The following is a 54,181-nucleotide window of genomic DNA, read 5'->3' on the forward strand; positions in this document are numbered from 1 at the left end:
TTAAACGTAAACTTTGTGTAAAGTGAGTTTCCGTGTTGCAGCTTGCATTTAGATCCATTCGTGCGTAATTGGAAATGAAACTGAGACAAGAGACCTGAACACGCACATACACTTTGAACTTAATTTGAGAATCTAGACAGTGAGGATTCCCAATATGTGAATACTTTAAATATAAATGTGAATAAAACAGGCCTGTGTATCTTTTACAGCTGCTGATATTATTCTAATATCAACAATAATCATAAGGTACCGGTTGGCAGCCTGACAGCATGTTCAGTGACGTGATTCCAGCTCGACCAGTTTAGTTTGCATCGTTGTTTATGAGTAATATTAAATGGGATAATTATTTCAGTATTTAATAACAAAGTAAATTCGTGTAAAAGTGAAGCTCATCTGTGACTTTAAAGGAATTTGTGCCTCCGCGTTCTTGTTTGGGTCAAACCTCATAAAGCAAACAGCATCAGCAGAAGAAGAAAGTAGGTCCAAACCATTTTCTCCACTTACCTCTCTAATGTCAATTGCCATTGTTGGCTGCTGTGTCCGCGTCGCTCCGCCCCTCCATGTGTTGGAGTCTGAGTCCGGCGGGATAAGGGCAACTCGTCTCCTCCTGCAGCCGATCAGCTGGACTTCTTCCCAGGGAGACACAAGAAGCAAGAAGCCGGAGGGAGGGAGGGGGACGCAGGCACAGAGCCGCCGGACAGACCCGACCACATCCAGCCACAGCACGGGGTGTCCGCACCATGTCCTTCAGCCCAAAGCACTCCACCCCCTTCTCAGTCAACGACATTTTGAGCCCGATGGAGGACAGCTACCGGAGGTTTGGAGGTATGGATCCCGCAGCGGGGAGCCTCGGGTCCCAGCTGGGCGCCTACAGGCAGCCGCAAGTCTCCCAGCCCGGTATGCAGCACCATCAGCACCACCAGGCGCAGCAGCAGCATCAGCCGCCTCATCTCCATCACCATCATCACCACCATCACCATCACCACCTGTCCTCCTCTTCATCCTCATCCTCCTCCTCTTCCTCAGCCTCGGCCAGCGCAGCAGCAGCAGCCGCCGCTCTGGGACCCGGCGGGCCCTATCATGTGCCCCACGGGGTGCCGCAGTTCTCCGGGGCCGTCGGAGGGTTCTGCAACGGCGGCATCGGGAATGTCGGAGACTTGCCGTCCTACCAGGAGACGGTGAGGGGCGGAGGGGCGGCAGCGGCGTGGTACAGCAACCCGGAGCCCAGATACCCGACAAGTAAGAGCAGCTTTAATCAAAAGTTTGTTTTCATAACCTGAGAAGTTTGAAAGTTTTCAGTGTGACCTGGGCACTCCGGCCTGCTGCTTTTACGCACGGTGGAAAAATGTTCCTAAAATTTGTCTGAACTAAAAAGTGTTTGAAGTGACGTTTTATTGAATATTTTGTGGCTCCTAATTTTTTTACAATTATCTCCCTGTATTAGGACTTCAAATGGGCCTTCTCAGAATCCAGTTTAGTGACTTTTAAACACTTTAATGTTCAAAGTTTACAGTTATTTAACGTATCTGTGGCGCTATAATGCTAATAACATTTTTAATCATCATATGGTGACCACTTACTCTTTATGGCCCTCCATATAGACTTTAATTGCTTTAAATCTTCTACCTCTTTACATAAACATTCATATAAAACTGTTATAATAATAAATAGCTGATATTTTTGCTTTGATAGTGGGATATAATCTTGAATTTAAGTATAAGCTCAACGCCAATGTTTACTTGTTTTCCCCAGTAAATTTTCGGCTTATTTAATTTTTAAATTTAACATAACTTCATTTCTAAAATGTATTTTTGACAAGACATTTAATTAATTGGTATTTTACTACAACATCAAAATGTCTGATATATTTTAGGATGTGAGTAATTAGGTTTTTTTAAGCTAAATTAAACAATGAGCTCCTTTTTTTAATCATTATCATTGTTTTTAATTACATTTAAACGTTGATTATTTCTTGGCTAAGTTTCCAGATTCATGGGCCCCTCCGCCGGGATGAACATGTCCGGGATGGTGGGCAGCTTGGCCGGGATGGACTCGACCGGCAAGTCCATGGTGACGCTGCACGCCGCGCCGCGGAGGAAGCGGCGGGTGCTCTTTTCCCAGGCGCAGGTGTACGAGCTGGAGCGGCGCTTCAAGCAGCAGAAGTACCTGTCCGCCCCGGAGAGGGAACACCTGGCGGGACTGATCCACCTCACCCCGAACCAGGTCAAGATCTGGTTCCAGAACCACCGCTACAAGCTGAAGCGACAGGCCAAGGACAAGGTCGCGCAGCAGGACGGAGGCGGTGGTGGCGGAGGAGGAGGAAGCGGTGGAGGTCTGTGCACGACGACTCACCGCTCCTCCTCAGTGTCCCCGGTGCTCTCCAAGAACGGTAAGGGGTGCCGGAACGACTCCAGCGGCTCCAACCAGACCGGAAACCGACAGAGCAGCTCGGGGGATGCGATGACTGCGACCCCACAGCAACAACAACAGCAGCAGCAGGTGAACCAGCTGTCATCCACGGAGGAGCTGGAGGATTTGTCTCCAAGTCCGCCGATGGGACTGCACGGTCAGATCAACATGACGCAGACGGACGCGGCGCTAATCGAGTACACAAACAGCATGATCGGCTCCAATTTACTGTACGGGAGAACTTGGTAGGGATACCGGGAGGAGGACAGACGGGAGCGGGCCTGCGGGGCATCAATCCTAGGTTTGATTTTTGGGATGAACCGGCTGGAGGACAGAAACAAGCACCAGACTCTTTTTCTTTCCGTGCGTAAAGTTCCTTCCTTTATGCACACAGGGACTCAAAAGACACTGAGTGGTTTTGAGCAATAAGGTGCAAAAATAAACTGTATATTAGATCCTTGAACGTGGTCTGAATGTTCATAATGTATTTTCGCCTCTTCAAAACAAATATTTGTTAAGTCTTTCTTTTTTTCTGGTAACTGACAGATATGACTGCTGCTGCATTTAAACCATAAAATCTAATTTGTGGAGATTCAGGATGAGGCACGCGCACTGTGCTTGCCACGACAAATTAAATTATTGCAGGTTTATATATGAAGTTAATACAAAATGAAGCAATAGAGGCCGGTTTGAGAAATAATCCCGGGCGGAAGTATACCAGCCGTATCTTGGTTCGTATTAAACGAATTGAGAAATATTTTCATTGGAAGTAAAGTCAGTAAATATTCTTTGTCACAATTTGTTTCCAGTATTAAATAAATAATATTTTCATTTTGGACATTTCAATGTTTTTTTTTTGTGGAGCCTGAAGCAAAAAAAAAAAAGAAGTAGTTCTCAGTGTTTTTAAAATGTATCTTTGGAGCAGCACTAATTTTAATTTTCAGCAGCGGTGGAGTCAGGCGGAAATGTGGATATAAACGAGGTTTGGACCGCCACCGTGACGCTTAAATATACCGGAATATTCACCAGAAAATATTTCAGATGATCTGCAGTTAAATGTGCTGCGGTTTAATCTCAAATACCTCTTTGAGATTGTGAAGAAATCTTTATTCTATTGGGAGTTGTACTCAAAAAAACACGCGACTTTTTAAGTGTTTTTGCTGTTTAAGTAAAATTTAAAATGTACATTTTAAAGTCTATTTTATAGAGGAGATTCCTGTTAGACAAACATAACCCCAACATCACTTTTATTTTACATGTTTTTTGTTAATTTTTCTAAACACATGAAACACTTTGGAGAGATCCATCTCAAAAAATAAGCACAACGGGACACTTTGTCCTTGACTCACTTGTATTTTACAAGTTTTACAGGCCATTTGTCTTAAAAATCACAAGTTACAATACGTTTTTTTTTTCATAAGTCGAATAAAAAGGAAAAAAAATGTACAAGAAGACAATAAAATGAAAAAACATGACATGTCTCCCCTACAAAGAGTCGCCCACCCTGAAAGTCCCAAAGTCCAACATTACTTTGAGTTTAATTCCAGTTGTATCTTCTGGATGGAGGAGGAGGAGGGTAACCTCTGCTGGAGCCATAGCCCTGAAACACACACAAAAAATTAAGTTACAACAAGTTCTGCTTTTAAAAAGAGGCACAATTTAAATACCACAACTACAAAGGCTAACAATACCAATAAAACAGTTCGAGGCAAGTCCATTTGGCAGCTACTCAGTGTAATTTAATTAATTCAATTTATATGTTTCTTTAAATTATATTTTTCTTAAGGAAAAGAAATGGCTAAATTTAGGGTTTTAATTGTGATTGAATGTAAGGTTTTATGTAAAGTGTTAAATTAATTTTATAAACCACCACAATTCAAAAAAATGAAAACACTTTTGTCAAACTTGGCACCTTCTTTTTTATGTTTTATTTTGTCCATTGGAACAACTTTATCAAAGGGCCAGTTTAATTCTCTAATGAGGAAATGGTGCTAATTAAAACCACAGACAGTGAGGTATGTAGGATATTCAGATTAGTTGCTGCTGAATCTTTAAATGTAAGTTTAAATTTTTCTGACTGTCACAAACTAAATTCCATTCACCTCCATTACTTTTTGGTGATGGCAGAAACCTCAGACAGAGTCATAAAGTCAAAACTGTATGGACACTTATGTAGAGGAGTTACATTTTGTGTGTGAACTGACCCTTAAATATTGCTCTCCCACTGACTAAAAATCGCTGGTTGATCACAAACACTTTTAGCCAAATAAACCAAACAAAAACATTTTAATTTGTTTTTTTTAAACACTGAACTTCCTCTAAAGTCTTGTCAGTACATTTGAAACTTTTAAACAAAGCAGAAAACTTTGAGAGAGAAACTGCAGACGCAATGTCCAAATGGGAAAACACTTCTTCAGAACAGAAAGCTGATGACCAATCAGAGCACAGTAAGCATGTGCAATTCATTCATTTTCAGTTTAACGTGTTTCAGTGAGTTTAATTGTCTCATGAATGTAACATGCTTTTTGAAACACCTTGAAAAGTACATAAATTATTCAGATTTAACAGTATCTATATATAAAAAAAAAATGGATAATAGAGTAGAAAAAAAATAGTTGATTAATCAATTAGTTCATTGACTATAAGTAAATCATAATTGAAGTAATTTATGATGCAAAAACATTTAACAGTTTGATACGGTTTTACATACTTGTTATAAATTCAGCATCTTTTGGGTTTTAGACTGTCAAAATAAGCACTTTTTTATACACTTTTTAATAATCTGCTGATATTTTACAGACAATTAATTGATTAATTGAATAAGTAACCAACAGATAAATCAATAACAGAAATAATATGGAAAATACTAGTAGTAAATCTATCAAAAAAGAATCAAGACATCTAAAAAAGTTTAAAACCAACTTTGCATGATGTTATTCTGGAGAATAAATGTCTATTTAAATGTAAAGAAAAAAAAAAAATTAAAGCAGGACTGAAATTGAATATCACAAACAAAAATGCTCCTAAAAATTCACACTAGCATAACGAATGACAAGATTATCTCAAAGGAGTTTCATTCATTTCAGAACAAGTTGAGTGAACTGGGAGGACTGGTTCAGCATCATCAACCATCAACAGCCAATCAGATTTCAGGAATTGTAGCTCTGACTGGGAAATCCAAACTGCCTGGATACAAAACTTCAGCTCTTTACAACTTTTATTAATAAGATGACAGAAATTAAAAGTTTTTAGATTTTAAGTTGTGTAATCAGCCTTTCTAGTCTCTGCTAGCAAAGACAACATGTTGAAGATGAAACTGTGACTCCGCCCACAACTTGTCAGCATACAAATCATGTTTTTTAAGTGAAATCTCACTGACAGATTTTAAGTGTTTACCTGATGCTGTTGCCCCCGGTTGTCTCTCCGATCGTCCCTCCGATCATTCCTGCGATCGCGCCAGTCGTCTCTGCGGTTATCGTAGTGCTGCTGGTAGCTTCCTGCTGCTGTCCCTCCGCGGTTCACGTTCTGCTGATACGCTGACTGCTGCATCTGCGTGGCCCGATCCCAGCCGTGACCCCTGCTGCCCCCATACGGCTGCTGCTGCTGCTGCCTGGAGACACCAACACATCAAACCTGTTTAAGTACATTCTTAACAAGGTCTTAAATCAATACATTTATTTTTAAGAGCGCTGTTTCTGTCTGAAGTGGATACAAAGACCTTGGGAGAAGAAGTACCTGCAGTGGAAATTCAAACATCCCTTAAGATGTTGATGCAGTTTAAACACTTAATCTTTGATCAGGAAGCACAAAATAAAACTCTACTATGTCAGATTTTTCAGGTAATCTCTGAAAATACTTTCCTGTAGTTTCAGAGGGAAGGAAGCCATTACAAACATCTATCAACTTTTAATTAATTTCTGATGAATATGAGCTTTGACTCAAAAAGTGACACACATTATCAGCTGGACAGTTTTATCCAATGTGGATGAAAAGAACCAGGAGTGCACGAATAAAAACCAGGGAGAGTTTTTTTGGTTTAATATTCGGCAGGACTGTAATTAAAAATCAAAAGCTCTACCTGCTTAATTCACCGGGCTGTGTATCATTAATATTAGAACAAATACAATATTGGAGATTTGGTGCCAAATTAGATTTTTTCAAGTGGTTCTGTGTTATAAAACAGGCCAAACTTCTGTATTTAATGACGTTTAAAGTTAGTCAACAACAATAACCAGCAGATATTTTGATAATCTATTAATCGTGTGGCTGCTCCAATGTGATATTTAACTGCTTTTCTTCGTTTTTTATTGTTGGAAACTTAATTTCTTTGTGTTTTAGGACTGTTGATTGAACAAAATAACATTTAAAGACATCAGTTTGCACTCTGGGAAAAACTGACCGACATTTTTCTCTATTTTTTTTTATCTGCAGATTCACTAATAAAAATGATAATCATGAATTGTAGCTCTTAAAAAGAACCTAAACATAAAAAAGCAAAATACAGCTGAACTGATCAAAGTTATGATTTAGGTTTGGAAGTGCCTGACCACAAAGAAGGACCAGCTTTCTCTATTTGATTCTTCAACCTCTGCCCTTAACTCAGCAAGTCCCATATTTATTAAAAACCCCCAAAACAAGTCTGATTTTATCACTCAAGAAGTTTAGATGTTCGTGTTGTGGTGATTTTCCAGCCAACTGATAAAATGCAGGACCCTCTGATCCAAAAAGCGAGGCGGTCTTTAACTCTGCTTTTAAGTGACCTCCCTAAAATCCCCATCGGCGGGCGTTTACTGAGGGATTGAGCTCTCAAAGACATAAAACAGCCTCTCCTCTCTGATGACTTTGCAAAGATGCACATGAAAGAAGAGTATGAAATGAACCATATTCACATATGGCTCGGATCACCCTCATCCCGTGAAATTAGGCGGGCCGCATTGCGTCCGTGGGACTGAGCGTCGAGTCGGCACGCCACGGCCATCCAAACCAACTGTTGGACAATGTGTCAATGCAGCAGTGATATTAAAAGTCTCTTCTTAGTAACAATGAGGAGAGAAGAAACTAAGAGCAGCAGCCCCATCCCTCATTACTGAACCATGTCACACTCTGGCCAGTGCTGGACTTAACCAATAATCCCCTCTTCTCCAAGTTCCTCCTGCGTTTCATTTGGTCCGGTCCTGAGTAGTTAAAGAAACTGTTTTCAGTCGCCACTAATAACTACTGACCTGAGGTGACACCGAGCCACAATGGGCCTGAAAAGTTGAACTGGAGAACCTGATTAGGACTTTGGAGAGGGTCTGGAGCCAGAATCAATAGCCGGACTGTGCGGCGCAGGGAGTGACGCGGCCTCCAATAGCATTAGCGATGCCTCATTAAGTTGCACAAACCTCCTCGAGAGAAATTTGTTTTAGAGCGACAGGGAGAAATCTTAATTCAGCAGCAGCAGCAGCCCCCCCGACGGAGGAAAGCAGAGTAAAATCTACAAGAACCACAAACCTTGACATGTTAAATACACTGTGGTTGTAAAAAGGAAACGTACAGAGGGAAGTTTGAAGGAATGGATGTGGAAATTTCAAACCAACTTTCAATGCCGTGGTCGATAAAGTCCTTGGCTGATAGTGTAACAAAGACTAAGTCCTATTTTTGAGTTTAAAGGATGAAAACTAACACTTCCCCTCTTTTTCCTGAATCTGTGTTTATATCAAACTTAGAGGGAAATGCCAGAACGTTAACCATGAACTTCCAGTGACAGTCACAAAATGCATGTGCACAAAAACGCAGACAAACCAGCCGACTCACCTTGGATATTGAGGCTGGTGGAAGGAGGGAGGTGCTCCCAGCAAACTGTTCTGTCTGGAATCTGCGGAGAACAAAAGACGACATGTTCAGAAGTGGTTCTGGTGAGCTAAGTTTGAAGTTTAGAAAGACGCAGAGAGGAAACAGACCAACGATAAACGACAATTTATCCTCAGTTTGACCTTTTAATGCAACATGGAAACAGCAGAACGAGCAGGTTGTTTTTCTTTTGTGTGCTACCTCAAACTTAAATTCACTTAAAATATTCAACGTGATAATTAAAAAAGGAGACACACTTCACATTCACATCACCTGAGTCGACTTTTCTGAGTTAAACTGCGATGGAACCTGAGAAAATCCTCCAGTTTCATTGTTTAGAGGCGAAAACTTGAAGGATTTGACATTAAACATGGATACTAATTAACCCAATTCAGGTCAGCTTTAACCTTGAAGATTAAAAAAAAAAAGAAATGGAAAAAGAAAAATACCAACTATTTCATTTCTGTCATGGATACAGAATGAATCAGTTGTCATGATAAAATTAAGCTCTTTCAAAACGTCGAATCGCGGCGGCTCTGGAGGGTGGAGGTGGAGGGTGGGAGACGAGGGAGAGCGGGAGCGCCACATTTGCATTTTTTGTTCAGAAAATGAAATAAGCATTCAGCCGGCAGCATTGTGGACGCCTCAAGTACCCTGGTTCCATCGCTGCAAGCCCTTCACAAAGACACACTTAAAAAAAAAAAAAAAAAAAAAATAGAGAAGGAGAGAGAGAAAAAAAAGGAGCTAACGGCTTCTTCCAGATTCACTGTTGCCAAGGCGATGACCAGCTGCGAGCCGCAGACTTGTTTGTTTATAGGGGCAGGCCTGCTGAGTGGCTCAGCTCAGGGTGGGTGAAGGGTGCCATGAAAAGAACCCTGAGGCTCACAGTTACAAACCTGGGAAGGAGTTGGTGTTACAAAAAAAAGGATTTAGCTGATACCAGTTGACAGAAGGCAAAACTGAGTGTAGATGTTATCAGGCTGGGCAGTGTGACCAAAAATGAACATAACAATAACTTTACATATTTACAACTAGGGATGCGACTAATTATTATTTTCTTGATAGATTAATTTGTTTAGACCTGAAACAATCAGATCAATCGATTAGTAAAATGACAGAAAAGGACATTTTTAAAGGGGACCTATTACTGTTTTCCTTAATTACTGTCATATATATCATATTACAGAGGCGGCTGTTCATCTTAAATGTGGCCAAAGTTTAAATTAATAAGGTAAACCTTCATAAAAGTAATTCCTGTTGGCAAAAACCTCTATTTCAGACCGCTCTGATTACTCCACTTCCAACTTTTTTTCTACTTTTGAGACAAGCTGACGTCAGCTCGTGCAGATTTCTTTACAGGGTGATCTGCTCCAGGTACGCTACTGCAAGTGTTTACATTATGTAGCCTACACTACTGCATGTAGCTACATGCTAATGTCAGGTAAACACGTAATCTTGGTTGTCGATGTCGTAAATGTTTCCCCGATTTCGGATCATATTCCTGCCGGAACATGTTCAGTTGTGTTTAGAGGCTTTTATTGGTGATGTTTTGCGGTAGAACCTGCCGCTATCCTTCATTAGTCATTCCGCAGCTGCAGTGTTGGTGCCCAGATGCAGGAGAACCAGAGGCGCTGACCAATCAAAGCAGACTGGGCTTTTTCAGGAGGAGTGCTTAAAGAGACACACACTAAAATGGAGTGTTTCAGACAGAGGGTGAATAAAGGTGTTCCAGCACAGACAGTGTGAGGGGGAAAAACAAGTTTTTTGACCATCAAAGCGTGTAAATATGCTAGTATGAATCCGAAAAGAGCACAGAAGGTCATCTTCAAGCAAATATTCTATTTTCAGCTTCTCAAATGTGAATGGTTCTTCTAAAGTCAGATTTCTATCCAAATGTAGCACTAACTCTTAATAAAATCTGCAAACAAATATTCATTCAGATAAACAGTCTGTAGCAAGTGCCATAAAACTACTAGAGAAGAAGAGGATACAACGAGAGGAGGTCATTCGCAGAGCCCCAGTCACAGCTCGAACAATGAAAAACATGATAAAAATATGACATTATTGTTTGTTTCATGTATTAATATGATAAGGTTACAGTCTCCTCATACCTCTGCACATGTGATATTTTAAGGTCTTCAGTGACATTAAAAGGTACATGCTTAGTGTACGTCCATTTTGTTTTGTTTTTATCAATACATCAACTTTTTCACCTGAGTCATTTCCACTCACTTTCCAAAACAGGTGGATAGACACGCACTTTCTGATAGTCAACTAAATATCTCTGGGTTTAGGACTTTTGGTGAGACAGGACATTTGAAGATGTCACGTTGGACTCTGGAGACATGTTATGGACCAAATGATTCATTGATTAATCTAGCGGATAACAGGCAGATTAAACCATGATGAAAATAACCATATGTTGCAGCCTTATATCTGTTATTTTTCTGATTGATTTGTTTAGTCAGAGAGAAACACACCCATTATGAGTTCCGAAAGACGGAGAAAGAAGGTAACATCATGTGACTGATTATTTTGTCCAACCAACAGTCACAACTCAGACACAACTCAAAGAAACTCAATTTAAAACACCATTTGAAAAGGTAGAACCAGAAAATATTTGGGAGTTCTTCCTTTAACGTAATGATTTAAACAACAGTTCAATCCCCAAAGTAATTGCAGATTCATTTCAGCTCTACTTGCATCACAAACACACACACAACCAAACCACCACATTCTCTAGTACTTTCCAAATTCCGTTGAAACTACCATCCCAGCTGTATATATGTAAATATGTATTTATATGATCTGAGAGTTTGTATTTTAAAATGGTTCATGATTTTACTCATAATGTTTCTGGATATTTAGCTTTAAATGGATGAAGAAATTAACATGATGCGAGATGAGGTGTTTTCTGGGAACTGGGAAAACTTTTACTATACATGACGACATCAGCCTAAATAACGTCTCTCCTGGCTTTTAGCCTCAATACATTTTCAGTTTTCAGTTTTCAGGTGTTCTGGTTATTGTGGTAGTTTAGCCACAATAGAAGTTCAAACATTCATGCCTCCATCAGATTAAACTGAAATATCTTTGATGATCATCTGAATTGGCATACTAGTTTATGACCAAATACCTGCAGAACTAATGACATCCCCATCAGCACCATCAGCACTTTGCGTTAAGTGCTAGTTAGCTAATGTTGGCATGCTAGCACGCTAAACTAAGATAGTGAACATGAAAAACATTATACCTCCTCGACAACGACATGTAGGCAGCATCCTACATTAACATTAAAACTTAGAAATTAAATTTAAAAAAATAATGACGAAACAATTTTTTTTTGCTGCAGGTTTACAAATCTTCTGTGCAAAAGGAGCCTCGATCATGTTGGATGATCGAAACTCATCAAAGCAAAAATTCAGTAGTGTCTAAAACTTTGGGATACTGAGGGGCGAATATTAAGCGCTTTGGAACCAACATAAATCATTAACGAGGAAGAAAAGGATTAAAATAATCTGTTTTATGACCTGGTAACTTAAAAGGGAAGTGAGGCAGGAAATATTCAACCAGTTCTCTGCTGCAAAAAGTAGTAAACACAAAATTATCAGCCAGCAGGCAGACTGCTGTCAGCACATTATCATTTTGTTTTTGTCATTCAGTTTTCATGTTTGATTATCTCCTCCACCAACAAACTTTAAGTGGACCACCCAGTTGGGCTCCAATTATAACTCCACAACACTCTGGTCTTCTTTTCCTCATCGCCAGCGATGACTCAAAAGAGAGAATTACAAGTGGACACCTGTCAATCTCCTTAATTAACAATGATCTGAAAGTGTATAGACCTCCAGTCTGTGTCGGACAAAAGCCAACAAAGGATTACGCTTTAAATCCTTAAAACATGCTGTGTCCACTGTATTAACGCGGGGATTACAACCACGCTAAACAACTAAACGTCTCTCTCCACCTCTTTTCAATTAGTTCAGCGACTATTTGACTCAGCTCCCGTCCAGCCGGCTCAGGTCTGACAACAGATGCAGTACAGTAACTTTTCTGTGGACAGACGGACTCACAAAACTTCATCTGCCACTGCTGCTTCACAAGACGAGTATACAGTTTAGAAAAGATTAAAACCTCTAAATGACAGACAGCTGAGCGTGCTACGGTTAAAATCCGAAGTAGAAGATTTCTCTGGTGTCAATATTTATCACAAAGAATAATTAAGACCCGATGATACCTGACTTCCCGTACAAAATAAACCAAATTTCTATAAAACTGTTGGAGCAGAGAATAAATCAGAACAACTAAGAATGTGACAAAGAATTCAATACTATGGGCACATTTTGTTCAGTACCCAAAAAGCCTTGAGGTACCAAGCATTATGAATTACATCAAGCAGAAAAAAATGACGTGCAATACATTTAACGGTGTTCCACTCTTACAATTTATATCCAATAAAACTATTCTTATAGGTAAACCTCAAACCTCTCTCACTTATTTCTTGGTTTTTAATTACATCCTTGGAGTCGATAAATACAGAGTTATTGTCAGGTCCTTGAATACCTTCTAACCTACTACAGAAGAAGTTTCTGGTAAAGTCCTGATGAATGGTTTTCAAGCTGCATCTCTGAGGTTTCAGAGCTGACATCAATGTGGGAATAAATTCACTTATTGTGAGAAGAAACGACAGAAATCTCCTGGCTTATCCTGAAGTATTAAAAAGTAAATCTAACGTTTTATAGGACATTTCTAAGACTTTCTTCTTGACATAAGAGAAAAGTTTTGTGAAAATACGGAGAATAGAAATCCTGTCATCACCAAGACCACATGAATGTGGTGACTCCTTGTTATTGAAGTTGGTTCGCCAGTCAGAGTGAGCAGCTATTATGTGCAATTGTTATTCTCAAGTGGCTGGGGAGTTGGGAAGCTTATCAGCCACTGTGGCCGCTGGATGAATCCGTTACTTTGCTGCCCTGGTTAAAATTTGGTGTCACTGTGTGTCAAAGACAATAATGGCCACCAGCAGAGATTCCCTGGCTGGTTATTAAACACCAGCTGGTCTGACTGCAGCGCACAAAGCCCTGCAGCATGTTTCAGAGGCAGCATGTTGACACATCACGGCAGGAGGTAGCAGCGCCGTCAAAGGGGGAAGTTAACTTTGGTTTCAACCCTCTTCAGAGCGCATCACACACCAAATCAAACGGGATCCTCCCGGATGCTTTTATCAGAGGGGGCCACTGTGTCCAGCGGACCCACTCGACAGTCTCATTACTGGCCCAGGTCTCCCACAACGCTAATCAGCAACCAACCCCCCTTCCAAAAAAAAAAAAAAATCAAAAAAAAAAAAATCACAAAAGCTCAGAGCAGCAAAGCCTGCAGTGATTACTGGCCAAGCAGAGGATTGGCCCTGAGAAAGTGTAATCTGAACAAAAGCAAGTCTCTGGCCTCCTGCTGCAGAATAAGGCCTACTTGTCTGGATAATCACATTCCTTGGGATGGCGATATTATAGTTGATTAAGTCCAGATTTTACCATTAATGTTAAACAGAAATCAGAGTATTTTAAAATAAGTTGAATAATTCCAGGTGCTGATAGTTAAAAATCTTATTTTAGATCAAAGTTGAGCATGTGATGGTAATCGCTTGAGGGAAAAGTCACAGAGTCACAGCTTTAAACATTCAAAATTATGCAGAAATCAAATCTAATACCAGTGCTACCTTTGAAAATGCCATTTAAGCTCCTGGTGCTTGATATCATAAACTTGATATAATAAATATAACGAGAATCAGCCACACTGAACATTGGCAAATACTCCTATTAGCTAAAGTAATAATTTCCCCAACGAAGATGGAAAATGTTGAGATCTAAAAAGAGAATATCCTGGACTGCTAATTGGTGAGTCTAACATTAAGAACGAGCAGCAGAGGCCAGGGGAGGTGCTACTGCAATCCGGAGGAGCCAAAACCCCCCATTTGCATCAAGTGCCACCAGAATAGCTGCGACTCCCCCGCACGCCATCAGTGGGCAGATGAGATTATTCATCTACTTGCAAATTGGCACATCAAAGTCAAACTGCAGAAGAGCTGGCAGAGGACCACGGGGCCGAGGCCGAGCACATACCGTGATTAGGAGAGAGAGATTTTGCCTCCACGTGTGATGACGCTCAACAGTCCCTCACGTGATGAACAGAAGGCAGATATGTAATCATATACACCAAATTTCTTTGAGTCTTAAAAGGAAAATTTTCCATCTTTTTGTGGATTTTTCTAATAAGTGCTGACAGTAAATGTAGTCAATTGAAGCAACAAAATTTTAATGCGTGCAATATTGACGGAGAAAGCGGAGTTGCCGGCTGTGCCTTCATGTACCAGGATGCATTGCACGGAAGCTTTGTGAGCCAAAACATACTGTTCGGTCAGTAGTCATCGGCCCTCTTGGCCCTGCTGGTCTTGGTCGTCTTATCCAGTTTATCCTCTGGATCTTGGAGAAGATCTCCAACAACCTCTGTCCAAAACTTTCATGCAAAGTAATGCACTCACAAGTAATGTGTGAATCCTACATATGCAGCCGCAGCCTCTCTCTGTTGCACTTCTTTGGCCGTATACTCTGGCTCGAATAATTACAGCTAAATATCCAACTGAGCCAAAACACTGAAATGTATCCTGTCCATAACATCCTCAGCACTCATATTTTGGGATATCTTTTCACTGTTGGAGATGTAGTTAGTTTGCAGAACAAGGAAAGAGAACAAGGAACAATCCAAGCTGAAACAGTCTGTAGTGCTTCTTCGTGCCCAACAATGCCATTGTAACATCAAATGATGGCGCTGGATGCTGTTAGAACAGAGTTTGCTGCTTTGAACTCAGCTTTCTTGGTCAGTACAGCATGCACTGAGGAATTATTGCTTCAGCTGACTTCGTTTACCATCAACACTGATTGGTTATCCATATAAATGGTTGTGAATTTTCCCTTTTTTGAACAAATAATCTTTTTCTTATCCAGGCACTGCAGGTAAGTATAATGGAAAATATGGTCCTGTGCAGAGGTAGGTCTTATGTAGAAACACAGTTATTAGAGCTATTAGGTTCAGTGGTAGGTTTAACGCTTTGAAACATCATTAATGTGGACTTTCATGCAGAAAAGCTTGACTCTTTTAAGACTCTCTTTTTGTTTCATTAAGACCTCATAAAGTCAAATTCAAGACTATTTAATGACTTTTAAGGCTTCATATTTATAAAGTTCAATTTGAGACTTTTAAAGGAGCCGTAGAAACCCTGAAGAAGTAGGTTCTCTGCTCTAGCTCAAGGACACATCGGCAGGCCACACAACAGCAGGTGAGGAGAGAGGGAATGCTAATGGCACTTGTAAACTAGCAGAGTACTTATTGGATCTTGGAGCTGATGTTGGTTTTGTTCATTACTTTTCCTATTTGATACTAGTTTTCAAAACTTGTGTTAGAGACACAAACTGCATTTAACCTGCATGATCTTTGTTTTAAAACAAAAGATATGACCATGACTAGAGTCATCCCACACACATATCTGTGCCCCCGATCTGAGTCCTTAAGAGCTGTGTACCCAATACTTGTATATACACACACACCTAAACACTGATGAAATATGTATCTGACTACTAGTATCTAAATTGTATTCTCGACACCACCGTAACTTAATGATTAAAAGATTTTGGTTCTTTTAACTGTGTTTTAGAAAAGTTTGTATTTTTCTGGTCTTAAATGCAGCGGCACATATAATCGATCCAACTGTTCTATCGTAGTGAAGTAGCAGCTTTTTCTGACATCATATCCACAGTATTTTCTTTGTCCAGTTTTTCCTGCGTAAATAACCTCTGCAAAAACCAACAGCAATTGTCCAACCCTAACTGTATATGTCTTCCCCCCGTCTTCATTAAAACACATTTATACAAGAATGTGGCATCATGCGTGTGTGGTGGTTGTGTTCCTCCACCAACAAGATGCTGTTTACATCAATTCTCTGCCCAGACTGTTATGTAGTGAAGATTTTGAAAGAATTTATAAAAATTACTAGTGCATTTTTTGGCAAATCTTCAACATGTCAGCACAAAAGATCTAAACAATCACCACAGTATCATGAGCACCCAAGATTAATGTAATCGATTCAGTGTCCTTTTGTTCCTGAAATATGATGCTTAAAAATGGCCATTAAAGTTAATGGCCAGAAGAGTTATGGCAGAGATATCACGTTCACGAGAACGAGACGTATGGACGACCTGAAAACATGATGCCTCTGGGCGGCTGTGGCTCAGAGGTAGAGCGGGTCGTCCACCAATCAGAAAATCAGCGGTTCGATCCTAAATTGCTCCCGATGATGCGTCCATTGGTGTGTGAGTGTGTTAAAAACTGAGTAGCAGGTGACACCTTGTATGGTAGAATGTGTGTGTGTGTGTGTGTGTGTGTGTGTGTGTGAATAGGTGAATGTGACTCGTAGCGTAAAAAGCACTTTGAGTGCTCGGATGACTAAAAAGGCGCTATACAAATGCAGGTCCATTTACCATTTACAGAGGCATTATAGGAGCATTCGCACGCCAAGTTCCCCCCCAGCTGTCTTTAACTTTGGGGCATTACAAAACTTTTGCTAGCCTTAAAAAACAGCAATGATTGCATAAAGTTGCTATTTTTTAATGTAGAATGACCACAGAGTGAAATGCAAACAGTAATAACCACCTTGTGCTATAAGTAAATAAAAAGCATACAACTGCTGTTCCAAAGAGAAGTGTGCAATCTATTGATAGCCTTCATACATACGTAATGCTTTAGCTTACAGGTCAATTGAAAATGTCATCACAGTCTTTTTAAATGAACTAGTTCACGGATTTTTTTAAACATCCTCTTTAGAAACCATGGAAGGTCTATTATTATTAGACTAGTAGCTACAAATACTGTCAAAAGAGCCAAAATGAGTTTAATGTTCCATCTTTACTAATGCAGTTCTGGAAATAACACGCTTTATTCCATACCCGAATTTAGCCCTTTTTGACGTTTTGAGTATGGATGAAATAAAATAATAGACTTGACGATTTATCACTGCATCGTTGGTTTGCAGACTGAGAAAATATGTTCTAGATATGGGACTTAAAAGCTGACTTCACTTGGTGCATTGTGTTCAGTAATGGCACTGATCACTCTATCCAGCCACCAGCTGGCAACACCCACATGTAGGCTGTGACATTAATGTTAGCTATCATACATTTACTTACCATACAAAAACTGATGATGTGTGCTTATCTGGTGACAGTTGAATACTTTTTCATTGGTTCACTTTCTTTAACAAAGTTGTGATTAGCTTTTAACTTGTCAAGGCTTTTTTGGGTGGGTGAGCCTTGCTTGCTTTACAGAGGAGGAAAGTCATCCAATTCACCTGTTCAACAACAAGCCAGTCTATTTTACATTTCTCAATTGTAAATTGCAACTTTCTTTTCAGGTGTAGTTACAGCAGCTTGTGTGTGCAAGTGTGAACAACAGCGCTGTTTGTATGCATGTGTTAGAGACAGACATGGAAATTAAATGAATTGCATGAATATAAAATGATGGCTTCATGTAGGAGTAGGAAAAATTACATTGCCCCCAAATCACAGTATTTATGGGCATTCTGAGTTATCTTGGGCCATTTTTGCCCTTTGCTCACATTCATTTCTAATGTTGTCTCCACATAAATTAAAAATGTTCCAATAAAAGGAGTCCCATGTAATCTGTGGTGCAAACACAGCAGAGGTAAATTCAAATACACAATAAACCTATTGTAGTTTAACCAGCACCTCTCAGGATGTATGTATGTATGTTTGTATGTGTGTGTGTGTGTGTTTCTTACGTTGGAAGGGCTGATGGCCGCCACTGTGTGGAGCACGGTAGTTTCCTTGTTGGTAGCTGCTTGGAGGTGGGGTGTTACTGTACTGTCCTCCACCATGTTGATTTCTGCTCAGACTGTGACTGAAGGAAGAGAGAGAAGTTGTGCTGTAAGAATCTAATTCATTCATTCATTTTCCATAACCACTTGTTTGGGGTTGCGGGGGGCTGGATCCTATCCTAGCTGGCATTGGGCGTGAAGTGGGGTACACCTTGGACAGGTCGACAGACTACCACGGGGCTGACACATGGAGACAGACAACCATTCACGCTCATATTCACACCTATGGACAATTTGGAGTCACTGATTAACCTGCATGTCTTTGGACTGTGGGAGGAAGCCAGAGTACCCAGCGAAAACCCACGCTGACATGGGGAGAACATGCAAACTCCACACAGAGGGGATCCCCCACCCCGAGGTTCTATTCTCCTACCCTGGGTTTGAACCAGGAGCCCTCTTGCTGTGATGCGACGATGCTAACCATTGCAACCACTGCTTGTTCTTGTGAATCTCATTCACAAGAACAAAAGATCTGTTATATTTTTATCTCGCTCAGTGACAGCTGGGATAGGCTCAAGCACTCGTTCTAAAATGAAAATGAAGCTGGGGGTGTCTTTCACTTAACCTTTCCTGGCAAGCACTAAAAGAGAGGATGGGGATGAAGTGGAGTTGGTTTATTTTCTTATCCACAGGTAGGTTTGCTTCGTTAGCTTGATAAAGTATCGGCCTTTCCATTACAACAAAAGCAATGTGCAAATAGTACAGCCGCGGCTTGCAGTTTACTCATAATCAATGTACGGAGGAGGGGCCAAATTTAAATGTAGTGTTTACAAACAGTAACCGACAATTTCTGCATAGTACGCTTTTTAACTTCTATCAAAATGGTTTCAAAGTCAGTTATGCTTGTATGAATTGTGAACACAGTCCTGCAGATTTATATGATGTGACATAAGAAGACTGTGGGTCTGCAGGTAGAGCGGGTCGTTCACTCATCGTCAGGATGGTAAATCGAGTCGGCGCTGATCTGAGTCAAAATTGTTAAGCATTATATAAATGCATCCCATTTAGATGATGATACCTAATGAAAAATGTTTTTAAAAAAGCTGTTTTCAGATGGGAACCTGCACTGTATAAGAGGTGTACAACACTGACTGGAGTCCAGTACTGGCTTCATGCCTCAGACTGGACTTAACACATCTCTCAGTCAATGATCTGAAATCAAACCAAAACAAACAATCCCTTTCTTAACAACTGTCTCCAGGTTTTCCTGCTCACCATCCTCCGAGCACCTGCCTCCGTGGCCCCATCAAGGCACATAACTGCCTGAATTACTGAATTAACAACTTAGTTTAGCAGGAAAAAGAAAAAAAAATTGGAATACATTCTGTTTCTTCAAATCCGTGCATAATTAATTCCCAAACACGCCACAGTCGGACGGAGCCAGATGTTCAATTATTCACATTTCCTTAATGATAATATCAATGTGTGGAGGAGAGAGCTTAGATCATAATCAAGGATGGCTAGTTAATGGGGAGCCTTAGTGGGGGGATACAAACATTTTAACACATTTTCCATTTTAAAATACTGTACTCTTCTTCCAAATCTGAATACTGAGTCACTGCAGAATCAGCCGTCATTGTTTATCAGTTCTTAGTATAAAATAATATCATCATACCCTGCAGGATGTTTTACAAGCAGGTGTGTGTTTCTGCCTCTTTATTAAGCTGTGGAAAATGGAAAAGGATTTTACAGTCTACTGTGTTTTTCTGTGTGTATTTCATAAGACTGATATCATGAGTGATGTTTCAAGTGTGGATGGAAAAAAATATAGCTTAAAAATCTGATTTTTATGGATATTTTCTGTGCTCAAGACGTTTCTTTTCCAGGTGTATAAAAATTCCAGACACTGCACAAGCCTTGCAACTCAACTACCTGTCTGCATTTGAATTATATGGAAATTTACTGAGCAAATCTATTGTGTTTTTCAGGTACCTAACCTACAGTATCAGTGGTGACACTGGACAATGCCTGACTGGTCAAAAATATGTTTTCATGTGTAGTTTCATGTGTAGCTTAATAAAAGAAAATTAAATCCCAAATTTCTCCATTTATGGGCCCAAGAGAGAATAAAAAATAGGTATCTCTATAACAACAGTAATTCTGTAGATTCGACAGACCCTGCAGACGGACAGATGTGACTTCTTCAGTGTTTTAATGGGTGTTACAGTGAACAGTAACAGAAAATATTTACCCCAGAGCCCGGAAGCCAGACTGGTCCAGGTGAGCCTGCTGCCTGTTCGGGTTAAAGCCCAGCTGAGGCCTCCATGGTTCCCGGTTCCCCTTCTCCCAGTCCCCTGGCTTCAGGACCTTATTGGGTATCCTGACAGAAAAAACAAACAGAGTTAAAGCTGCACCACTAAAGATTTTACTCTAATGTGAAAAAACTATAAATCACAGAGGAAACAGTGCTGGAATCTCTACTGAAATCCTGCAGACTGTCTTAGTCTGATGTTTCTCATTTAACCAAAAAATGCCAATTAACTGAAACCTAACTTGTACTACAGTTATGAAAAATAATGAATATATTCTGATCACTGCCCCACATGTACCAAGTGTTGGTGTACATTCATTTTTTTCTATCATTTTTAATAGAGGCCTTTGTGTATTTTGGGAATAAATCAACAAAATGAGCATTTTGAAGACACCACTGTGGTCAATTCTGATGGACATTAAAGGTCCAGTGTGTAGGATTTAGTGGCCTCTAGCGGTGAGGTTGCGGAAGTGCAACTTCTCCTGTAGACCAAGCATAAGGAGAACTACAGTGGCTAACACAGAATGCAAAAGGCCTTTCCTAGAACCAGTGTTTAATTTGTCCCTTCTGGGCTACTGCAGAAACAACATGGTGAACTCCATGGACAAGGACCCGCTACATCAGTGGATATAAACTGCTCATTCTAAGGTAATGGAAACACAACAATTCTTAGTTTTAGGTGATTATCAACTAATGAAAACATGGTTATGAATATGATAGACCATTTCTGCCAATAGTTGCTCCTAAATCTGCCACAGTGGACCTTTAGACATTTGTTGGACTAAAGGATTAAATCGAAATAACAACTGATTGACTAGTAACTAATACAAATATAGATAAAAAATAATAAGAATCACCAATAGCTGACATTGTCCAAGAAAGTGATGTAATAAACCTTCAAAGTAAAATTCACAATTGCATCTCAAAACAGAAGCAAGCAAATTAAACTGGACTCACCACAAACAACAAATATACTTTGTGGGTTTTAAAATCTACAAAGTCAGTTTGCAATATAGCTTTTTTTAATTGTCCTGGTGATATTCTACATTTACTGTCGGCAAACACCATGAAAAGGCTAAAACCAACAGTGAATGTATCCACTAACAAGTATTGTGTGTGAATCAAAACCAGATATATCTTCTTCCTTTGTGTCCAAAAATTATTAAAAACACACCAGTGAGTGCACTGGGTGACATGTCCCTTCATTACCATGAACACACACACTGTAGTTTATTGTGACTGTCCCACATACATGATTCCCCAAATACTCACTAGAGCACTAAATGTGGATTAAATTTGCTGCTGAAAATAGTCCCCAACAAATGCACTATTTCCTCCTGTTTGATACGAACTACAGTGACCAGCTGTTTTAGGAAACTACTGAGCGTTTTCTGTAAATCAACCAATGAGCTTAGCGCTGAGAGCCACAGACAGGAAGTCCGAAAGCACAGAGAGTCTGGCTAACATGTTGTTTTTTCTTACATTAAAAATTTAGAATATCACCAGCCTTTAATACTAAGAAAAACATCCCAATAACAATCTTTCCACTGTTTCAGTATTTCTGAGATAAAGTTTAACAAAACAAAAAGTCTCACTTGGCTCCAGGAAGCATGACGGCCTTGAACACAAAGCCATCTGCATATTGGGGATCCCTGAACTTCACTCTGGAAAGCAGAAGAAATTGAGGACAAAAAGAGTTCCATTAGCTCACTTTTTTTATTATGAAAAGGAACATCTTAAAAAGTAAAAACCTCCCCTTCAACAAAGAGATCCTGAGGTTGTGATGTCTGAAGCTGAGGATTATTCTTGTGATGGAGTGTTGTCATTTTCGACCTGCCTCGTCTACTTCACCCTGTCATTTTCCACATGCTCCTGGATGTCTTTTCTCTCTCAGAGAAAGGCTGCACACTTACATTATTATAATGAAACGTGGGTGTACAGATACACAGCCGAACACTGTGATGGGTCTAAAAATAATCTGCTTTGGAGCTATGCTGCAAAGATCTGGATGTAAGTAAATCACTGAATCGCAGGGACAAAATATACAGGAAAGAGGGGAAAAACATGAAGGTATCTACCTGAGATGGTTTGTTTACATAAAGTATATGTATGTGTACATGTACACAGAATACTAAGTACTGCTAACAGTCAGCTGTGAGTCCCGCACTGTGATGCTACATACATACAAAGGTTTGCTGTGTTTATTTCTAACTTCTTTGTGCTTCAAATTGCAGGTTTTATTTACACAGAAGGGGTGGACAAAATAACAGGAACACCTTACCATGACCACAATCAGCCACAACATTAAAACTACTGATTACTGACTGATTACTGACTGACAGGTGACGTGAAATACATTGATCCTCTCGTTTCAATGCAATGTTTTGCTCGGAAACCTTGGTATGACAAGCACCGTCCACCCAAACACTGCTGCAGACCAAGTACCTCCTGATGGCGGTGGCCCGCCCAGCAGGACAGCACTCCATTACGAGAAGCTCAAGGTGTTGACCTAGCCCTTAAATTCCCCAGATCCCAACCAAATGAGCATTCATAGGACTTGCCAGTGCCCTTGGGCCAAGTCCAACCCTTGGTAGGCCCTCCTTGGATCAGACTTAGCTCTGACCTGTCAAGGCATGGACACAGGAACTCTGAGTGTGTCCTGTGGTGTCTGATACCCGGGTGTTGGTGGAGGATCCTTGGAGTCCTATCGGTTGTGAAATGGGGTACCAGAATGGGATTTGGGAAATTTGTGGGGGGGCAGCTCTTTGTCACATTCCTTGGGCCATTCCTAGGCAGTTTTTGCGGTGCGGCATTGTGCATTGTCCTGCTGGTGGAGCACTGACATCTGGGAGTGCTGTTGCTATGAGGGGGTGTACTTGGTGTGCAATGGAGTTTAGGTGGGTGGTGTGTGTCAAGTGGCAACCACATGAATTCAAGGACCTAAGGTTCCCCAGCAGATCACTGCATTGTAACAAGATGATCGATATTATTCACTTAACCTGTCAGTGATTTGTATGTTGTGGCTGATTGGTGCATTACAATTTAATACAACACCTATACTGTAAACAACAGCTAAGAAACGGCCACAGAGCCGAACCAACAATGACACAGTCTTAGCAAAACTCAATGTTTTAAGCAGTGCTGAATTAATCGGTCAGTTAATCAATTAGTTGATCAAGGGAAAATTTTGATAACAATTTCAGCCAGTTCTCAAGCAAAAATGCCAAATATTCTCTGGTTCCAGCTCCTCCAATTTAAGGAATTGCTGCTTTTCTCCCATTTATATCATTAGAATCCCGCCAAAACAAGATATCTAAAGATATCGCCTTTATCTTATGGGTGCAAATTAAGCAAAAAATTGAAAATGGCTGTGCTCCCCATTGACAGAACATGTTCTTATTGTCTATACCTAGGGTACGTACAAAATTAGGTAGAAGAGCCTTTATGTATGCAGCTCCATTTACTGTATGTGAAATCTCCTACAGAAGGACAGATTGACTGATTATGATACACCCCTAATTATAAGCTTCAGATAAAAAATTGATTTGCTCCCTAGCTGCTGCATCCGACAGCATTACATTTACAGGCGTTCCTCTCATTGTATAGACATCCTCTCACATTTGACATCAGCTTTGTCTTTGTTGCGTTTTCCCTCATCTGAACATTTACACTCCAATCGCTCTTTATTCCAGTTATACAAATATATGCAGAGCTAGAGTTCAAGTACAAGCATTTGGAAAAATAGCAGCGTGACTTTCAGTGTAATTTATGTATAACTGCAGAGGAGCCAGCCTGTCAAGCTGCTACAGTATCAGAGCACGTACCAAAAACCAAAACAGCCACAAATCTTTTTTACATTTAGATCTATTTACAATGTTTATGAAGTGCATTTAAATGTCAGATATCTCAACCTGGAACAAAAATACCACAAATATGACCCTATTTTTCTATTCTGTGTTTATTCCTTCGCTTTTTAGATGATTGACGGTTCCTTACCCAATTGCACTGTTCTGTGAAATATCACGCAGCATTGGGATAGGTGACATCACTGACCTGAAAGATCAATGTAAAAAAAATGAGTGAATAAATAAGTAGATCAGAGTTGTGACACCTGGACCGGCTCTACCTTCAGTAGAGTGTTCGTTGAAAACATAAGAACATGAGACAAAATGCACAAAAAGTGAGAGTAAAGCAGCGTTTTCTTACTTATCTGGTAGAATAGGGTCGTCATCAAGATTTAATGTACCTTGGATTCCATGGCACAGCTCTGCGGGGATCTCAGTGCCCTGAAGGAGGTAAAGGTTGAGTTTATATCAAGTCATAAAGGGTGATTTGATTAAGGGTGTCAATGCAACAACCGCAGAGCAACAACATTTACTGATCAGTATAATATCAAGTCATACTGGTTACAGAACTCTGGATTATGCCTCCTCACACCTTATTAGATGATGGAAGACGCGGACTAAAAAAACGAAATAAGATGCATCACAGAATATCACTTAAAAGGTTTTTTGTCCTGCTAACAAGGGAATACTTGCCATGACATTCACTGATCACATTTAGGTTCCTGAGAGGACAAACTCTTTTCATTTTGGACAATGGGTCCACTATAATCTAATGGTGTGTCCAACATGGGAGCTGTTTCAGCCATGTTTTTCAATTTTACTGGTCCTGTATGTGCGTTAACAGCGACCCAAATTGTATTTTCGTGCTTCAAGTTTATCTTCTCCCATTTTATGTACGTAACTACATTCTTATGATAGTTTATTGGGCTCTGAGCACTGCCAAAATATGAGTGACCTACACTCAAGACTGCGCCTGAACACACTGTGTGTAAAGCCAAGTTCACAGTTCACAGCTTTCAAAGTCGTCACATCTCTGTACTATTCACATAACACAACTAGCTGTGGAGTCTTGAAGCCGTTAGAGTTTTTAAACTACAGGACTGAAGACAGGTGGTCACACACAACAAGTTCTTTCACCAAGGGGATTCTCTGATGTCACATGGATGTCACGTGACCTGTGGGTAAGATCCTTAATATCAAACTCCGTACTTAATGAGCTAATAACTTGCAGATACACTGCCTGCAATTATAGACTGTATATTAAAGATGGACAACATGACTGCTCCCTAAAAGTGAAGCCAAAACATCTTGATCACCCCCTGGGGGCTGGCTGCAGTATAGGTCATAAACCCCGCCCCTCCATGTTAGGGCATGAGACATGTGCCAATTGTTGCGCTCGCAATCAAAGGTGCCATTTGCGATTGGTCAGAAATGTGTATGAGCAGGACCTCGATTACCGCGGAGATTGCTACTATGCAGACTCGGGCTCCAAATGACATCACCAGCAGCCGCATCCAGGATATTTTCGGCTTCATTTTTGTACACTGGGGCTAAGTGGAGATGCATGGTCCCTCTTTATATACAGTCTATGCCTCCAACAGTCCATCTCCCATCCTCTCTTTCCCTCTTTCTGTAACTCTCTCTCTCTCCCTCTTAAACACACGCACACACAGACAAAAAACTGTTGGCGGGCAGAAAATCAGGGCTCAAGACTTGTAGTGTGAACCTAAACAAACAAACAACCTAAAATGCTGCTTTCATTATGTAGGTTGTGTAAACACTTGACAGGTTTCATCCAAATTTTGTGCAAATTTTAAACAAAAGTTCTGAAAAACTCTGCAATATATAAAAATGTATGTGTGTTTCCATCCACTATTGTTATGTGAATATTAGGAGTTCATTAATGGAAATAAACTGGAGTTGATGGAGCTATGTTGATGTTATCTGGAATATAATTAACATGTAATAGTTGGTTTCAAATGTGTATCTTTTGAGGAAGAAAGCCCTTTATGGCATAAAGGACAACTTTCCCAGGTATCTGAATCCATCTTTAAATGACTGCAATTACATATCAGTCTCATCTAGTTTGAGCCAAATCGGATCAGTCATGGTTGATGTATGCAGTTTTGCGTACTGCTGTATTGTTCAGAAATAATTATTCAGAAGTTTTCATCCAGCGAGTAAAGTATGAGTCTAAACAACAATTGCTTTGGTTTACAAATGCATAATCAACAAGACTAACTCAGACTCAGATGACACCTGCAGAGCCACACAAACACATCTGCAGCACAATGACGCAGCGGATAATGCTGAAAGTTTGATCCACAGAACCACAGAAGAAGACTATTATTATTACAGACACGTGTAAAGCTGACAGAGCAGCTGTGTGATGCACTACACCACTGTTAAGATATTCACTATTAATTTAAAGAAGCAATGAAACAACATAACTACGACAGTACTGCTCCCATTTATCAACAAGAAGACCACATTTCCCATGAGCCCCTTTGTTGCTTCATGTCTGAAAGTGCATCAACTGTCTGAGGCTTTAAACTAAATTTATCTCCAAAGACAGACAGAACTCAGCCATCAGTTTGATTTGTATTGAGTGTGATTTTGTTGTGACCAGAGTTTAGTCTTTCTTTACCTCGTGAGATTCTGTGCGGTAGAGTTCATGGATGAAGTCGAACAGCGGGTGAGACTTCCCGAGAAACATCACGTCGCTCCCCAGGCTGTTTCTTTTCACTGCAACAGAGAACAGACAGAAGCTGTGGTCAAGAAGGGGAAAACGACTGGAGCTCTAAAATTGCACTGAACAGGACAGTAGACAAGATCAACAAAGAAATGATGGGTTGGAAAGGAAAACGTAAAACATTGTGGCTTATAACTAGAAAAAAAAAAAAAAGATACAGTTCAAGCATTTCTATTGGAGCACGAGATTCTTTAGTTATAGACTTCTCCAGTACTCTTCCAGGTTATATAACACATAACTAAGAAGAATTTAGAAAACAATACTCTAAATTCAACCTAATCTGAAAAATACTAACTCTTAGAAAAAAAAGACGAAAAAAAAACCCCTCCAAGAATATTTACCCCGTGGGTGGTTAACTCACCTTCCTCGGTTGTGAGGTCGGGGTAGACTTCGCTCAGAGCTGCCCTCAGCCGACGTTCATCCACAAAAGGCAACAAGGCCACACCTTCAGAATAAAACACATATAGACAAATTTAATGTCTAGTAACAGCAGTGTGCCACCCACTGACATGAATGTACGCCAGGACGGGAAGAAACAAGATGCAGATAATCTAATGTTTTTTAGTTGAGTTGCTCATCAGTAAGTCTGGCAAGTTTGCCAAGAATAAAACAAAACAAAGTAGTAAATAAGGCATTTCCCTTGACTCCATCAAATTGTATCCCGCCCTTGGGAGAGCAAACCTACACCCAGGGAGGAATAGATGGATACTTAATTTATCCCCGGGGGGATATTTACAAGTTACTCCAGCAGTACATGAATAAACCATGCAGTACACAGAATAGTGCAAAACCAAAATGTCAAAGTACAAACATTAAACAACATTAAAGTAAAAAGTATGGCCTTTTTACAGGTAGTGTGGGTAACTTTGCACATGTGCTAATAATTTTTTATTGCCAATGGGTGAACAGGTTGTAATGTAACTCTAAAATTGAGACCTTCCCCACCTAAATTTATCAGATTCAGTGCCCTTAGGTGCTGGAAAGAAATCCAACACTGGAGAAAAAACTGACATGAGAAATGTATTGTGGTTTTAACTGGCTAGTGTAAGCTAATGTTAGCTTGTTTGCTAACGTGGAGGAATTGCTCGCTAGCTAATGTAGCAAAATACTGTCTTGAGTGATTAACGTCATTTAATACATCCAAACTACAGGGCTGATCTAGCTCGTAAATTAGCTAGCTTGTCGTAAATTAGCTAGCAGCTAACATTATGAAGCAACCAAGGTCAGATCAATACAGCATAACTTAGTTACAGCTTGCTGGCAAACTTAACTTGCTTGCCAGTCAACGTCATCACTCACAAAATGCTATCCAAGTCGATGTGTCAGTTGGCTAACTTGCCATATTACTTCCCCAGCTAACGTGACACATGATGCTTACTTATGCATTATATAAAATGATACTGATTTAGCCAACAGTAAAAGATATAATGGTACAAAGTGCTTTCTACTAGCCATGAGCGATGCAAGGGCCCAACAAGCTGACCGTAACCTGAACTAAGGTTAGCCATCTAGCTACTCTACATGGATCTGCAGCTGGTTGCTTCATAGCGTCAGCTGATGAAGTAATTTGCAAACGGCAAGCTTCTTAGTATCATGGAGCCAATGGTCCAAAAAAATATATAGGAACATTCGCAATAGTAACGCCAAATCTAAATATGATCTAATGTTCCCGCCTTTTATCACCATAATGTCTCTTTTTTATCACTGTTTTAGGTGCAGGTGCTCACTCGCAGCTATGGAGTGCATGCACCAGAGCCCAAGGAATAGACTGCATAGTGCAGTTCATTGCCTCAGAGAGAGGGGTAACTGATAACAAGGATTTTGTGGAAGTTACATACACAACTTTTGTCCACATGTATGCATATAGGTTGCATTAATGTAACTATAAGTTAAAAAGATGCATTGCGCTGCACCAGAAGTTACAGAAATGTAATTATGAGTCCGGTAAGAAGTCCAAAATAGTGGGTAAAACTAGTCCAGCTCCTTAAAAGGCCCCAAAAATTTTAGTCTGAGAATGATTTTATTGCCTTATATGTGTCCCCTGTATAAGGTAACAGGTATTTATTCATAATAATGTTACTGAACTGCTGGAACAAGACTGTTGTATTATCTCCACAACACCATTAAAGGCTGAGAGTGACTCACCCTGCCAGGCGTATTTCTTGCCGTTGAGATCAATGGCAAAGTCATCGGGGTAGAAGTCGATGATGGAGGAATCCTGTGTCACAAAAAGTGTTCAAAAGAAAGTGAAGAGACTTGTGAAGAAAAACATGAGGCAGCTCATCTAGGCAGAGGCTGCAAAAGTCATTAAAAAAAAAAAAAAAAGATTGTGTCAGATATTTATTCCCTGCAGATCTTCTACACTTGGTAATTTTTTTCCCCCCAAACATATCTTGACCTGTGACATTTTTAAAGACCTCTAAATTGTCAGTTTCCCGATCTCTCTACCCTTCCCTCTGGACTTAACACTTACCGGACTGCTCATGAGGTTCCGCCATGTTGGGGGCAGGAAGTTGCCGCTGGCAGCCGGAAACACTCCCATCAGCTGCTCCAGTGGCTTAAACTGCACACAACAAATACACACAGGTTAAAGACATACTCATACTTCCTCAGCGAGTCTTGTCTTGTTTTTATTGAACTCTATTATTATGAGGATCATTCATGTCCACATAAGGGAGAGGGGTGTCAATTCACCTGGATTTATTGGCATAATATTAATTGTCTTATTGTGATCCAGGACACAAAATAGACAAGTAATTTTGTGATCATGAGATGACCTCTTATTTCATGTCCTTTTATCTAATATAATAAAACAACAACACTGGTTCATGGAGTGTGATCGTGGAAAGGAGACAAGCCAAAACAAAGGCAACAAAATAATGAGAAGAGACCGAAATTTTTCATCTAGTCTCACCGGTTTGGTCCCCTTCTCAAACTCGGTGAACATCCCTTTGATGTCTTTGAAGTCGGAGGCGAACGGAGCGTAGTGGAACGGGAAGTACCACTTCCAGGAAGCACAGCCCTGCAGATCAACACAGAAACAATCACTGACTTTAATACGACTTTACATGTCAGAAAAAAAATCGACCAATAGGCCATGAGCTGCTTGTGTTTTACCAAGCAACCATAGAACCTGTGTGTTTAGCACTGAACTGAAGCTGCAACTAACAATTGCCTTCATATGTAATTGATCTGTGGATTGTTGTTAAGTGATTTGCTGTTTACATTAATGTTGCAGAATAGTGAAAGTGTCTATAACAATTCCCAATAGCCATCTTCAATCTGGTTTGTCCAACAGTCCAAAGATATTTAATTTACTTTGATATAAAACAGAGGAAAGGCGCAATTCCTCACATCTGAGAGGCTGTCTGACATTTCTGTTTGACTAAAGACTCGATAAAGAAGTGATGATTGATCACGTGTAAGCTTATTTTCTGTTTGATTAAATACTTGCTCTACACCAAACACTTCACTGTTGGTGGCTGGTTTTGATTCGTTGCTCTTCCCTTTGTGTTACACAACATTTTCAGTGTAACTTGAATTAATTTCCTGACTGTAACAGGATAAAATGAGAAAAAACACCTAAGATGGTGAGGAAAAAGAAAGAAAAAAGCTTTTCCTTGCCCTTTTTCCAACAAAAGATCCACTGCAGCACAAAGCTTAAAATCCAATCTGATCAGACCAACGTGACTACACTGACATTTAAAAGCCTTCACAAGCTTGAATCCTGATCAGACACTCCAGTACGTTTTAAACTATGTGTGAAACTGCCTTTCAAACTCTAATGCTGATGGCGTGTGAGGGCTCATTGTTGTTGCTTCCAACTACAGTGGCGCAAAAAACACGATCCAGTCTTTGGAGCAGATCGACTGTACTGTGACCTGGGGCTGAACAATTGGCAGCATTCAAACCAACATCTTGATCTAATGGAACACAATTTTCAAAGTGCAAAAGCTGCAATAAAAAAATACAAAATTTATAACAGGTCAGAAACACCTGGCCCCATGGCCTTTACATGCACACATGCTGTGAATGAAGAAATGACTTGTAAAAATGCCACTTGCAGTACTACTGAGTGACAATGACCAAGGCCGGGTTACATTGTGAGCTGTAGTGAGTGTGTGGTCGAAAGAGAGAGAGAGAGAGAGTTACATCATGTGCCGAGAGTGGACGGGTGTTGGTGACTGGAGCAGAGTCCATGTGCTTTGCAGGAACTGCAACTGTCAGTGTGCTCTTTAGACTGTGCGATTTGTCACTGTAACTGACTAGAGATCAGTAAGATTCAAATTTATTGTTGTTGTTCTCTTTTCAGATGATATTTAAGTCATGATGATCACATTGGGTGCACAAGGCCTGAAGTTACAAGCGATAATATTTTACTGTGACTTAAGGGTTTTTAGTTTTATAGCTGAATAAAGATGTCATTCATAACAATAAATCTAATTTCATCATAATATTCAGGCCAGTTTACATGTTGACTGTATCCAGCGCTATGTTATCATACTATATAATCATGTATTGGTTGTGTACAGACTAATACAACAAATAAGGAACTTTTATAAAGTGCATACTGAATTATTATTCCAATTTAAAAAAATCGCAATTACATTATTTTCCGATGTTGTTCAGTCGTACCATGAACGCTGGAGCATCTGGGCCCAAAATATTCTCCCACACCTGCTGAAAGACCCTTGTACCTCAAAAATTCCCCCCCTCCTCAGCCCTGTCTTTTTGAAATGTTTATGTGGGAGCAAAGAAGAGGAAGAAGAGCGATAGAAATCTAACCCTGCAGATCCGGCATTTGGACCACTTATCGCCTCGCACCAAAGAACGACCTTCACTTCCCACAATCCACCTCTGAGAAAACAAGGCCCTCTGATAAATCCACCAATCCTCACATCTCAGCCAATCTCACCACTCTATTATTAAAGATGGTCATTCAAATGATAATATGGGACTTTACCATAATAAAAGCTGGAGGAGGCTCCAATCTCAGCGCTCAAATAATCGCACAGATCATTTATGTTAATGTGACGAAATGTTTTGTGTCGAGGAGAAATTCATTTGTGACCTTGGCTGGCGGGGTCAAAGACCACGATAAACAATAAAGAAAAAATATTACTGTTTCACAACAACTGTAACAACCATATAAATGAACTAGTAGAACGAAAGGTTAAGCAATGACTCACTGTTATCTCTGTGAATAACTGAATCATATTCTAAACACTTGTGCTGCCACTTTAGGGGCTGCAACTAACCCAATACTTTTATTATCAATAAAGCTGTTAATTATTTTCTTGATTGAGTGATGGCCAACAAAATGTCCAAAATTCAAAGATACTGCATTTTTTCTGTTAATTAGGACAATGTAAAAACACAGAAAAAAACATAAAATCATCAAGAGAGAAATTACAAACAGCAAATGTTTGATTGTTTAAGATATTTATCAAGAAAAAAGTTTCAATCCACTGAAAATTTAACTAATTGTTTCAGCACTAGTCACAATTAATGCTTAAAATCACATTGTAGTTAAAAAGAAATCAACTACAGTGTGCGTAGACTGACTGATTATGAATAAAAACTAATGAAATGATTTGTTGAAAGTTAAGTTTCACAGTGTTTTGTCTGATGTCATGAAGAACAATGCAACAAAACTCATTACACTGAATATCAGTTGCATTATTTTATGTATCTATGATTTTACTGAATGTATTTTGTCAAATCGTAAAAAAAAATATTCTTATTGAGTTCAATTATGTAGAACGGAAAAATCTGCACCTTCCATTCAGCATCACACACAGGTTGACATTTTGGGAACTGGGAAGTTCTGTCAAAGATCAGGACCACTAAAGGATGGTCAAGTTTCCTTTACAAACCAAATATCATAAATACAACAAATTCAAAATAATGTGAAAATGAACAAACAAAAATATATATAATATAAAGCAATAATCTAGGTTGTTGATTAAGGTAGACTTGGCACTGATCTCCAAATTCATTTAAATTTTGATCGAGGATGTCCTGATTTAATTTGTTTCAACTAAAACAGTTTAAAATCTCAAGATCCAAGTAAATCAGATGAATATCAATATCCAATAATAAAGTGCTTTTCAGTGTGTAACTAAACTGTATTTAAACTCCAAAAGTCAGCAACACTGTTTTCTTTTGAATATGAAATAATCCTAAAGTGCAAATTCTACACTCACAGTTGCCAGTTTATTAGGTACATCTAGCTACAAATTATGCAGAAATTCTACTGAGGTGTTCCTAATATTTTGGCCAGGTTAGACTAAAAATTAGAATCACCTCTCAATAAACAATGTAATTCAAGGGCAGAGCCAACAGCCTCCAAAATGACCATAAAGTTAAATTAACACTTCTCTAAAACAAAAAGAGAAAAAACAAAGTCTATAACCCCATGAAGGTAGATATTATGTCAGGGCTATTGTGTTAAGATGACATTAGTTTTCATTACGGTGGATCAAACTTGAAAGTTGTGGATCAAACAGCCAACACATAATTCATATCCACAGAGAAAAGGCAGAGACACAAAGGCTAACACTGAGATTGTAATAATCAATACTGCATCATTTCACTGAAAATTGTGATAAATCTGAAAAATGTATCAATGTGCCCCGTCCTATTAGTTAAGAAACTATTCTAATTTGTTGTAAATAAATTAATTCATGACAAAGGGGGTCTTGTCTTGCTGTTTTTAGTCTGTTTGATTATTTAAAGAAAAATAAAATACAAAAAACAGATTTATGGGTGAGCCACCCCAAACAGAGAACGCCGCCTTCTTTCACACCTAAAAACTGAGACACAGAACAAATCTTTAAAATCTTTTGGGTAAACCCAGCTCTGCCTTTCCTGATCATTTGGCGAGGTGTGCGTGACCATAACACTGTGCCGACGGCGGACAGAACCGTGAATGTGTGGCAGCAGAGAGCAGACACGTCCCTGTCCGCCAAGGGCCCGCTAATAAATTCATCCAGAGCAGCCCCATGAGAGGGGCTTTGGATTGGCGAACATGTGGAGTCAACACAGAGCGTGCATATAGACAGCTCACAATCAGCCCCGGACAAATCCCCCTGGCTCAGCCCTGAGATGCCCCGGCTCCTCTGGAGAGGGCCCACAGCTGATAATTTCATTTTGAGATAAAGATCAATATTTTACAACAATAAAATGATTTAGTGTATAATCACACTGCAAACAACAAAGTGGAGATACTGATATCTGCTGTGTGGAGGTTTATTTGTTAAGACACTCCACAGTAAGCAGGTCTTGACTTTCAACAAAAAAACCTGTCGCGCTGTTAAAAACGCTGGATGCCCATTGGTTGTCTTTGCTTTAGAGAGAAAGAATGAATGATCTCAAACGATAAAATTAAAACTCAATTTAATTTAAAAATAAAACTTGGGGATAAAGAATGAGACTAAAACCTTTGCAGCATGTTTTTGGATCTCTGACTACAGATTTATATAGTGAGGGAGTTTCTCATCAAAGTAATTGAACATTAATCAAATTTGTTTACTTCTCATTATTTGTTGTTTATACTGAGATGATTTGGGGATTCAAGACTTTTTCTGCAGTTGCAGAACATTTAGCTGCTCTAGAATACACCTGATATTGTATACAATTTAGATTCATACTTTTTTGCTTCTCTTTCCTTCTCTTTAATTCCACTCATATGTAAACCTCTCATATTCTAGGTTGTCTCCTACCATGCTAATACATACACTGCATCTGAAATCCCATATTATGCTATAAACACCAAATATGTGTTCTATCATTCAACATACTTTTGTGTAAATAAACTCTATTATACATCTTTTTGGAAGTACTTAACACTTCACTTCCTGAGAGTCGACTTGCCAGTTAGAGAAGTGTTACCATGGTAACCCATGCCAACCTCTGCACTATGGGCAATTTAAAAAGAATTTTAAAATGTAATACATCTAGCAAAGCGTAATCTTATGCTTACACTTCCACTTACTGATGATACAAAGCTGTCTTGGTCACTGTCCATTATATGCGCTGTCGTCTCCCATACTGCACAGTGGTGCACAGTGATAGATATTATACCGTCCAGTGTTTGCCTTCTATAATATTTCACTATAAATAGTATGGAGTTCACATACTATTGATTTTACACTATGGTTTCAGACATACTAAAAACTCTCCCATACTGTTGTACCAAAACCCATGTTGGGGTGGAATTTTGAATGTAGCCAAACAGCACACGGTTGAAAATGCAACGTTTTCGTGTAGTTGGAAAATGAAGAGAAATCTGCAAAGTAGCATTGGTGCAAACAGAATATTTCTATTAAACGCAACACTTTTAACATTTTAGTGTATTAATGATTTTGATGGTATCTTTGGAGTTGGTTGTTTTCACTCTATCTCCATCTATGTTGCTTTATAAGAATATCTGTGGCATTTTATCTTAATTAGTTGGTTAACAGAAGACACACTGAGCAGTACACATGGAGAGAGGCACACAGAGAGTGGTATCACATGCAAAAAAGGTTCTGCATCGTAATGGAATCAGAACACTGTGGTTATAGGGTATGGGTCTTGTATGTGGCAGGTGAGGTTTTTTTATCTTCCAGTTATCACTGTCCTCTTTGTTCAAGTTGTCTCTATGTCTTCCACCTTGGATTTTCCCTTTGTGTGCCCTGAACATTAAAATGTCCAGTTCACTCCACAACACAAACTGTTCAAAGTAACAAACATACTGATGGTTTAATTATTATTAGAGCTAGCGCCAAGTGTGTGAACACTGTCTTTACGTGAAAAATGTGATGAAACGTATTTCACAGCCTTTTTTTCCCCACATGATGAGAACTGCAAGGGTCAGCAGAAAAAAAGTTGTGTGGATATCTAGACTCACTAACGCTAAGGAAAGTCAGAGTGTTTAGTAGTGTTAGGAGAGAATACTTGTTCCATGAAAGAAAAGTTCATTAGGAACCATTTAACAAGAATTATTTGGGGTCTCTAAAAATTTGATTGTGTAATTCAGAAACAGGATTGGAAAATTACGTCAAACATGTGATACTCAGTTTTTATTAAGTAAGGAGAATTACAGCTCAACTTTCTTGTGTAGAGGTGGACATTTTGGTCTTATAAAGCAAGATAAAAAGGTTAGGGTTTGCCAGAATTGCCAGAATAGTTCAAAGGAAGCAATTTAAAAGTATGTAACTCAGATATTCAGTAGTAGCAAACATTTAAGCACTCTAAAAGGACTTTCAGGCCACATTTGGCAAAGAAATATGTAGTTTCTCAGCAGAAAGTTCAGATTATGACACTGTTTTAGTGTGTGAATACAAAACATACTGAGTGATTTCAGTGTTACCTGGTAGTAGTAGCGCAGAACCCAGCAGAGACCCTCCACGTACGACTGAACCACCTTCTTCCTGAAACCCTCATCTGTCACATCAACGTCAAACTTGGTCTTGTAGTACCTTTGCTTCCAGCCCTCCTCCCACAACCTGAAGGACACATGGACATACAAAGTACATATTATACTTGTGATGAATGAAGACATCAAGTGCAATTGAATTAATAGATCAGAATTTGTGTGAGCATGAACATGTTAAATACTAATATTAAAAACAAGCTGACTGAAGTTTACAACCGTTTTGTGACAACAGTCACAGAGGATAGCTAGATTGTTGATTGTTTTATCAGACGTCACAGCCAGTGGTGGAAGAAGTTATTAGATCTTTTACTTAAGTAAAAGTAGTAATACTTATTAGTACAAATAAAGTTGTCAGTATTCATCATGCAGAATGGCACATATTAGATCAATACAATACGAGATTAAAGGATTATATTAATGTGTTTATCACTTACATGTTCTATAGGTGTAAAGGTGGAGCTAATTTCAATTACTTTATTTACTGCTTGGTTGCTTAAAGAAATTCTTCACCCACAAAATGACCATTTGTAAATCAGTTGGTCATTCCTTGTTAACTTGATTTTGTGAAGAAAATTTTGTTTTACTCACATGCCTCTATAGAAAACAGTGAACATATTGACTTACTGATTAGCTGGGGATCATGTTTAACAACAGCAAATCTATATCAAAGCATTCGTTTACAAACTCTCACACAACTCGAGCAGTATAATCTGAGCCTCATTCATATCGTCATATGCTCAGTCCTTTCCAAACATATGCATTTTCAATAAACCTTACTGAAAGTGAACCTTACCTATGCTCTCTTCAAAGCCAGACTCCTGTACTGAGGTTTAGGGAAATGCATGTGTTTGAAAGTACTGAGCATATGACTGGATAAATGATTGGAATGTACTGCAAAAGGTGTGTGGGAGTTTACAAATGGATGTTTTGATATACTTTTGCTCTTAGTCAACGTGGTCCCTGAGCCATCATAAATCAAAGTGTTTACCATTTTTCATGGAGGCATGCAAGCAGAACAAAGTTTTATTCAAGAGTTCAAGGTAACACTGCATGACTAGCTGACATACAAATGGTCATTTTGTGGGTAAAATATCCCTTTAACTTGTAATAAATCGTCATTCATTAGTTGATTTATTATTTGTATTAATAATCTAAATATGCACAGTAACCTAAGATGTCAAATTGATGTTGAGGAGAAAAAGTTCAATATTTGACTCCAAAATTGAGAGTAGGAGTATAAAGTATAATATGAAGTGGAAATGCTCAATTTCCTCAAATGTTTTACACAAGTACTTGAGTAAATTCCACATTTCCACCACTGGTCATGACCCCTACAACTTAGCGCCAAACAACAGCCAATCCGGGGAAAAATTTGGTCCTATGCTACAATTTGGCAGCAACCAATTCAAGGTTAAAATCTGGAATAATTTGTATTGTATCAGAACAGTTTAATGCGCACAGTTCAAGGATCCAGAGGGGATTATCACAACCAGGTGAACACAGATCTGGAGAAGCCAAGCAACAATACCAACAATAAGATGCTATTCTATTGTTGCCACCTACACTGATGCCAAAATGCACAATGATCATCCTCAGACACACGTTATACCTCTGCATCAAGGATGCACAATATATTGTTTCTTTTTCGTGATGTCAACTTGTACACTAAACACATCCAGGAAGACTGCTATATTCATTCATACCTCTGTCTATAAAGCTTTTTAACAATGGCAGATAAAGCCAGATCTGGCACTGGATTATAACGATTTGCATTTTTAGCAAATTATATTAAATTATTATCTTTTTGTGTTGACTACTGCTATGTTGGGTATAATGTTGAATTGTCTATGTACTATGTTGTAGGTTATATTTCTATGGCTGCAGTATGGGTGTAGGGCCCAAGACAAATTTCCTGCTCTGTGGGACAATAAAGTTTATCTTGAATCTTGACCTATATTGTACTCAGTGATATTTTTGAGTTAGCTGTGAGAAAAGAACAGTAGAAAAAGGCTCTTTAAAATGTAGCTATCATTCTTCTTTTTTTCCATTGGTGCCTTTTGTGTTCAGTTATATGGTTTTGTGTCTGTTCAGTAAATCAATGATGGATTAATTTCCTTTTTTTAATCAATCGTTTGTTGTATTTAAGCAGCATAAGCAGCAGAGAGGCAGAACTGAGTACACTTTATTATCAGTTTATTTATCGATTTATTGTAACTAATATCGTTATTGTAATATTCAACAGCGTTAGGCAAATAATAGAACAGCTACAACTATCTGGTAAATTCATAAGATTACATCAATCTACTGTAATACAGCCTTTAAAACCAGGAAGGACAACACTAACAATAATACAATCATCAAAATCTAAGATAATATCAAGTCTCATATCATGCTATCGATAGAATATGGATATATTGCCCAGTCCTATTGCTAATGTATTGATGAATTGTATGTATTGATCAACTCTCTTGGGAATCAGCTGCCTGGATGCTGTGGCTTTAATATTATTTCTTCCATTACTTTGGTTGTGTGTGACCTTGCAGTCTAAATGTATTCCACTGTTGAATATGAGTGTAAGTGACTATTGGATGAGACAATCACACGTTTGTAGAGTAAATGTACCTAAACGATACATTTGCTTGTTTAAGTGCTGTTCTGTTTATCGATACGCTGAAAGGAAAAAACTGAATTAACTTCCTCCCTGCTGCTGGAATAGTTTAATGGCTTTGACTTCTTGGTAGATTCAGGGTGGCGATGCTGTTCTGCACACATAATCAAGGCCATCCAGCATCTGTGTGGTGGATCCTCGGAGCAGCCCGCGGGGAGCGGCAACTCCTGAGAGGAAAGCCTCCATGAATACCAATTTAGCCCGATGGATTTAGCAGCTTTGACGAGTGCGTCACAGAGGAATTTACTCGAATATTCCTGCTTTCCATATTAATCATGTGCAGAGGGAAGTGGGAGCTGTTCAGCAGAGGGCTGTGTGTGTGTGTGTGTGTGCCTGTGTGTGTGTCTCTGTGTGTGGAGAGAGACAGAGAGCTTCTCCTGCAGCACTGTGGCATTAATGAGTGCATCTCTCTGGCTGTGTTTGTTAATGACTTGTTATGATTGAAGCTGGTCTGTAAAGATTTATTGTAAAGGGATTTCATTGACCAGAAAGTATGTAAGTGTCCAAAGAGTTTACTTTTGGCTAAGATAGTGAGGCTGGTGATTAATTTCAAACAATTTTTGTTTGTAGATGTTTTAAAAAGCTGTAATAAGTCACCACGTGGAGAAGCTAGCATGTTACCACTGTGTGTAGAGCAGGCAGCCAATTGGAAGTGTAAATCAAAAGTTTTATCACGAAACAATATATCGATCCTTTGAACGATACAATATTTGCTGTCTGATACACTACGATTTCGATTCGATTTGGGCAAGCGATCAATATGAGATGATAATAGAAACATCCTCATTGTCTTTTTCTTGGGTGCTTGCCATTATCTGCTTGGTGCCAGGCTGCTAGTGCTGTTTGAATGTTTAGGAAGAAGGTGTGTTTGAATGTAAATTGTGACACAAACATACCATGGAAATTTCAAAATAAAGGCATATCTGTAAGATGACGATATCTGAATCAATGTTTTCATTTTACATTAATATTAAATAGTTGCTAACTTAATCTGTAGATATCAAGCCAGATCGATGAATAGTTACACCCCTAATCAGCAGCCTTTTTGATTAAGGAACTTTGTTGCTTGAATTTGATTGGTTTATGCTCAGAGATAGTACATGATGGTCAGCAAAGAAAATGTTTCACAGCAGGTACAGGTACTGTGTGCAACTGTCCTCAAGTGATGTCACTTGAATCAACATCTGTTGGATCTGAAGATTACAAGTTTGAAAAGTCAAGAAAGAAGAATGTGGACATTTGCAGGATGGAGAGTGACAGCAGATGTGAATTACAAGAGGGACCTATTTGTTTCACGTTGGAAGAAATGGAAGGACTATATAATACCACGCAGCCCGGACTCTGACTCTGCTAACCTTAGATAATTCACTGTGAGTATGTAGCAATAACCACATCTCATGCTCAAAAAAAACAAAACAAAAGGACATTCAGGCTGATATTTTATGACTAATAATGTATAATAAAGTATATTATAACTGAAGTAGATGCACATACTACATTTGTCGCTGAATGTCAATAAAAAGCAAATAAAAAAAGAAAAGAAAGAAAGAAGAAGTGTGGAGTAAAAAGAAGATGATATCTCTGGTGTTGCTCAAGCAGCAACGTCCAGGGCTGAAAAATGAAGCCAATATCACGTATCAGAAACCGCAGTTCCACTTATGGCCACTTGAGGCTGGCTCCAAAACAGTCAGTCCTTATAGAGTCCAATGTTAAAACGGCAAACTTTACAGCAGAAATTTACAGCCTGGTGCAAAAAAACGTTTTGGTCGCTATAGCCATTTTTCCCATTGGTGACAACACTTTGGTGGGCGAACTCACCTTTTAACATTTTATCATGGCTTAAAGTTATGCATATTTAAAGTCGGGGCAGCTTTGCGTGTCAGGCTGTCTGAGAGGTGTCTGTCCAGTCTATGAATAAGCCCCACCCTCTCGTCCAAATATGGTCACTTTTGGCTTTAAAAATCCCAAGAAAGCGATGGTCTAATTGCTAAACTCAGGGCTTCAAAACTGGAGTCCACAAAACAATCAGTGATGTCACAGTAGCTACTTCCTTTTCGCTTTCACAGTCTATGGTTCTGCTGCATAAAACAAAATCATATTCCTCTCCCCACACTATCGCTTTGTAGCATTTCTAATGGCCTTACTGCATCAGAGCTGAGGAGTCTCTAATGCAGCTGTCAATCATGCCATTAAGTGATCGCAAAATGCAGTCAAACTGTCAAACTAAGCAGTTCTGATCACATATAAATCAAGATTCTGTTGCTGCATTGCCTGTTTCTCATCTCAAATGGTTTCAGAAACATATTTTAGTGTATTGTTTAGCTGTAAAATGAGAATGTTTGTGACCTGCAGCACCAAGCACCGTCCACCGGCCGGACTAACTCTCTCATTTTACAGCTAGACGGTACTGTCCCATTTCTGAAAACATTTGACGTATGACAACAACTGAGACACTTTTGAGGTGATAAAGAACTCCATCTTGTAACAGTCACACAGAAGCAGAACAACTTATTAGTTCCAACGGTTACTTCAACAGGCGGCAGCTTGTGTTCACGGTAAATCTCAACACAAGATGTGTCCACAATGCCATCCTGACCCCACGCTCCACTGTGACCCCAGCCACCCAGCTTGTGCAGGCTTACCTGACATTGTCCTCAGGCTCCGGCTCGCTGTCACTGTCTTCAGCTTTCCTCTTCACCCCTCTGTTGTCTGCGCTGCCGCTGGGCCCTGCAGACTGAACAAAACAGAGAATATACAGATCAGAAACCAAAGCAGAATATTAAAACTCTGACACATCAATTTTTATCAGTGCAACAACAATCCCAACAAAACACAATTGCAAACGTCTTCTCATAATATACTTTTTGTTTTCTTCTAGTATGATGGATGTAAGACAAAGACAGGAAATCTGCATTTTGAGTAGATACACTACGAGTTGCTGCTGTAAATGTTAACTGCACGTGACTTGCTTCTCTCTCAGAAGCAGTGTTGAAGTGTTTGAACAGAAAAAAAGCCACGAGAGGCCTTGAGTCTGTGAGGTCTAACATCTTCAAAGTCACTCGACGAAAAAAAACATTTGTAACATTTACTTTTCAAAGTACATATTGAACATAACATTGAGAAATGAATAATGCTTCATGAACACCTTGAAATGCACTTTATACTTGTGAATAAAACATGAAGAAGATGTTTACCAGCACCAAAATGATGGAAATAAGACTGTAAACTTAACAAGAGGAAAGATTAAGCTGCAGTTTGTTTAGGAGAAGCTGAGGGATCACAGATTGGAGCCCACAAATCAAGCTTTTTTTGGTCAGGTTTTCCATCATATTTAATGGATTATATGTCGTTTTTTTAATCAATGTACGTTTCTTTGGTTTCAGGATAAAATAATACAGCTGTGATTTTGTTGATTTGATTCTTCAAATTGGCTGGCATTTTCTTTACATCTATCTCTTACTAAAACAATAAAATAAATGTTTTACAGATTATTTTTCAGAGAGAAAACTCTGTCTGATCGGACACAGGTAACTAAAATATACAAAGATTTAAAAAAAAAAAAAGTATCAATTATCAGCTTTAACTGACAATAATTTTCAATATGGATTAATTTGCAGATAGTTTTCTCAATTCATTGATTAAGTAGTCCAAGATAATGATGAAGTGTCATGTTATAGATATCCCAAATATATTCACTTTATTATCACATAAGACAAAGAAAAGCAGTAAATCCACACAACCAAGAATTTAGAATTTGGGAAAAGTGACTCAAACAATTAATCGATTGTCAAAATAGTTGTTAACTATCATATTCATTTATCAACTAGTCATTACAACCCTTAAGATTTTCTATTTTGCGGAAATATAAGTGTCCTCTTCAACACAAAATGTAACAAATACATTGCATTACATGCTGTAAAGACATAGTCGATGATGATGTCAAAATTTAAATCCATAAAATAAAGTAAAAAGTATCATAGTATGTTCTGTTCAGTACAGCATCACTTAAAATGAGTTTTCAGGGTTATGTTCTGTATTTGACAGTGATGTTTGTTGCAGCATCATAACAACTGACTGGAAGATTATAAAATCTTTTCACTGATAAGAAACCTCTATGCTGCTGTCTATCGGTCTGTCCGTGTTTGTTTGAAGGAAACTGATGGAAAGGAAAAAAATAACCACTACCCTAGCTACGTAGCCTTCCATTTCTCTGAAGCCTTTGTGCTCTTTTCATTCATGTGCTAATGTATGGCTGCCTATTGTTGGTCGATACATTTAAAGCTGCACACGGGCAGGAAACTTAACAGCTTGAGAGACGTGTTAAATAGACACATGACCATGAACTGAGGCACAAGACAGTGTCCATGTTCAAACAGACTGCTGCTCAGCGCAAACAGCCACGATACAACTTCAAATCTCCACAATGAAAAGGTGATACGGTTTCAAAACGACAGATAGTCGATAGAGTTTTAACCAGACTACAGACGTAATTCAAGGATTAAGTTTTCATAGTTCGCGTAAGGAAAGATGAGTTTCAGACTTTTGACTTTCTGTGTTGACCAAAGACTTTAAGATTACTGCTGGGTGAGGAAGACATCATTAATAGTCTTATTTATGCAGCAAAGTTACACTGCATTCCCCAGGGACCAGCAAATTCGCACCTCAGGGTCCAAAGTGGATCCCTGTCCAACCTCATCACATGTAGACAAATGAACACTCCAGAGTAAAGAAGCACAGGGGAGTGTGAAGTCAAAGTGATGATGACAATGGCTGATAGGTATATTGTGAAGGAAAGAATATCAAAACAAGTAAAATTCCGCATTAAAATATGGTGAAGACAAGGATGAAGAAGACAGGTTAGACTTAATAAACCACTAACTCTACTTGATGGATAATGTTCTTCTCTTCCAATAAACTTTTTTTAAGGCTCCACCATTAAGAGGATGTATAAACTTAATGTAGCCTGAAAGCCAGATGAATCTGCCAGCTCATGTTTTATTTTCTCTGACAGATGGTCCCCCTCCTATTCAGACAGATTCCCAGCTGTCCTGGCCCATGTCAGACTGATCACAACCATTAATCTAATAGGAGACAACTTGAGGAGCCATCTTGCTTAATGCAAAATACGTGATGTTATTTTTGGCTCACGCACCCTTGCACCATTTACACAACAGTGAGGATAAGCCTCATTCAGTAAACAGAATCGAACCGAACCAACACCATTTATGTTATGTGAATGTGTCCACTTTCAATTTCACCAACAACTTACATTGCCACCATTCCTCATTGAGGCTTTCAGGGACTGCGCGGCATCCTGGAAGGAAAACAAACAAACAAAAAAACACTTCATCATCATGACCTCACTCCTGCAATAACAATTCATCACCATGTTCTGTAACAAAATGTCTCAAACAAATAACCTTTCGTACCTTGTTGTGCTGCATCCTCATGTCGTAGGCCTGATGCCGGGCATTCTGGACAGCCTCGGGTCGGTCTCTTCTCCCCAGGGCCTGAGGGGCAAACTGGCCCGTGGTAAGGTAGGCAGGGCCCCGCTGCTCCGCCTGCGGTAACACAGAGGGGGAAACAAAAGTGTCATCCCTGTGAAGAATTCAGTATATGAGCGATTACAGTCTGTATACTCTGCAGCATCTATATCATGTATCAGATATATGTTAAAATGGATGAGAAACTTAACACTGCGGCAGGGGTGGAAGGGTTGGACTCATGCCTACATCAGTACTGAAAGATAATCATCTATTGCTAATGATCATATGTGGTGAGTGTGACACATCTCTGAGATCGGCAACAACTATTCCTTGATGACTGAATAATCAGATCCTGTCAATGCAATCCTCAGATTTCGTCTGTACAGTTTTATCGGGCAAGAAGTGCCAGCCGGCATAAAAACAAAAAGAATAAACATACCAAACACTATCATCATCATCACCATCCACCTGCTTAACTCACCTTCATCCTCTTTCGTTTCTCTTTCATTCTTCTCTTGAAGCCTTCCTAAAAGGAAGAAAATGCAAAGACATCAATCACAGAGAGGAATTAAGAATAGGACAGAAGTATTTAGTACTGTGGTTACTGATGGGATCATTTAAACCTCAATCTTTTTTCAATTTCTTCCAAAAATATGATCTAAAAGAATGTAAAACAGTATAACATTAAACATTAGGTTTCCATCACTCTATAGTACAGACACATATTGGCCCCTATCAAAAAAGTATTAAGGCTTGATAGAATATTTTCTATTGATCACTGCATCAAGTTGCAGAAATCTTACATCGTCCTCTTTGCGTTTCTTGAAGATGTTGTCCTCAGCCACGCCCACCGCCTGCATGATCAGCTCCACTCGCTCCAGGTTGACGTAGCCGTTCTGTGTCAGGTAACCCTACAGACAAACACAAGCCCATTTATTGTCGCAGTGCTAGGGCTGCTTTGAAGAAGAAATAATCCACAAATGGAAACTCTGAACGATACAAACGTGTGATGACTCACCCCAGTTTTGTGCACAACGTCTTTGTAGATGTTGACCAGTCGATCTATGGCCCCCTCTCTGTAAGACACAAAAACAACACTGGTGAGTAATTACAGAGGAGTCATTCAGTGTAAATTTAAAAGAAAGTCAGGATGGGATATTGAACCGACACCGAACACTGATTTATCTCTAACAACAGTATGATGTTTGGCTGCCCTTTCAGCCACTCTGGCAGGTAACCAACAAACATTTGGAGCTCTATTTATCGGACTAAAAAAAGATTAAAGAAAGTATTGGAACAGAAGAATAAAAGTCTGAGCTTCTCAACCAGTTTTCAGTCTCATCAGTGTTGGAGGTCAAAGTGAAGTGATGGCAGGATTACAATCACTGTGAAAGTGAGTAATGAGGCTGTCGTACAGACGGTAAAGAAAACACCTGCACCATCTAAAGCAACACAATACAACTGCCCGACAATTAACCCTGTTTTTGTGCAGTTTAAAGAAAGCACACGTCTCAAGAAACTGTAATCATTAAGTCGGCAGGCAGCGTAAAAAATCCTGTGACTGCATAAATACACTTAATATACCTCAGTACTTTTCAAGGGATTTAAACGACTGAGAGCTGTTTCTGAGTTTTTAAAAGACCTACAGATACAACTGTTACCACTTTTTCTAAAATCCTTCTACATAAAAAAAGATGTCCTGTAGATCACCTGATCTCTAAGGACGGCAAATGTGGCAGGAAGTCATTTCCGACAAAGAAGCACATGAAGACCCAGTCGTCGACGCTCCTCTCAAAGTCAAAGGGAAATGGCAGGCTGGCCATGGTCAGCTCTCTGGCCAGGTACTGAAAACAGTCAGGGAAACAGGAAGTCATTTGGTAGGTGCTTTTATTTCTTAAGGCCAAAGTTGACACATTCTAGTTCAAACAAAGCCATAAATAAATCAGAAAAATTCAATACAACTCTTCAAAATTGCAAAATTGCTTTTATAACTGATGGACTTGTCTATTTGTGTATTAGAATACATAGCAAAAATTGTACAGCTGTCTAATATAATGGAATGAAAACACGGAGAATACATTATTACCTGGATATATTAACATGCAGCACTTTTAAAAGTATAAACACTCCAGAGTTATTTATACTTTTAAAAGTATAAACACTCCAGAGTTATTTATGATAGCTGATTATCTCCTGGTATTCAAAGTTTAGTATTTGAATTTTCATTTAAGCTCCAAAAATGTCTAAGAAATCCGTCCTCTCTAATGGGATGTAATGTGGTTTCTACTCTGAACCAAATTAGTGTGGCTATTATCAATTAGTTTTCTATGGTCTCAATCCCTGACTGGTCATGTGATAAAAACAAACAACAAATGGAGGTGCAGCAAATAATAAACAATTAAAATCTTGCACCATTTTTGGTACAATTTTAACGCTGTTGAATGAAGGTTTGACACATCTCTTTGCTCTAAATGTCTACAAATACAATGAGCAACATGTGGACAATACACTGTGCATGATGTTAACACAGTCAACCAAATCCTGTGCCACCTGTGGGAAATACAAAAAATGTGCTTATAGACTAATGATCAGCGACATTTTTTAGTATCATACTGGACACCTATGACCTAATGCCAGAAGAAAGCAATGACATGATTTCTTCCAATAAAGAATTTAAATATCATACCTCCCGCAGCACACAGAGTCTGATAAATATGAACTCCTGTTCAGACACTGGCATCGTGTCTGCAAACTCATCATGCTGACAGAGAAGAAGAAAACAGAGAGATCAAGTCTTGTTTTGTGGCACATTTCTGGATATACAGATAGGAAGTTGTTATCATTTAAAACATGAACATATCTGCAAATATGAAAAAATATTGTCACATACGTCAAAACACTTCCTGCCACAGTGATTCCAAAATTCACGGACCATGTAACACATTTTCTATATATTCTACATTTTGACAAAAAACTTAAACTCCAGAAGTCCAAGCTGAGCTCACCTCTCCCTGTTTCTCTCTGGCCGTCCCCTGACAGTCTTTAATTTCATGGCCCATCTGTCCGCAGAGTGCGCATGGGCGAGGTTTGTTGGGTTTAAACTCCTCTCTGATGATGGTGAAGTTTGGCTCGTGGGTAGCGAGGCCCAGCATGATCAGGTCAGCTGATCATCAGGCACCACAAAGAAAGAAAAAAGTGACATTTCACGATGAGAGTTTTCAAAGTAATCACAAATAATAAAACCTGATACCATGTATCAATTATTTAACTTGTTAGTTATTTCTTTTACATTTCAGACTGAAATTTAAAGTCTTACCATCAGCACCACACAGACAGTGGTGTGTGTTGGGGTCGTGGTTGGGTTGAGCTGTCAAAGTGAATCACAATTGTAAGTCGACAAACTGTTTGACAGTGCGTGTGTTTGTGTGTGCAGAACATTCAGCCATATATTTGACCCACAGAACAAAAAGTGTCACCAACCCCACCTTTATCTTTCTGTGCTCATCATTCAGTCCAGGCTGACTGAATTCTGCCTGCTGCAAATAATGTGTGATACTGACTTGTGACTTACTTTGCATGTTTTGTATGTGTTCGATGCCTTCTGTATTTGCTATGTCTTGTGGTCTTTTAAATGTTTTGCCTTATGTTTTTTTTGTTTTAATTTATGAATGCAATGGTGTTGTTTCATAACTTGTGTTGTTTTTCTGTCTGGGCTTTATTGTAATCTCTTGTGTCACAGGAGACTTGTGTGTATTAATAAAGTCTGTCAGCTGTACCTCTCTGTCTCCTGATGAAGTCCATAATCTTGTGTTCACCTTCACCAGGAACACTGGCATCAGACAGGAAGACCTGGATTAAAACACGTAACTTAAGTTTAGCGACTGTCAACACTTTCCATGTCAACATACAAAATGTTAACTACCAAATGCCAAAAACTAAAACATGAAATAGAAAAAGCACAATTTATTTAAATATTGTTATTTCTTAATTAATCTATCAACTGTTTTGTCTCTAAAACTGACAAAACATGAAGTAATTTCTGGCTGTGATTGAAGCTGGAGCACCAAAGTTACACGCACCGTGATGTTCTTCCATCCTGGATCATTGCTAATTCTGTCTGCAACGTAGTATCGAAGACACTGTGCCAGGTTGTCCATAAACTCTGTTCCCTGGAGATAAATGAAGTCAAATCCAGTTATTCTGCTGCTTAACTCAATATACACGTGAAACAAAAATACAAAAAAAACAGAGGAATGTGCGCCGTGTTTTACAAGTGTGCCAAGTTAACATTATAAGAAACACAAATGAATAAATAAATAAATAAAGCCGACAAACTAAAAATCTGCAATAAACATTTTAAGCATAGCAGTAAAAGACATTCAGCTACTGAGTTAAAAGTATGAAAGACTGTTACTTACTGGAGTGATGCAGTTGCTGTCAAACCTCTCTTTAATTTCCTCAGGTGGAAGATAACCTCCTGTGGAGGAAATGCCAAGTAAGATTTCATGGAGCATAAAGGGTTAACTCTGCGTATGTGCGATTATCAATTGGAGAAAATTACTTCAACTCTAAATCAATCAATCAATCATCATCTCTTGAGACTGATTTAGGACTTTAAATTTTAGCTGTTAAAGCTGATATATCTCTAAAGTTGCTGGTTTGGGTAAAGCGAATGTTTACTTCCTCAGACAAGAGTAAACAATACTTTAGATATATAAAAAACAAAAATGTGCACCATGTAATATCACTGCACAAAGAGATTTAAAAAGGACTCAGTAATGATACTTCTTTTGTAAAACAGAATGTCCAAAATGAAAAAGCAGCACACCAGGTGTGATTTTAAGTCTGGATCTGCTCTCAAAGAAAACCAAATTGACCAAACATCAGCTCCTTTCACTTATTTGCCATTAACAATCAGTATTCTTTTTCCTGGAGGAAGAGAAAATATAATCCCGGAAGGAGGAAAATGTCATGCAGCGTTTCCCTTAGGTTGACTGCTTTGGCCTGGCAGGTCCATGAACCACTCCTCACATCACCTTTTAGATTCACTACACAGCACTTATTTAAAAATAAGCACTTTTTTAAAAAGGAAATATGCCACTTTTAAAGCTGATTCTCCTGTTACTCCCATGATTTCCATCTTTCAACAGTGGTAAGGAACACCAGGAGCAAATGCCAGGAGCTGACTTTTCATTAAAATAAATTATGACTTGTGTGTGAACTGCATGGCAAATTAATCAGAGCACACAAGGCCAAACTGCTTCCTACGTTACCATGTGACCAGTTGCTGACATGCGATGTAGCATTTAAAAGGCTATTTTTAAACAGAGTCCAGCACAGTGCTCACTCTTCTTTTACTAGGGGAGGGAATCACCAGAAGATCTATGATACAATATCTTTGTACTTAGGTCATGATACAATATTGCAATTTTAAATATGTTGCGATACGCTGAGTATTGCGATCAAATTTATTGTGCTTTATTACCTTTTTCCAACTATAAATAATGCCCCTAAAGAAAAACATCTGTTCTATCTAAGACGATAGTTTCCAGTCTGTTTATCTCACTTTAGCTATTTTTTGCAGCGGCAAAATGTATCTTTATTGTTTGGTGGAGCCCAGCTAAAAACAGAATGATACCAAATGCATCAGCACTTAAGCTCAATGTTCACAACTGAACCCGTAACCAATAGCCCACCGACAGCGTTATTTTCCCCTCGCCTACTCAACTGATGTCAGCAGGGTAGATAACAGACATTCGACTATCCCACTGTTATGACAGACAATTGCCTTGTTCGTGGACTCACAATGGTGCACCGCTGCAGAACGAATGCAGGGGAAACATTAAAGTGAATATTTGGCAGCGTTATTTTTGGCATTAAAAGAAAAAAAGATTTTTTGGCATGACAGGGGGTTCCCATTGGCCTAGCAGCCCACCAGGCATGTACAATGATAAGAGAAACTTTGTCATGTGATTCTCTGTACTATCTGATGTTTAAGTCGACATACATTCTCGTATCTGTAAGGATTTAAAAGAGGTCACACACCTCTTGAGATGATCTCTTCCCTGATGCGCTGCTTCTCCTCCACCAACTCCACTCCCTCTTTGGAGGCACGAAAACGTCGAGAGCGCTGCTGGTTCATCTTGGCCCGTGGAGCCTGGTGAAGTTAAACAGGATGTTATTTCAACTGTAGAGCAGCTGATTTCAGGTAAGTCATCAAAGCATATTTCCTGTCTATATTAACCCAGTTACCTCAAGATTATTTTGGATAGATGAATCCTTAGGGAAGGGGATGAACAGCAAACCAAATTCCACCAAAGTACTACCTGACCAGCCAAGTTTGATTTTGATAAAATAATTGATGTGACAGATAATGTAATAAATATTTGATTCTTGAGCAGATGTTTCAATTAGCTAGGTTGTGGTTTTGCTGTGGATATGAGCTCTCATCGAGACTTTACTCTGGCTGCAGGTTTCCATCATTGAAAGTTACTTACCACTCCATCAATGGCCATGTAGAGAACTCTCCTGGGCCGCACAATGTTGAACAGGCGGTCGATGTACTCAAATATGGCGACCATCATCTCATCTTCATTTTTGGGAGCTGGTCTGTGGACAGCAGAGGTCAGAGTATGAAGTATGCAGAGGGTATGTTGGCTTTTTAAAATTCCCTTGATGAGTATAAGAAAACATACTTTTGTTTGTCTAACTTCAAACGTTTAAAAATGAGAGGCAATTCTACAGTCAAATCTGCACTTTTTTTTTTACAACCTTTTGTTGCTACAATCAAATACCCAGCTTCGATCATAGGAACAAAATACCCGGTTTGTGTGAGTCCCCACATCACTCAGCGCAAACTAGGGCTGCAACTACTATTTTTTTTATTTTTTATTTTTTTGAAATAAAGTACTTTTTGTAAGGTGATTTTCAGTTTACGAACTGTCGGAAAATAGTGAAAAATATCTGGCACAATTTCCAAAGACCAAGAGGATATCCTCAGTTTGCTTGTTTTGTGCAGCAAACAGTGTCAAACCCCAAACACTGAATTCACAATGACATAAAGGCATGGTTTGAAATTATCACGAGCCAAATGCTGATAAAATATGCAAGTGGCTGCAAGATTTGCTCCCTCACCAGCCAATAAAAAAATGGTAATCTATTGAGTGGCTGGTAGATTTTGGAAACACCAGTTGCTGTGGCAGATAGACAAAAACATTTATTTCCATCCCTGATTAAAAGGAGAGAAAGGCAGCAAATAGCCACATTAGAGAAGCTAACATGAATGTAACATATGAGTACATCATCATGACCTTTCAAGGTCAAATTGTATTCAAACTGTTTGGCTTTTATTGATCTGCCAAATTTACAAAAATGAATAAATAAAGTCAATCTCACAAGGATAGTTTGTCAGTTTTTTTTGTCATACCAGCAAGAACAGTAAATAATCAAACTAAACCTTGACTTCAGAAACATAAGCTATCACTAAGATGAACTGAAAACAGAAAATGTAATACAAAAAACAAAGTATTAAATGTCCAAACTGCACAGAAGGGGTTCCTACTTGTCTTCTGGGTGTGTACAAGGGTGAATGATCCCATTCATGTCCAAGTACAAATTGTCAAATTCCACCTCATTGGGGTTTGGCTTGGTTGTGTCAACAGGAATACGAACTCCATTACATTCTTTCCCCTGCGAAGACAAAACACACAAAGTTGTCAGAATCATCACTTTGCTTTAAGACATCACTGGGTTTCGCTAAAAAATGGCTCAGCAGAGCCTTAAACAACTGGCACTCTCATTATACATATGGCAATTTCTGAAAGAAATGTGCTATTCCTTCTGAATATCGATGGCATGATATTGCAAAAGCAAATCTTTCATGTCATTCCCATATTCTGTGAACAAGAATGTCAGGTCATTACAGACTGTATTTCAATCAACATTTTTCTAACCACATGGATGTTTTAACATCGTTCAGTTAAGTATTCAGACCCATTACTAAAGTAAAAGTGTAAATACCACACTCAGAAATTACTCAGTTACAAATTACAAGCAAAAGTCATGCATTCGAAACCATACTCAAGTAAAATTATGCAAGTACTTTGTACTTAGAATACTAAAAGTAAAAGCACCTATTGCGGTCTATTATGTTTTCAGGTGAATATGTGACTGCTGATTAAATGTATATGTTGCATTTTACTGCTGTAGACGTTTAAGGTTGTGTAATTTTAACTGCTTTAAATCCTGCTGGGTAGTTTATTCTACAGCAATGCATCATATTAGCTGATACAAGAGGGTTTAAGTGTTTATTTAGCTTCAGAAGAATTTTCTCAACACATAAAGGAACACTGTATCCCTTAGATTATCACAAACATTCAAAATAAACACATCTGGACATACAGGGTTTTCACTGGACGGGGAGGGGATGAAAACTTTAATGTGTTCAGTACCTAAAGGTGTCAGACAAACGTAGAGGATTAAAAAGTACGGTATTTCCATCTGTGGTGTATTTAAGTAAAAGTATACAGCGACATGAAATGGAAATACTCAAGTACTGTGGAGGTAACGATAAGCTGACTTAAGAGTACCCGAGAATATGAACTTAGTTAACGCTACATTACACTTCTGACGTCATTCATAGACATTAAAGTTAATTGTGGTTTCATATGGCGATGTATTAAAAATTTTTTTTCGTTGGTACGTTACTCTGAAGTTTAGCACAATAACGTCACTACCGCACAGCGTTGTTTACAAGCTCTCGAAGAAGTACACAAAGTTCTGCTATCTTCGGTCTTGTTGGTGACGAACCGAAACCGAGACACAACAATGCATCGACGACACGGCGTTGATAGTCAAGAACACTAATTATCGACTGAAAACAGGGGATAAGATGTATTTCAAATGTATAACACACGTTAATCTTCCCGCTAACGTCAACGACACAGGTAAACGCACCCGTTAGCTAGCTAGCATGCTATTAGCCGCTTACCTTCTCCTCAACACAATGCACAATGATTGATGCATATTTTCGGCTAAGCCAACGGAAAAACGCCGGGACTCCCATCTCCGGTAAAGATTGGCTTATCTGTCAGCTTATAAAAATATGAACTCGTAGGGTAACAGTTAAAAATGCTGAATTAAAACACGAGACTTGTTATAAATGAGTCCAACACTTCTGCTACATGCTGTTAGCCATGGCCATTGTGTACTATTTCCGGTTCATATGAGCTTTTTCCGGAGCATTCCGGAGAGCCACGTGGACCCACAGCGATCCCAATGACCATAAACGGTACTGCAGGTATCTGGCTGTACTGCTAGCAGGCTGAAGTTGAACGTTTTTAAAGGGGAACTACGTCCGTTTTAAAAATGAATAAATGTTATTCCTATAGTCAAAGACAGTCCAAATATATTAGTAAACATGAACAACTCTCTCCCGAATCCAAAAAATTCAAGTAGGATGCAGGTGCAGCTGTTACCTTGATTACCTGGTAACAGCAATGGGGGCAGCAAAAGTGTCTCACTTCTGGAGCGATGAAGAAAATGGAGTTTTGTGTTTCTATTATCAAAGAGTTAA

General features: G+C 39.0%; 2 protein-coding genes across 3 annotated transcripts; one reads left to right on the top strand and one right to left on the bottom strand.

The window, feature by feature from the left end:
- Positions 1-592: 592 nt before the first annotated feature.
- On the top strand, positions 593-3,244 carry nkx2.4b (NK2 homeobox 4b). 2 transcript variants are annotated; one of them, XM_078174037.1, is made up of 3 exons: positions 617-897; positions 1,027-1,239; positions 1,982-3,244. In XM_078174037.1, exons 1-3 carry the CDS (start codon positions 741-743, stop codon positions 2,656-2,658), a joined length of 1,047 nt encoding a protein of 348 aa, XP_078030163.1. In that variant the 5' UTR covers positions 617-740; the 3' UTR covers positions 2,659-3,244. The 2 variants fall into 2 exon arrangements, with proteins under 2 accessions (XP_033504964.1, XP_078030163.1); XM_033649073.2 differs by having other exon boundaries at positions 593-1,239.
- A 498-nt stretch (positions 3,245-3,742) lies between these two features.
- Positions 3,743-53,823, bottom strand: xrn2 (5'-3' exoribonuclease 2). The gene is made up of 31 exons (XM_033649422.2): positions 53,597-53,823; positions 52,169-52,296; positions 51,105-51,216; positions 50,653-50,764; positions 49,026-49,084; positions 48,687-48,776; positions 48,384-48,456; positions 47,924-47,974; positions 47,613-47,770; positions 47,294-47,368; positions 46,318-46,451; positions 45,626-45,683; positions 45,411-45,518; positions 45,089-45,133; positions 44,551-44,682; positions 44,391-44,435; positions 41,764-41,855; positions 36,388-36,523; positions 29,947-30,054; positions 29,506-29,595; positions 29,178-29,250; positions 27,394-27,477; positions 26,928-27,025; positions 24,642-24,721; positions 24,432-24,488; positions 22,031-22,099; positions 20,376-20,504; positions 18,089-18,207; positions 8,206-8,266; positions 5,806-6,019; positions 3,743-4,009 (listed from the first exon to the last, which is right to left on the bottom strand). The coding sequence occupies exons 1-31, from the start codon at positions 53,669-53,671 to the stop codon at positions 3,947-3,949; spliced, it is 2,928 nt and encodes a 975-aa protein (XP_033505313.1). The 5' UTR covers positions 53,672-53,823; the 3' UTR covers positions 3,743-3,946.
- Between the last annotated feature and the right edge of the window lie 358 nt (positions 53,824-54,181).

The sequence above is a fragment of the Epinephelus lanceolatus genome, chromosome 13 (assembly GCF_041903045.1).
Source record: "Epinephelus lanceolatus isolate andai-2023 chromosome 13, ASM4190304v1, whole genome shotgun sequence".
Taxonomy (NCBI): domain Eukaryota; kingdom Metazoa; phylum Chordata; class Actinopteri; order Perciformes; family Serranidae; genus Epinephelus; species Epinephelus lanceolatus.

Bases quoted from the DNA above. Each gene is read 5' to 3' on its own strand.
- nkx2.4b (XM_033649073.2), top strand. From the start codon at position 741: ATGTCCTTCAGCCCAAAGCACTCCACCCCCTTCTCAGTCAACGACATT. The intron at 1,240-1,981 runs GTAAGAGCAGCT...TTCTTGGCTAAG, and splicing joins GGAGCCCAGATACCCGACAA to TTTCCAGATTCATGGGCCCC.
- xrn2 (XM_033649422.2), bottom strand. From the start codon at position 53,671: ATGGGAGTCCCGGCGTTTTTCCGTTGGCTTAGCCGAAAATATGCATCA. The intron at 47,771-47,923 runs GTAAGACTTTAA...CCTGATGATCAG, and splicing joins CTGTCTGTGTGGTGCTGATG to CTGACCTGATCATGCTGGGC. The intron at 45,519-45,625 runs GTGAGTCATCAC...GTTTGTCTGTAG, and splicing joins ACGTTGTGCACAAAACTGGG to GGTTACCTGACACAGAACGG.